Source organism: Erythrolamprus reginae, chromosome 5 (genome assembly GCF_031021105.1).
Source record: "Erythrolamprus reginae isolate rEryReg1 chromosome 5, rEryReg1.hap1, whole genome shotgun sequence".
Classification (NCBI taxonomy): domain Eukaryota; kingdom Metazoa; phylum Chordata; class Lepidosauria; order Squamata; family Dipsadidae; genus Erythrolamprus; species Erythrolamprus reginae.
Window position 1 is genome coordinate 7,265,031 of NC_091954.1, and position 72,089 is coordinate 7,337,119.

The window sequence follows — 72,089 nt, forward strand, 5'->3', positions numbered from 1 at the left end:
ATTAGAAAGTATTTCTGGAATAAAGACTGTAAAAAAGGTAAAATATTTAGGAATAAATTTAACAGCGAAAACAATAACATTAAAAAATGACAATTATATGAAATTACTAGCAGAAATTAAAAAAGACTTAGCAATGTGGAATAATTTGAAAATATCTTTCTTAGGAAGAATTGCAACAATCAAGATGAACATTTTACCCAAGGTCTTATTTCTTTTTCAGACAATACCAATAAACCCAGGGGGTATCTTTTTAAAAACTTTAACAAACTTAGTTAAAAAATTCATATGACAAGGTAAAAAAGCAAGGATAAAAATGAATTGTTTAGAAGATATTAAAGAAAGAGGAGGATTTGGCCTTCCAAATTGGAAACTATATTACCAGGCCGCTGCATTAACATGGCTTAGAGATTGGATAATTTTAGATAATAAAAGAACACTTGATCTAGAAGGACATGATTTAATGCTTGGATGGCACGCATTTTTATGGTATGATAAGGACAAAAACCATTCATATTTTAAAAGGCACACACTAAGGAAATATTTATTAGAAGTATGGAAAGATATAAAGAAAAATCATTTTTTAAGTATCCCAGACTGGCTAGCTCCTTTAGAAGCAATAACACATCCAAAGTCTATAAAGGATAAGAAAATAACTTATAGATATAAAGAACTATTAAATGATCAGATGAAGTTGAAATCTAGAACTGAATTACAAGAAGAAGGGATAATAATAGATTGGTGGCACTACGCCCAGATCCGATCCAGATATCAGAAGGATAAAACTCTTTACATTTTTAATAAAAGTAAGAATCCTTTAACTACTTTAATTACCACTAATTCAACGAAAATGATAGGGAAAATATACAAATTACTTATCGCTCATAAAAATATAGAGTTGACTTTAAAAAATACCATGATAAGATGGTGTAGAAATATTGGCAAGGAAATAGATATAGACACGTGGGAGAAAGTATGGATTAACAATTGGAAAATGACTAAATCAGTTTCCCTAAAAGAAAATCAAATCAAAATGTTTTATAGATGGCATCTCCCACCAAATAGGATAGCAAAAATGTTTCCCAAAACATCCCCAATATGCTGGAAATGTAAGAAGGATATAGGAACTTATTATCATCAATGGTGGACATGTGGTAAAGCAAAAATATATTGGAAAATGATTGAAAAAATATTAAAAGAAATAATAAAACAAGATATAGACAATACCCCGGAATTTTACTTACTAGGTGTCACAAATCAGACCTACAAGAAAGAAATTTTTTATTTAATTATTCACATATTAACTGCGGCTAGAATAATATATGCGCAAAATTGGAAAGGGGAGGAAATACCCAAGGAAGAAGAGGTCATAGCTAAAATATTAGATTGCGCTGAAATGGATATGATGACAAGAAGATTAAACGATCAAGAGGATACTAAATTTTATGAAACATGGAACAATGTTTATAAATGGATAGATAAGAAAAAATAAGATATATCTTTAGTTGTTTTTCTTTTTTTGTATTAGTTTTTACCTAGGTGATAATAATATTAATATTAGTTTAAAAGGACTTTTTGACGAATATGATATAGTAGTGTATGTATGTATAAGTATAAGCAACATACCAAGATCTTTGATGTATAATAGTTGAATTCAGTTTTATTGTTTGGATTGAAGGTTTGACACTATCTTACTATAGTAATTAGAATTATATTAAAGGCATTTTTTTTGGAAATTATGTTATACTAATCCTACTTAACACTTACATCAAGATCTGTAAAACTTTAACTCAAATTTATTAACTTTTTTTTTTACTATAATAGTTAACATATATTTAACTATGTATTCTTTTCTATATTTGAATGTATACTTTCATAAGAAGCGGGGGAAATATACCCCCACTTTATGTTTATTGTTTGTATGTATTTGTTTGTTTTTATGAAAAATAATAAAAAAATTGAAAAAAAAAAAGAAAATGTTCAAAGATACTTCACAGGAAGAGCCCTTCACTCCTCCACTCGAAACAGAATACCCTACGAAAGTAGACTTAAAATCCTGGGTCTAGAAAGCTTAGAACTACGATGCCTTAAACATGATCTAAGTATTGCCCATAAGATCATAGGTTGCAATGTCCTGCCTGTCAAAGACTACTTCAGCTTCAATCACAACAACACAAGAGCACACAACAGATTAATGCTTAACATTAACCGCTCCAAACTAGACTGTAAAAAATATGACTTTAGTAATCGGGTTGTTGAAGCGTGGAACTCATTACCGGACTCTGTGGTATCATCACCTAACCCCCAACATTTTACCCTTAGACTATCCACGGTTGACCTCTCCAGATTCCTAAGAGGTCACTAAGGGGCGTTACATAAGCGCACTGGAGTGCCTTCCATCCCCTGTCCTATAGTCTCTCCTATATCTCGTATTTCTTCTCTACTATATCCTCTATAACCTTCATTGTGCATTATTGTGTATTGGACTAAATGAATGAATGAATGAATGAATGAATGAATGAATGAATGAATGAATGAATAAATAAATAAATAAATAAATAAGACTGCAGAAAATACGACTTCAGCAATAGAGTGGTCAACGCCTGGAATTCACTACCGGACTCTGTTGTTGCCTCCCCCAACTCCAAAATCTTCAACCATACATTATCTACAATCGACCTCTCCCCTTTTTCTAAGAGGTCTGTAAGGGAGCGTGCATAAGTGCACCTTTGTGCCTACTGTTCCTGTCCTAATGTCTCTTTATCTTTTCTACGTAGCATTAGATTAACCACTCTTGAAGCCTTCTTGGCGATGTTGTTGCGGTGGGCTTAAAAACAGATTTATGCCAGCAGGCCAGGGGACCGTGAGCGATAGTTCCGCTCCAGCCATTAGTATCAATGAGGGATGGTTGATTGTTTTAATTGTATTCTATTTTACCTTGTTTTTTTTACTTTTGTAATTCACCCCAGGACCACAAGGAGAAGGGCGGCCTATAAATCTAATTGGATGGATGGATGGATGGATGGATGGATGGATGGATGGATGGATGGATGGATAGATGGATGGATGGATGGATGAGTAAATAATTCGGCTACGAAGGAAAATTAAATAAACTGAATTACATGGAAGAGCAAACAACCATGCATTGCAATTAAATTCTTTGCTTCAAAAAAATTACCACCCACAATTTAAACCAATAGTTAGTGTTGGGCGAACCCAACAAAGTTCGGGTTCGGGTTCGGCACCCGAATTTTTTTTAAAGTTCGGGTTCGGTGCCCGAACCTGAACCCGAACTTTTGCCAAACTTCCAAGTTCGGCGTTCAGGAGACCGCTGAGAAGCCCCCCCGGCTGTTTCTGAAGGTGATAGCTGGGTGGCGGCACTTCCCAGGACAGCCGGGGAGCTTTCGGCTGGTCGGGAGGTGAAAAAGGAGGTGGGGAATCCCACAAGGAGATTCCAGGGGTGGAGCTTTGACATCACTTCCTGGCCGGCTGAAACAGGGACTCCAGGAAGGACGTCTCAATGACGTCAAAGCTCCTCCCCAGAATCTCCTCGTGGGGTTCCCGACCTCCTTTTGCACCTCCCGACCGGCCGACAGCTCCCCGGCTGTCCTGAGAAGCGCCGCTGCCCAGCTATCACCTTCAGAAACAGCCGGGGTGCTTCTCGGCGGTTCCCGAATGCCAAACTCGGATGTTCAGGAAAAGTTCGGGTTTGGGTTCAGGAGAGTGCCAGGAAGCACCCCGGTTGTTCCGGAAGGTGACAGCTGGGCAGCGGCGCTTCCCGGCGCTGTCCCGAACCCGAACTTTTTGCCGAACTTTTGAAAAAAAATCCGGGTTCAGGTTCGGTATACCGAACCGTGCAAAGTTTGGTACGAACCCGAACTTTGCAGGTTCAGTTCGCCCAACACTACCAATAATGCTCTCAAAACGTAGTCAGGGGAAGGGTTAATGGAAAGAGTATATAGAGGTGAATTGGAAAGGACTTGAACCCCAGGATGGAAAGCAGAGTTTTCCCAAACTACGGTACTAATGGTCCAGGTGAGTCACCACTGAACTGCTTTAAATGTTTGAATAAGAAGAAATGAATGAATTCTCCAGACATTGAGAAGATGGAAATTACTATTGTTTAAAATTGCAAGTCAGGGGTTTTTTTTTCTTAATGAGAACTCCCAGATCTTGGACCACAGAAGACATCTGAAGTTGACAGTTCTGACAAGTAAACTTTAATAGGAGGAAAGGCAGTCCAACAGGTGCAAGGCAATACATCCAGTTTTATTCAGATTTAATTGAAAGTAATAGGAACGTATTGCCAGAAATCCCAGTTGGAGGCCACTGGAAAGAAAAAACAAACCACATTACGTGGGCCTGCTGAAGTTTGCTTGTTTGTTTGTTTATTAAGCATATACAAGGGAGTAGGTATTGATATAAATAAAAAACATTAGCAAGGTAGCTGCAGGTAAATTAGTCACGTAGGACAGTAGGATAGGGACGGTAGGCACAATTATTATTATTATTAATTATTTATTAGATTTGTATGTCCAGTCAACGAAGCAGTGGAAGTGATGTGCCTGTGCCTGGAGGCTGTTGGGGCCTGGATGGGTGTCAACAAACTCAAACTCAATCCAGACAAGACGGAGTGGCTGTGGGTCTTGCCTCCCAAGGACAATTCTATCTGTCCATCCATTACCCTGGGGGGGGGAACTATTGACCCCCTCAGAGAGGGACCGCAACTTGGGCGCCCTCCTCGATCCACAGCTCACATTAGAGAAACATCTTTCAGCTGTGGCGAGGGGGGCGTTTGCCCAGGTTCGCCTGGTGCACCAGTTGCGGCCCTATCTGGACTGGGACTCATTGCTCACAGTCACTCATGCCCTCATCACCTCGAGGCTCGACTACTGTAACGCTCTCTACATGGGGCTACCTTTGAAAAGTGTTCGGAAACTTCAGATCGTGCAGAATGCAGCTGCGAGAGCAATTATGGGCTTCTCTAAGTATGCCCATATTACTCCAACACTCCGCAGTCTGCATTGGTTGCCGATCAGTTTCCAGTCACAATTCAAAGTGTTGGTTATGACCTATGAAGCCCTTCATGGCACCGGACCAGAATACCTTCGGGACCGCCTTCTGCCGCATGAATCCCAGCGAACGATTCGGTCCCACAAAGTCGGCCTTCTTCGGGTCCCGTCGACTAAACAATGTTGTCTGGCGGGACCTAGGGGAAGAGCCTTCTCTGTGGCAGCTCTGACCCTCTGGAACCAGCTCCCCCCTGAGATTAGGATTGCCCCCACCCTCCTTGCCTTTCGCAAACTCCTTAAAACCCACCTCTGCTGACAGGCATGGGGGAACTGAAACATCTCCCCCTTGCCCATATTGTTTTGGTGTTGAATTGATTGTGTGCTTGTTTTTTAATATTCTGGGGTTGTTTTTATGAATTTTTTAGCTTAAAATTGTAATTGGATTGGTGGGTATTGGATTTGTTACTATGTACTGTTTTGCCATTGTTGTGAGCCGACCCGAGTCTGCGGAGAGGGGCGGCATATAAATCCAATAAATCTAATCTAATCTAATCTTGTATGACACCCCTCTCCAAAGACTCGGGGCGGCTTACAACAACAATAATGCAATATACAGACTACAAATCCAATATTAGATAAAAAGCTAAATTTAAAACCCATAAATGTTAAAAACAATCGTTATTGCACAATCACACCATTCTCATGTGTTACAGTCCAAAAACAAAGGTGGGAGGGGGAGATAGTTAGTCCCCCCCCATGCCTGGCAACATAGATAGGTCTTCAACATCTTGCGGAAGGCGGGAAGAGTGGGGGCAATTCGAATCTCCAGGGGGAGTTGATTCCAGAGGGCCGGGGCCGCCACAGAGAAGGCTCTTCCCTTGGGTCCCGCCAAACGGCATTGTTTAGTCGACGGGACCCGGAGAAGGCCAACTCTGTGGGACCTGATTGGCCGCTGGGATTCATGCAGCACGCCCCTTACTGATCTCTTAGGAATGGGGTGAGGTTGACCGCAGATAGTTTAAGGTTAAAGTTTTTGGGGTTTGGGGAAGAAACCACAGAGTCAGGTAATACATTCCAGGCATTGATTACTCTGTTGTTGAAGTCGTATTTTCTGCAGTCAAGTTTGGAGCGGTTTACATTACGTTTGAATTGATTGTGTGCTTGTGTATTGTTGCAGTTGAAGCTGAAGAAATCATTGACAGGTAGGACATTGTGGTAAATGAATTTGTGAAGTACATTTAGGTCAGATTGAAGGCGATGAAGTTCTAGGCTATCTAAGCCCAAAATTTCAAGTCTGGTGGGAGAAGATATTTTGAGCAGAGGAGTTGAGAACTTTTCTTGTGAAATATTTTGGACTCTTTCAATTGTATTGATATCTGATATTATGCAGTGTGGGTTCCAGACAGGTGGGCTGTATACAAGAATTGGTCTAGCAAATGTTATGTCTGCTCTGGTTAGTAGATTAATATTGCCAGAGAAGAAGATGCACAACTCTTAGTGGCTTTTTGGCAATGTTGTTACAATGGGCTCTGGCACTTAGGTCATTAGAATTGAGTACTCCAAGGTCCTTGACAGAGTGAGGTTCATCTATAAGGTGGTGTCCTCCAAGTTTGTATTTTGTGTTCGGTTTCTTTTTGTCAATGTGTAAGACAGAGAATTTGTTGGTGGAGATTTGAAGTTGCTAGTTATTTGACCATTCTGATACATGGTCAAGGTCTTTTTGAAGGGTAGCAGCATTGTCAGTGGTATTAAATAATTTAACTGTCAGCAAAGAAGACACAGCTGCTTGTAATATGATCATAGAGGTCATTTATGTAAAGTATGAATAGGGTTGGTCCTAAAACGCTGCCTTGAGGGACACCACTGTTGACAGATGCAGGATTTGATAGGGCACTCCCTATTTTAACCACTTGTAGTCTGTTTGACAAGAATGCAGTTATCTAATCATGAAGGGGACCTAAGATGCCATAGGATTTGAGTTTCAGAAGAAGTTTGTCATATTCCACTGAGTCAAAGGCTTTACAGAAGTCTATGTAAATTTGTGTCTATTGTTTTACCCTGATTGAGATGTGGGAGTCCATGTGTTTTTGCAGTGTAGGAGTTGCAGGTTACAGGATTCTGAATTCTGAGATTTGTCAGTCATATTGATAGGACCACTTCAGGGATGGGTTACTTCCGGTTCAGACTGGTTTGCTTGAACCAATAGCGATCCACTGGTGATGTCACAATGATGTCACTGAATTGGATAGGTCAGTGCCTGCCCATGCACACCATCTAAAAAAATGTATATGTTTGTGTATTTGTGTGTGTGTGTGTGTGTAACATATTTTTTGCTGATAATGAAAAGGAAGGGAGACTAATATAGATTTATTTCAAGCTATTTTGCTCTCATCAGCTAGCCATACCCTTACCGGGATATATGTACTGCTCAAAAAAATAAAGGGAACATTTAAAAAACAGAATATTTATTTATTTATTTATTTTATTTATTTATTTATTGGATTTGTATGCCGCCCCTCTCCGGAGACTCGGGGCGGCTAACAGCAATAATAAGACAGTGTACAATAATAATCCAATACTAAAAATAATTAAAAACTCATTAATATAAAAACCAGACATACATACAGACATACCATGCATGAAATTGTAAAGGCCTAGGGGGAAAGAGTATCTCAATTCCCCCATGCCTGACGGCAGAGGTGGGTTTTAAGTAGCTTACGAAAGGCAAGGAGCGTGGGGGCAATTCTAATTTCTGGGGAGAGTTGGTTCCAGAGGGCCGGGGCCGCCACAGAGAAGGCTCTTCCCCTGGGTCACACCAAGCGGCATTGTTTAGTTAATGGGACCCAGAGAAGATAACTTCAATTAAATCAAATGTCTGTGAAATCAAACTATCCACTTAGGAAGCAGCACTGATTGACAGTCAATTTCTCATGCTGTTGTGCAAATGGAATAGTTGTGCAAATGAAATATTCAATGAGAATATTTCATTCATTCAGATCTAGGATGTGTTATTTGAGTGTTCCCTGTATTTTTTTGAGCAGTATATACTGTATATTTACGATACCATTAGCAGATTCTTTCTTTAAGTAAACAGAAACAGGAGTTAATTTCATGTCAGCAAAGAGCTGCAGAAAAAGAGCTCCTCATAAAAGAAAATATTATAGTATGCATATGTGTGCACACCTGATACATATATGGGGAATCGGTCACTACTCTAAATGTTAACGATAACAGAGTTGGAAGGGACCTTGGAGGTCATCTATTTATTTTATTTTATTTATTTATTTTGTCCAATACACAATGAGGGTTTTAGTGGGTATATATCTATATACACATAGTAAAATACATGATGAAGGTTATAGAGGAGATACTCATAGTAAAATATATCTAAGAAATAATAGAAAAAAAGATATAGTAATAGAACATATCAATGAAAGAGCAGAAGAAGAAATATAGGAATAGAAGAAAGGTATAGGACAGGGGTCCCCAAACTTTTTACACAAGGGGCCAGTTTACTGTCCCTCAGACTGTTGGAGGGCCGGACTATTAAAAAAAACTATGAACAAATCCCTATGCACACTGCACAAATCTTATTTAAAGTAAAAAGCAAAATGGGAACAAATACAATATTTAAAATAAAGAAGTAATTAAATAATTAAGTAATAAAGTAATTTATACTTCTTTATTAACAAGTAAATTTAAACTTAAATCAAGAAACTCCCTCCATTTCTCCTTCCTTCCTTCCCTCCCTCTCTCCTTCCTCTCCATTTCTCTCTTCCCTCTCTTTTCTTCCTTCTCTCTCATTTGTTTCATTTTCCTCTCCCTCATTTTCTCTCCATCATTTTCTCATTTTTCTCTTTTCTCTCTCTCTCTCACTCTTTCCATCTATCCCCCTTTCTCTCTTCCTCTCTATCTCTCCCTCTTTCTTTCTCTCTCTCTTTCTTTCTCTGTCCCTCTCTCTCTTTCTCTCTCTTTCTCTCACTCATTCTCTTTCTCTCTCCCTCTTTGTATCTCTCACTCTTTCTCTCCCTCTCTCTCTATCTCGCTCCTATCCTCCCCGCCCCTTGCCTCTGTACCGCCTCCTCGCTCAGCAGCAGACCACGGTGAGTTGACAGGAGATTCGGGAGCTTATTATATCTATTGATAAAATCTCGTGGGCTGCCGCGGGCCAGATAAATTGCCTCAGCGGGTCGCATCCGGCCCCCGGGCCGTAGTTTGGGGAGCGCTGGTATAGGAGATATAGGAGAGCAATAGGACAGGAGACGGAAGGCACTCTAGTGCACTTGTACTCGCCCCTTACTGACCTCTTAGGAATCTGGATAGGTCAACTGTAGATAATCTAAGGGTAAAGTATTGGGGGTTTGGGGGTGCTTGGAGGCTGTTGGGGTCTGGATGGGTGTCAACAGACTCAAACTCAACCCTGATAAGACGGAGTGGCTGTGGGTTTTGCCTCCCAAGGACAATTCCATCTGTCCGTCCATTACCCTGCAGGGGAATCACTAACCCCCTCAGAGAGGGTCCGCAACTTGGGCATCCTCCTCGATCTACAGCTCACATTAGAGAAACATCTTTCAGCTGTGGCGAGGGGGGCGTTTGCCCAGGTTCGATTGGTGCATCAGTTGCGGCCCTATTTGGACCGGGAGTCACTGCTCACAGTCACTCATGCCCTCATCACCTCGAGGTTCGACTACTGTAATGCTCTCTACATGGGGCTACCTTTGAAAAGTGTTCGGAAACTTCAGATCATGCAAAATGCAGCTGCGAGAGCAATCATGGGCTTCCCTAAATACGCCCATGTCACACCAACACTCCGCAGTCTGCATTGGTTGCCGATCAGTTTCCGGTCACAATTCAAAGTGTTGGTTATGACCTATAAAGCCCTTCATGGCACCGGACCAGAATATCTCCGGGACCGCCTTCTGCCGCACAAATCCCAGCGACCAGTTAGGTCCCACAGAGTTGGCATTCTCCGGGTCCCGTCAACTAAACAATGTCGTTTGGCGGGACCCAGGGGAAGAGCCTTCTCTGTGGCAGCCCCAACCCTTTGGAACCAACTCCCCCCAGATATCAGAGTTGCCCCCACCCACCTAGCCTTTCGTAAGCTCCTTAAAACCCACCTCTGTCGTCAGGCATGGGGGAATTGATACTTGCCCTCCCCCTAGGCTTATAAAATTTATGCATGGTATGCTAGTATGTATGATTGGTTTCTAAATTGGGGTTTTAAATTAACTTAAATATTAGATTTGTTTACATTGTATTATTATTGCTGTGAGCCGCCCCGAGTCTGCGGAGAGGGGCGGCATACAAATCTGATTAATAAATAAATAAATAAATGACACTATGGAGTCCAGTAATGAGTTCCATGCTTCGACAACTCGGTTACTGAAGTCATATTTTTTACAGTCAACCCTCTGCTCATGCAGGAGACCTATACTAGGGATTTGAACCACCAAACTGCCGACCTTTCTGATTGACAAAGCTCAGTATCTTAGCAACTGCGCCACCTAGTATAGGGTTAACTTTGCCATCTTCCCTCTTATCTGTTTAGATCAACTTTAAGACTTGAGAACTTCATTTTCCAGAATTCCCTAACCGGCCATGTCTAGGAGTTGAAGTCCACAAGTCTTAAATTTGAGGTTTGAGACCCCTGCTTTAGATAACGATATTTGCAATGGGAAATGTGTCAGACAGACCATAATTCACATCTAAGTCCTGGCCTATTGAGTGGGAAGTGGTTTTCTCCTAGATAAGTGAAGGGAAAACCGCAGCCTGAATCATTTTTAGACTGTACATCAGAATAACTTATTAATTCACCATACATATAACTCATTCCCAAGACAGAAAGATTTACAATAATGAATGATTCAGTCATTTATATTGCTCTACTTTGTTGGGCTGATATCTTATGACATCCTTCATTACATATTAGGCTTCTAGGTACCATTTCTTGTAATAAATCTATCTCTGCACTCAATTGTTGGCTGTATCTTGTTTGAAATTAATTAATATCAAATTGCTTGGAAATTTATTTGCTGGAACACCCATAACACTTATTAGGCAGTGTTTATTTAACCGATCACCTTCTATTTATTTATTTTTTTTAAATTGCAGAGTTAAAAAGCAGCTTTAAACTTTTGCAGCAACAATGTTAGAAACATAGAAGTCTGACGGCAGAAAAAGACCTCCTGGTCCATCTAGTCTGCCCTTATACTATTTTCCGTATTTTATCTTAGGATGGATATGTGTTTATCCCAGGCATGTTTAAATTCAGTTACTGTGGATTTACCAACCACGTCTGCTGGAAGTTTGTTCCAAGGATCTACTACTCTTTCAGTGAAATAATATTTTCTCACGTTGCTTTTGATCTTTCCCCCAACTAACTTCAGATTGTGTCCCCTTGTTCTTGTGTTCACTTTCCTATTAAAAACACTTCTCTCCTGAACCTTATTTAACCCTTTAACATATTTAAATGTTTCGATCATGTCCCCCCCTTTTCCATCTGTCCTCCAGACTATACAGATTGAGTTCATGAAGTTTTTCCTGATACGTTTTATGCTTAAGACCTTCCACCATTCTTGTAGCCCGTCTTTGGACCCGTTCAATTTTGTCAATATCTTTTTGTAGGTGAGGTCTCCAGAACTGGACACAGTATTATTCCAAATGTGGTCTCACCAGCGCTCTATATAAGGGGATCACAAACTCCCTCTTCCTGCTTGTACTTATCATTGTTTTTATACTTTTATCTGATATTAATCCCCACTGGATTTAAAAATCTTCACTGCAAATTGTAGCCAGGCCTGGAAACAGTTGGAGGCAATTTTCATAGATAAGAACCCAAGGAGTATCAACAGTTTGCCAATGACGTAGTTCACCAATTAAACATTCAACAGTGCTAATAAATTTAAAGCTCTGAACCTGTACTGAATTCAGTGGAGGGCCGACTTGAATGGGATTGTGTCATATGGATCTATATTCCAAAGCTGGTCTCCCTAAATTAAGTGGAGATTGCTTCCATTAATAATTGTGAGAGAAAACAGACCGCAAACATATCCAAAAAGGGAAGGCGGCAGAGAAACAGAGGTTTCCCAGATTGTCTTCAAAGAACAATCTTTGGCCCAGTTCCATTCACACCTGGAAAATACCTGGCAACATTTAATATCCCCCTCCCCATATAGATAAACGAGCTAAGCTCCTGTATTGATTAACATCAGGAAAGATTTCAAGGGATGCATGGAACAGCTGTAGAAGGCTACATCCTAGTCAAAAATAAAATTGTACAGTATTTGGCTAAATGTGTGCTGTGAAGGCTGTTGGAAAACTTTTTAAGTAAGTAGTAGAGAAGAGGAGAGAAGAGGAGAGGAGAAGAGAAGAGAACTGTTGTGGTTAGCTCTGGCCCAGCTCCTGCCCCAAGGACTGTGGATGTGGGGGAGACATCCACATGCTGCAGGCCTGTTTGCCCCCCCCTCCCCCGTGGAATCTGCTGATGAAGGCTCCTCTGACCAAGAAGACATGAGTGACAGGGAGGAGGAGAGTGTGGCTCAGAAGGAGATAAATTATCTAGCTCCTCCTTGGATTCGGAACAAGAGTTAATGATACAGCCACGCATGTGGAGAGCGATGCATAGGCAACAACAACTGAGAGATGATTATCAAAGAAAATGAGGCCACCTGTGGTTGGGTGGGGCTGTGGTCATTAGCGAGGCTGCTATCAAAGAGCAGCCTGTGGGTTTGGCCATTGTGGAGGATTATCTGATCGTTGTGTTTCGTGACTGCTTTACTGACTTTGACCTTTTGTGTGCTGATTTTTCCCCGCTTTGAAACTAAACCAGGGCAAAGTGTGTTTCACTTCGTGAAAGAAGAAGGACTGTGAATTGCCTCACAGCTGCAAGCTAAGTATCACAGAACTGATAAGGGACTTGTACAAATTACGTTTGTTTGGAGACAAGTGCTCTTTGCTATACCAAAAGAGGACTTAGTTTAAGTGAATTTTCATTATAAAGAACATTGTTTTGAATTTTCAAACGTGTGTGTGTGTGTGAAATTTGTACCTGTGAATTTTTGGGAGAAGTCTACCAGAGAGCCCGACAGAACAGAGAACAAAACAGAACAATTGAGTGGGAAGGGACCTTGTAGATCATTGAGACCAGGGATAGGCAAAGTTTATTTATTTTATTTATTAGATTTGTATGCCGCCCCTCTCTGAAGACTCGGGGCGGCTCACAACAATAATAAAAACAATATTCTAGCGAAAACAAATCTAATATTTAAAAAGCACATAAAAACCCTATCATATTTAAAAAGCAAACAACACATACATACCCAAACATAAATATAAAAAAAAGCCTGGGGGAAAGGTGTCTCAACTCCCCCATGCCTGGTGGTATAGATGGGTCTTGAGTAATTTACAAAAGACAAGGCGGGTGGGGCAGTTCTAATCTCCAGGGGGAGCTGGTTCCAGAGGTTCGGGGCCGCCACAGAGAAGGCTCTTCCCCTGGGACCCGCCAAACGACATTGTTTAGTCGACGGGACCCTTAGAAGGCCAACTCTGTGGGACCTAATCGGTCGCTGGGATTTGTGCGGCAGAAGGCGGTCCCAGAGATATGTTAGTATATTCCTACATTTCCAAATCTCAACGTTCTTCTTAGATTTTTAAAACGTTAGTATTTTAAAGATGTTTCCCTAGAACCAGACATGGTTGAACTCAATGGAGCTGACACCAGTGCAAACATGCCCTGAATGGATTGAGCTGACAGTAGTTCTTCTGAGCCCCCAAAATTCCTTGCTTTGAGGTTTTAAAAAGTTGACTGCGGCAGTCATCTGGAATAATCTTCTTTTTATGTCAATGAAATATAACGTTACTTACCAGCCAACATAAATTAAACCTTCTTTAGAGTTGTTAGAACAGGATAGGAAAAACAACCTCAGATTATTTCGGTCATATGTGCCTCTTCATTTAATTCATATGTTACCAGGATCTGCAAAAACCATCAACCTTGAGACTTCAGTCAGCTTTATGGAGACCAGGCGTAGTCGGGTTTTCATTTTTCTTCCTTTGGTTATTTGAATTAATATTAAATTTGATTCTCTGCACCATAGTGAAATTTAAGCAAAATCAATTTTGGGCTTGGGTAATTTATTAAGACTTTGCACATATTGCTTCTGGAGAGTAATATCGTTTTTTTCCTTCCCATCGTCTCTCCCAATAAATTTTACCCGGCACTTATTTTCAAAATTATATATGTAAATATATATAATTTTTTTTTTCTGTTGGATCAACCTGGTATATTGAAGGAACGTCACAGCTCCTTTGTGCCTGTAGACCCAACCCAGGGCCATTTGAAGGCAGTTAATTTATTCATAGCTGTTCTGTAGACTCTTCCCAAAAATTCACAGGTACAAATTTCAGACACACACACGTTTGAAAATTCAAAACAATGTTCTTTATAATGAAAATTCACTTAAGCTAAGCCCTCTTTTGGTATAGCAAAGAGCACTTGTCTCCAAACAAACTGGTAATTTGTACAAGTCCCTTATCAGTTCTGTGATACTTAGCTTGCAGCTGTGAGGCAATTCACAGTCCTTCCAAAGCGGGGAAAAATCAGCACACAAAAGGTCAAAGTCAGAAAAGCAGTCACGAAACACAACGGTCAGATAATCCTCCACAATGGCCAAACCCACAGGCTGCTCTTTATAGCAGCCTCACTAATGACCACAGCCCCACCCAACCACAGGTGAACTCATTTTCTTTGATAATAATCTCTCAGTTGTTGCTGCCTATGCATCACTCTGCGCATGCGTGGCTGTATATCATTAACTCTTGTTCTGAATCCAAGGAGGAGCTAGATAATTGATCTCCTTCTGAACTGTCTGCCACACTCTCCTCCTCCCTGTCACTCATGTCTTCTTGGTCAGAGGAGCCTTCATCAGCAGATTCCACCGGGGGCAAAACAGGCCTGCAGCATGTGGATGTCTCCCCCACATCCACAGTCCTTGGGGCAGGAGCTGGGCCAGAGCTAACCACAACAATAGCCAACAAACTATGTTCTGTATATATCACATTATATATGTGTGGTACATATATATAATTATGTATATAAGGTCTTTATCTTCCCCTTTTCTCCTCTCAAATTGCAATAGCAACCACAATTCTATTGGTGGGAGTGAAGCTTGTTTGCAAAAACTGATGACTCACCTTCAGAGTTTAGAAGATCTTTTAAATGCTATTGAGTTATAGCAGCTTTGTAGCTAGGGAGTTTCCTCAAATAATAGCTGTTCTGCTCAGGCCTAATCGGATCGGAACAAAAGAGCACCCACTCACAGAAAATTCAAACCAAAACACATCTATATTTAAAAATGATTTGTAGAAAACAAGGTCAGGCTTTTAGTCTATGTTGACAGTGTTCCCGGTTAAATTTTTTAATAGATAAGGAGCAAATTGTGGATGGGATCCAAATCTAATTTAAACATTCCTCAGTGTTCTAATGTCCTTCAAACATGCACACTCACGAATCTTCAGATTTTCCTCAGACAGCTACATCTCTGCATGATGAGCTTAAAGGAATAACAGCAGTTTGCCAGCAAAGCATTTCTGGAACCCCAGATCGAGGACCTCCACCATTACAAATGTTGAAACTTTCCCCCTTTTCCCCCATAAATCCTCACTTGTATACTGTCTGCGTGTGATCAACTGTTTCCTAGAGATATTCACTGGCTAGACTTTCTTTCATAGAGATCTCACCTTCTAGAACTTTCCCCATAAAGATTTGCTTTGTGAACTCCTGGCCCGAACATCTAATACAGGCTCCTGATCCCCAATGCTACCTTCCTCCTCCGAGTCAGACATTGCCATCATTGGGGCTTCTACAGTCTCTGGTTGTTCCCCAGGTATCGTAGGTTCCAATTCTCCCTCACTCTCACTCCAGCCTGGGGTACTAAGACGGACCTGGTTCATCCTCCTCAGAATTTGTAAGTAACTGAGTTGGTCGGGGACCACTCACAACAATAACCACCAAGATTTTTTTTCCAAATGACTAAACAAATATGTATAATGCTTACTGAATATAGGGGAGAGAGGCATTGAGGGTTACACAGTATGAGCAATTTGTTTAATAATTTTTTAATAGAATGGAAGGGAATGGAAGAGAAGAGAAGATGGAATAGAATAGAATGGGATGGGATGGGATGGAAGGGAAGGGAAGAGAAGATGGAATAGAATAGAATGGGATGGGATGGGATGGAAGGGAAGGGAAGGGAAGGGAAGGGAAGAGAAGATGGAATAGAATAGAATGGGATGGGATGGGATGGAAGGGAAGGGAAGGGAAGAGAAGATGGAATAGAATAGAATGGGATGGGATGGAAGGGAAGGGAAGGGAAGAGAAGAGAAGATGGAATAGAATGGGATGGGATGGGATGGGATGGGATGGGATGGAAGGGAAGGGAAGAGAAGATGGAATAGAATAGGATGGGATGGGATGGAAGGGAAGGGAAGGGAAGAGAAGAGAAGATGGAAGAGAATAGAATGGGATGGGATGGGATGGAAGGGAAGGGAAGGGAAGAGAAGAGGGAATAGAATAGAATGGGATGGGTTGGGATGGAAGAGAAGAGAAGATGGAATAGAATAGAATGGAATGAGATGGGATGGGATGGAAAGGAAGGGAAGGGAAGAGAAGAGAAGATGGAATAGAATAGGATGGGATGGGATGGAAGAGAAGAGAAGAGAAGATGGAATAGAATAGAATGGAATGGGATGGGATAGGATGGAAGGGAAGGGAAGGAAGAGAGGAGAAGAGAAGAGAAGAGAAGAGAAGATGGAATAGAATAGAATGGGATGGGATGGGATGGAAGGGAAGGGAAGAGAAGAGAAGATGGAATAGAATAGAATGGGATGGGATGGGATGGGATGGAAGGGAAGAGAAGAGAAGAGAAGAGAAGAAGAGGAAGAGAAGAGAAGATGGAATAGAATGGGATGGGATGGGATGGAAGGGAAGGGAAGAGAAGAGAAGAGAAGAGAAGAGAAGAGAAGATGGAATAGAATAGAATGGGATGGGATGGAAGGGAAGGGAAGAGAAGAGAAGAGAAGATGGAATAGGATGGGATGGGATGGAAGAGAAGAGAAGAGAAGATGGAATAGAATAGAATGGGATGGGATGGGATAGGATGGAAGGGAAGGGAAGGGAAGAGAGGAGAAGAGAAGAGAAGAGAAGAGAAGATGGAATAGAATAGAATGGGATGGGATGGGATGGGATGGAAGGGAAGGGAAGAGAAGAGAAGATGGAATAGAATAGAATGGGATGGGATGGGATGGGATGGGATGGAAGGGAAGAGAAGAGAAGAGAAGAGAAGAAGAGAAGAGAAGATGGAATAGAATGGGATGGGATGGGATGGAAGGGAAGGGAAGAGAAGAGAAGAGAAGAGAAGAGAAGATGGAATAGAATAGAATGGGATGGGATGGAAGGGAAGGGAAGAGAAGAGAAGAGAAGATGGAATAGGATGGGATGGGATGGAAGAGAAGAGAAGAGAAGATGGAATAGAATAGAATGGGATGGGATGGGATAGGATGGAAGGGAAGGGAAGGGAAGAGAGGAGAAGAGAAGAGAAGAGAAGAGAAGAGAAGATGGAATAGAATAGAATGGGATGGGATGGGATGGAAGGGAAGGGAAGAGAAGAGAAGATGGAATAGAATAGAATGGGATGGGATGGGATGGGATGGAAGGGAAGAGAAGAGAAGAGAAGAGAAGAAGAGAAGAGAAGAGAAGATGGAATAGAATGGGATGGGATGGGATGGAAGGGAAGGGAAGAGAAGAGAAGAGAAGAGAAGATGGAATAGAATGGGATGGGATGGGATGGAAGGGAAGGGAAGAGAAGAGAAGAGAAGAGAAGATGGAATAGGATGGGATGGGATGGAAGAGAAGAGAAGAGAAGATGGAATAGAATAGAATGGGATGGGATGGGATAGGATGGAAGGGAAGGGAAGGGAAGGGAAGAGAGGAGAAGAGAAGAGAAGAGAAGAGAAGAGAAGAGAAGATGGAATAGAATAGAATGGGATGGGATGGGATGGGATGGAAGGGAAGGGAAGAGAAGAGAAGATGGAATAGAATAGAATGGGATGGGATGGGATGGAAGGGAAGAGAAGAGAAGAGAAGAGAAGAAGAGAAGAGAAGAGAAGATGGAATAGAATGGGATGGGATGGGATGGAAGGGAAGGGAAGAGAAGAGAAGAGAAGAGAAGATGGAATAGAATAGAATGGGATGGGATGGAAGGGAAGGGAAGAGAAGAGAAGAGAAGAGAAGATGGAATAGGATGGGATGGGATGGAAGAGAAGAGAAGAGAAGATGGAATAGAATAGAATGGGATGGGATGGAAGAGAATAGAATAGAATAGAATAGAATAGAATAGAATAGAAGTCTTCTAGTCCAGTCCCATGTCAAGCAGCAGAATCTATACCAGGGGTAGACAAAGTTGGCTCTTCTATGACTTATGGTCTTCAGCTCCCCGAATTCCTGAACCAATCATGCTAGCTCAGGACTTCTGGGAGTTGAGGTCCACATGTCATAGAGGAGCCAACTTTGCCTACCCCTGACCTATACAATTTCAGACAAGAGACTGTCGAGTCTTTAAAAACCTCCAGGAATGGAGCACCCACAATTTCTGAAGGCAAGTTGTCCCACTGGTTAATTGTCCTCACTGTTAGGATGTTTCTCCTTAATTCCAGGTTGCTTCTCTCTTTGATCTCTTTCCAACCCTTGTTTCTTGTCCTGCCCTCTGGTGCTTTGGAGAATAATGTGAACCCCTTTTCTTCGGAGCAGCCCCTCAAGTACTGAAATACTGCTATCGTGTCACCCCTAATTCTTTATTTTCTTTAAACTAGACAGACCCCAAAATCTGCAGCCATTCTACATATGGTTTAGTCTCCGGGCCTTGGATCATCTTATTTGCTCTTTTTTGAACTTTTTCCAAAGTCTCAACCTCTTTTTCGTAGCACAGTGACCAAAAACTTTGGGGATAAGAGGTTTCCCATTGTTCCAGGAACTGTCAAATTCAGAGAATGGAAGATAGAAACATAGAAACATAGAAGACTGACGGCAGAAAAAGACCTCATGGTCCATCTAGTCTGCCCTTATACTATTTCCTGTGTTTTATCTTAGGATGGATATATGTTTATCCCAGGCATGTTTAAATTCAGTTACTGTGGATTTACCAACCACGTCTGTTGGAAGTTTGTTCCAAGGATCTACTAGTCTTTCAGTAAAATAATATTTCCTCACGTTGCTTTTGATCTTTCCCCCAACTAACTTCAGATTGTGTCCCCTTGTTCTTGTGTTCACTTTCCTATTAAAAACACTTCCCTCCTGAACCTTATTTAACCCTTTAACATATTTAAATGTTTCAATCATGTCCCCCATATTCCTTCTGTCCTCCAGACTATACAGATTGAGTTCCTTAAGTCTTTCCTGATATGTTTTATGCTTAAGACCTTCCACCATTCTTGTATTTATTTATTTATTTATTTATTTATTTATTTATTTATTTATTTATTTATTTATTTATTTATTTATTTATTTATTTTGTCCAATACACAATGAGGGTTTTAGTGGGTATATATATACATTGTAAAATACATAATTAAGGTTATAGAGGAGATACTCATAGTAAAATATATCAATGAAAGAATAGAAGAGATATAGGAATAGAAGAAAGGTATAGGAGATATAGGAGAGCAATAGGACAGAGGACGGAAGGCACTCTAGCGCACTTGTACTCGCCCCTTACTGTAGCCCGTCTTTGGGCCCGTTCAATTTTGTCAATATCTTTTTGTAGGTGAGGTCTCCAGAACTGAACACAGTCTTCCAAATGTGGTCTCACCAGCGCTCTATATAAGGGGATCACAATCTCCCTCTTCTTGCTTGTTATACCTCTAGCTATGCAGCCAAGCATCCTACTTGCTTTTCCTACTGCCCGACCACACTGCTCACCCATTTTGAGACTGTCAGAAATCACGACCCCTAAATCCTTCTCTTCTGAAGTTTTTGCTGACACAGAACTGCCAATGCAATACTCAGATTGAGGATTCCTTCTCCCCAAGTGCATTATTTTACATTATTTTACATGGTTGGATTATTATTATTATTATCAGTCCGTTGGAAGTTAGACCTGATGGGCCCACATGTATTCTCAGTGTTTTGAGGTTGGCAGACAAATTTCTTCTAATTATCTCCAGGTTTAGCGAGAGATCAAAACATTTCCGTGTGAAAGTATCCCAAGTGATTCCCCCCCCCCTTCCTGGAGTAGTATCAGGTGCCTGACAAATTCAAGCAACAAAGGAGATACCAGCTAGGCATAACCATCTGCACCACGTAGCTACAACTGCATAGTCTCAAACACCCTTCTCGATCTGGTGCTATCCAGATGGCTTATCAATTACAACTTCTAGAGTTTCCTGGCTGAGTTAAGAGTTCCAGCAGGGCAACATGCTAACTCCCAAGTATCCCAAATTTCTGGAAATCAGATGGTCCCAGAAGCCAGGCTGCATAACTTCAAATTTTCTTCCATTACGTTCAGCCTGGACAATGTCTATTCGGATACAAAAGCTTGATAAATGCTGTTCAGTATTTAAGAGTCTCTCTCTCTCTCTCCTACGATCCGTCTGTTAAACTACTGAAGTTTGCAGATGATACAACAGTGATCGGACTCATTCGAGACAATGATGAATCCGCATACAGACGGGAAGTTGAACAACTATCCTTGTGGTGTGACCAGAACAATCTAGAACTGAACACACTCAAAACCGTAGAAATGGTGGTAGACTTTAAGAGAAACCCTTCCACCCTTCCACCTCTCAAAATACTAGACAACACAGTATCAACAGTAGAGACCTTCAAATTTCTAGGTTCTATCATATCTCAAGACCTAAAATGGTCACCTAACATCAAAAACATCATCAAAAAAGCACAACAAAGAATGTTCTTTCTGCGCCAGCTCAGGAAGCTCAAACTGCCCAAGGAGCTGCTGATTCAGTTCTACAGAGGAATCATTGAGTCTGTCATCTGCACCTCTATAACTGTCTGGTTTGGTGCTGCAACCCAACAGGACCGACACAGACTTCAGAGGAGAATCAGAATTGCAGAAAAAACAATTGCTGCCAATCTGCCTTCCATTGAGGACCTGTATACTGCACGAGTCAAAAAGAGGGCGGGTAAAATATTTACTGACCCCTCACATCCTGGACACAAACTGTTTCAACTCCTACCCTCAAAATGTCGCTACAGAGCACTGCACACCAAGACAACTAGACACAAGAACAGTTTTTTCCCGAACGCCATCACTCTACTAAACAAATAATTCCCTCAACACTGTCAGACTTTCTACTAAATCTGCACTTCTATTCTACTAGTTTTTCTCATCATTCCTTGCACCCATTTCCTCCCATGTTGACTGTATGACTGTAACTTGTTGCTTATATCCTAAGATTTTTATTAATGTTGCTTCTTCATTGCTTATTTGACCCCTATGACAATCATTAAGTGTTGTACCACATGATTCTTGACAAATGTATATTTTATTTTATGTACGCTGAGAGCATATGCACCATGACAAATTCCTTGTGTGTCCAATCACACTTGGCCAATAAAAATTCTATTCTATTCTATCCCACCCCTTTTCTTTTTCCTTCTTTCCTTCTTCTTGACTATGACTATGGTCTGTCTAGTTTAAAGAAAATAAAGAATTAGGGGTGACTATGTCACAAAGGTGTTGGATCAAGGTGGTGCCGTGGATATTGCCTATCTGGACTTCAGCAAAGCCTTTGATACGGTTCTACATAAAGAGCTGATAGATAAATTAGTGAAGATTGGACTTAATCCCTGGATAGTTCGGTGGGTTTCAAGCTGGCGGAAGCATAGACATCAGAGAGTTATTGTTAATGGCGAGTATTCTGAGCAGAGACAGGTTACAAGCGGTGTGCCACAAGGGTCTGTTCTGGGTCCTATTCTTTTTAATATGTTTGTGAGTGACATAGGAGAAGGTTTGGTAGGGAAGGTTTGCCTATTTGCCGATGACTCTAAAGTGTGCAATAGGGTTGATATTCCTGGAGGGGTCTGTAATATGGTAAATGATTTAGCTTTACTAGATAAATGGTCAAAGCAATGGAAACTGCAGTTTAATGTTAACAAATGTAAAATGATGCACTTGGGGAAAAGGAATCCTCAATCTGAGTACTGTATTGCATTGGCAGTTCTGTGTTAGCAAAAACTTCAGAAGAGAAGGATTTAGGGATAGTGATTTCTGACAGTCTCAAAATGGGTGAGCAGTGTGGTCGGGCAGTAGGAAAAGCAAGTAAGATGCTTGGCTGCAGAGCTAGAGGTATAACAAGCAGGAAGAGGGAGATTGTGATCCCCTTATATAGAGCGCTGGTGAGACCCCATTTGGAATACTGTGTTCAGTTCTGGAGACCTCACCTACAAAAAGATATTGACAAATTTGAACGGGTCCAAAGATGGGCTACAAGAATGGTGGAAGGTCTTAAGCATAAAACATATCAGGAAAGACTTCATGAACTCAATCTGCAAGTCTAGAAGACAGAAGGGAGAGGGGGGACATGATCAAAACATTTAAATATGTTAAAGGGTTAAATAAGGTTCAGGGGGGAAGTGTTTTTAATAGGAAAGTGAACACAAGAACAAGGGGGCACAATCTGAAGTTAGTTGGGGGAAAGATCAAAAGCAACGTGAGAGAATATTATTTCACTGAAAGAGTAGTAGATCCTTGGAACAAACTTCCAGCAGACATGGTTGGTAAATCCACAGTAACTGAATTTAAACATGCCTGGGATAAACATATATCCATTGTAAGATAAAATACAGGAAATAGTATAAGGACAGAGTAGATGGACCATGAGGTCTTTTTCTGCCGTCAGACTTCTATGTTTCTATGTTTCTATGTTTCTTTCTGTCACGGAGAAAGTATGGGGGTCGCCCAAAAAGTAATGCACCACATTTTTTTTCTCAGCCTACAGTAACGGTACAAATGCAAAACTTTAGATATTCATTATTTGAATTGTCAGGAGTGCGTGTGTAAATTTTGTGTTTCTTCAGATGGATAGTGTAGCTGCAGCAGTGTTTCGAAATGGCGTTTGTGAGTGATGTAAGTTACAAGTAGCCTGTCGTCATTGAATTCCTCACTGTGGAGAAAGAAACTGTTGGGAACATTCACAAACGTTTGTGTACAGTTTATGGAGAATCTGCAGTCGACAGAAGTACGGTTAGTCGCTGGGCACAGAGGGTGAAGCCATTAGAGGTGATTCACACAGTGCAGAAATGGCTTCGTGAGCAGAACAAGGAGTGGCACCAACAGGGCATACACGCCCTTGTGTCTCGCTGGAGGAAGGTCATAGAACGGGACGGAGATTATGTGGAAAAATAGGGAGTGTAGAAGAAACATCATTCTTTCTTGTGTGTAAGTTTCTTTGCGTTCAATAAATAATTGTTGAAGAAAAAAATGTGCTGCATTACTTTCTGGGCGACCCTCGTATTTATCATGGTTGAAAGAACTACATTGGGTAAGAAGATCGTGCAGAATGCAGCTGCGAGAGCAATCATGGGCTTCCCTAGGTATGCCCATGTCACACCATCACTCCGCAGTCTGCATTGGTTGCCGATCAGTTTCCGGTCACAATTCAAAGTGTTGGTTATGACCTATAAAGCCCTTCATGGCACCGGGCCAGATTATCTCCGGGACCGCCTTCTGCCGCACGAATCCCAGCGACCAGTTAGGTCCCACAGAGTGGGCCTTCTCCGGGTCCCGTCGACTAAGCAATGTCGGTTGGCAGGGCCCAGGGGAAGAGCCTTCTCTGTGGCGGCCCCAGCCCTCTGGAACCAACTCTCCCCAGAGATTAGAATAGCCCCCACCCTCCTTGCCTTTCGTAAGCTCCTCAAAACCCACCTCTGCCGTCAGGCTTGGGGGAACTAAGATAATCTTTCCCCCTAGGCTTCTACAATTTATGCATGGTATGTTTGTATGTATGATTGGTTTTATAAAAAGGGTTTTTAGCTGTTTTAGTATTGGATTTTTACATTCTGTTTTTGTCATTGTTGTTAGCCGCCCCGAGTCCACAGAGGGGCAGCATAAAAATCCAATAGATAGATAGATAGATAGATAGATAGATAGATAGATAGATAGATAGATAGATAGGTAGGTAGGTAGGTAGGTAGGTAGGTAGGTAGGTAGGTAGGTAGGTAGATAGATAGATAGATAGATAGATAGATAGATAGATAGATAGATAGATAGATAGATAGATAGATAGATAGATAGATAGATAGATAGATAGATAGATAATGATAGATAGATGATAGATGATAGATAGATAGATAGATAGATAGATAGATTGATAGAGAGAGAGAGAGAGAGAGAGAGATGATAGATGATAGATAGATAGATAGATAGATAATAGATAGATAGATAGATGATAGATAGATAGATAGATAGATAGATAGATAGATAGATAGATAGATAGATAGATAGATAGATAGATAGATAGATAGATAGATAGATAGATGATAGATGATAGAGAGAGAGAGAGGGAGAGAGAGAGATGATAGATGATAGATGATAGATAGATAGATAGATAGATAGATGATAGATAGATAGATAGATGATAGATAGATAGATAGATGATAGATAGATGATAGATAGATAGATGATAGATGATAGATAGAGAGGGAGAGGGAGAGAGAGAGATGATAGATGATAGATAGATAGATAGATAGATAGATAGATAGATAGATAGATAGATAGATAGATAGATAGATAAAGATGGGAAATCTTTTAACGAGGAAGAAAGAAGAGAGAAGAGTTTCAATACTCTTTTGAAGAATGAAATAATTTTCTCTTCCACATTATTAAGGCAAACACAGTATGATGTGTGTAGAAATAAAATGCTACTTTAAAGCAAGGACTGATGGAAAGTGATGGCCTGTCTGAAGCAGAAAGTGGTACCTCTAGACTAACTATCTCTGGCAAAAAATAAATCCAGACAGAGCGAAAAAACACATGTGCCTTTTAAAGGGAATGGTTTACATTCCCCCCTATCAACTCTCATTCACTTCTTTCTATCTGCTAATTCACAGCTTTGCCCTTTATTTTGCAAAGGCAGCTAAGGGGGGGTGGGAAATCCGCCCGCCCAGCCCTACTCACTGGAGAACAGTACTCTGAGGAGGAAAACCACCAGGTTTGGCCTTCGCCGAAACAAAGCTCTCTGAAAAAGCACATTTTAATTGGAGCCAAACAAAGACAGATCACCTCCATCCATCTCTGTTTTGAGGATAAAAGTGGAGGATTAGAATGTTCAGCGAGAGAAGGAACTCGTAAATCTCACCTTCTTGGTTTATGTCCTTCAATCTAAATGCAGCCGGCTATTTTGGTTTTAAGGGGATGGAATTTTCTCAGAGTTTTTGCGGTTTTCGCAGAGACTTGGGGGTGATCCTAACCCCAGGAAATATAGTCTCCCTAAAATGGATTTAACTGGTGGGAATGGGACCTTCTTAGATAATGGAATGGAATAGGAATAGAATAGAATAGAATAGAACTACATGGCATTGGGCCAGAATACATCCGGAACCGCCTTCTACTGCACGAATCCCAGCGGCCGATAAGGTCCCACAGAGTTGACCTTCTCCGGGTCCCGTCGACCAAACAATGTCGTTTGGCGGGCCCCAGGGGAAGAGCCTTCTCTTTGGTGGCCCCGGCCCTCTGGAATCAACTGCCCCCAGAGATTAGAACGGCCCCCACCCTCCTTGTCTTTCGGAAATTACTCAAGACCCACCTTTGTCGCCAGGCATGGGGGAGTTAAGATATTCCTTCCCCTAGGCCATTATAACTTATTTATTTATTTATTATTTATTTATTATTTAGATTTGTATGCCTCCCCTCTCCACAGACTCGGGGCAGCTCACAGCAAGACACAACAATTCATAACAAATCCAAATAACTTTAAAATATTTTAAAAAGAACCCCATTTTTCTAACGAACACACACACAAACATACCATGCATAAATTGTACATGCCCGGGGGAGGTATTTCAGTTCCCCCATGCCTGACGACAAAGGTGGGTTTTAAGGAGTTTACGGAAGGCAGGGAGAGTAGGGGCAGTTCTAATCTCTGAGGGGAGTTGGTTCCAGAGAGTCGGGGCCGCCACAGAGAAGGCTCTTCCCCTGGGCCCGCCAACCGACATTGTTTAGTTGACGGGACCCGGAGAAGGCCCACTCTGTGGGACCTAATCGGTCGCTGGGATTCGTGAGGCATGGTATGTTTGTGTGTGTGTATGTTTGGTTTTTATAATAAGGGTTTTTAGTTGTTTTATTAAATTGGATTGTTAAATTTTGTTTTTTATCATTGCTGTTAGCCGCCCCGAGTCTGTGGAGAGGGGCGGCATACAAATCCAATAAATAATAATAATAATAATAATAATAATAATAATAATAATAATAATAATAATAATAATACAATAATAATAATAAGAAGGAGAATAGAATAGAATAGAATAGAACAGAATAGAATAGAATAGAATAGAATAGAATAGAGTAGAATTTTATTGGCCAATGTGATTGGACGCACAAGGAATGTCTTTGGTACATATACTCTTAGTGTGCATAAAAGAAAAGATACATTTACCAAGAATCATGAGGTACAGCACTTAATGTTTGCCATAGGTTCAAATAAGCAATCAGGAAACAACATTAATATAAATTGTAAGGATACAAGCAACAAAATCACAGTCATACAGTCAAAAGAGGGAGAATATGGGTGATGGGAATGATGAGAAGACTAATAGTAGTGCAGTCTTAGTGAATAGCTTGGCAGTGTTGAGGGAATTATTTGTTTAGTAGAGTGATGGCATTTGGGAGAAAAAAAACTGTTCTTGTGTTTAGTTGTTCTGGTGTGCAGGGTTCTATAGCATTGTTTTGAGAGTTGGAGCTGAAATAGTTTATGTCCAGGATGTGAGGGGTCACATAAACTTAATATTAACCGCTCCAAACTTGATTGTAAAAAATATGACTTCAGTAACCGAGTTGTCGAAGCGTGGAACTCATTACCGGACTCCATAGTGTCATCCCCAAACCCCCAACACTTTACACTTAGATTATCTACGGTTGACCTCTCCAGATTCCTAAGAGGTCAGTAAGGGGCGACTCCAAGTGCACTAGAGTGCCTTCCGTCCCCTGTCCTATTGCTCTCCTATATCTCCTCTACCTTTCTTCCATTCCTATATCTCTTCTTCTATTCTTTCATTGATATGTTCTATTCCTATATCTTCTTCTATTCTTTCTTAGATATATTTTACTATGAGTATATCCTCTATAACCTTCATCGTGTATTTTACTATGTTTATACCCACTAAAACCCTCATTGTGCATTGGACAAAATCAATCAATCAATCAATCAATAGATAAGTAGACTTCAAGGCCATAGCATGGAAACATACCCTGAGCCAACCTGAACGGGCTGAGGGGATGCGTTTGCAGCCCACAGGCGGCTGTTGAGCCAGACCACTGCCCTCTTTGAAGCTGTGACACCTGCTCTTTCTCCCCGAGATAATGAGATTTGGCTCCTCCAAAGTACCCATGTGCGGTCACAGCGAGCTCTGTTTGGAAACAGGGCATAATCATCACTTTGCAGTATGTCCTGATGGTTTCAACCATTCGACACCTGTCCTTCTGGCAAATCCCTTCTGGTCACCAAGGAGAAGCAGGCAGAAAACTTCTTTCTTCCCCTCAAATTTAGCTCGGAGTTCCGTCATTCATATTCAAGGTAGTTTTCCTAAAGTCAGTTAAACGTTGTTCCAACTCTGTAGCGTCATCACCTCACTCCCCCAAAACTTTACTCTTAGGCTCTCCACTGTTGACCTCTCCCGGTTCCTAAGAGGTCAGTAAGGGGCATGCATAAGTGTCTTCCTTCCCCTATCCTAAGGTTTCTCTCTCACTAGTATCATGTATATAAACATTGTTATAACTTTGTATACTACCAATTCATACTTGACAAAATATAAATGAATAGAGAAATAGAGAAAGAAAGAAAGAAAGAAAGAAAGAAAGAAGGAAGGAAGGAAGGAAAGAAAAAAGAAAGAAAGAGAAAGGGAGCGGGGAGGGAGCGGGAGGGAGGGAGGGAAGGAAGGAAGGAAGGAAGAAAAGATAGGAAGGAAGGAAGGAAAGAAAGAGAGGAAGGAAGGAAGGAAGGAAGGAAGGAAGAGGGGGGAGGGAGGGAGAGGGAGCGGGGAGGGAGTGGGGAGGGAGCGAGAGGGAGGGAAGAAAAGATAGGAAGGAAGGAAGGAAAGAAGGAAAGAAAGAAAGATAGGAAGGAAGGAAGGAAGGAAGGAAGGAAGGAAGAAAGAAAGAAAGAAAGAAAGAAAGAAAGAAAGAAAGAAAGAAAGAAAGAAAGCCTTTGAACTGGACATCAGAATACTACCTTACAGTTTAGCCTGATCAATTTGTCATTACATATATTTTTAGCATGCTTGTAGTCCCTGACTTAGAAACATTAATTTAGTGACTCTTTGAATGGCATTGAAAGAAGTGACTTGTAACTGGTCCTACATCCCTATAGCCATTGAAGCATCCCTACAAGCCACAACCTAATTGGAGAGATGCGATATGAATTGACGGTCTGAATTGTTTCAAAAGTTGGAGAAGGCAGCCCAGACGATTTCAGCAACAGAGTGGTCAACGCCTGGAATTCACTACCGGACTCTGTTGTTTCTTCCCCCAATCCCAAAATCCACAACCTTACATTATCTACAATAGACCTCCCCCTTTTCTAAGAGGTCTGTAAGGGGCGTGCATAAGTGCACCTTTGTGCCTTCTGTTCCTGTCCTAATGTCTTTTTATCGTTTCTATCTCTACTTTATACCTACATTATGTTAAACATACTACAATACAATACTATAGTTGTATGACAAATAAATAAATAAATAATATTTATTTTATTGATTGGATTTGTATGCCGCCCCTCTCCGGGGACTCGGGGCGGCTCACAACACATATAGAATATATAGTAAAACAATTTGATCCAATTAATTAAAATTAAAAGACTTTAAAAGATCCTAAAAACTTTTTAAAAACCCATTCAATTTATCATTCACTCAATAGGTCACTCTAAATCCACTCGTTGGTCAGGGGGAGAGATCTAGTGGCCCTAGGCCTGATGGCAAAGATAAGTTTTCAAACTTTTTTGGAAAGCAAGCAAAGCAGTATACAAGTAATATAAATATAAATGACCTTTTCAGACTGAAGTGAATGCTGAAAGCACCTTCAAATTACAACAGAGCTACCAATATTTCTAGTAGCAAAAAATTTTGGAAGAAAATGCAGTGCCTAATGTCCCTGTCCTTCTGTCTTATTATCCTTTCTATTACTACGTTCTACTTATGTTATGTTACGTTAATATATACTATAATACTGGTCTGGATGGGTGTCAACAGACTCAAACTCAACCCTGATAAGACGGAGTGGCTGTGGGTTTTGCCTCCCAAGGACAATTCCATCTGTCCGTCCATCACCCTGGGGGGGAAAATATTGACCCCCTCGGAGAGGGTCCGCAACTTGGGCGTCCTCCTTGATCCACAGTTCACATTAGAGAAACATCTTTTGGCTGTGGCGAGGGGGGCGTTTGCCCACGTTCGCCTGGTGCACCAGTTGCGGCCCTATCTGGATCGGGACTCACTACTCACAGTCACTCATGGCCTCATCAGCTCAAGGCTCGACTAGTGTAACGCTCTCTACATGGGGCTACCTTTGAAAAGTGTTCGGAAACTTCAGATCGTGCAGAATGCAGCTGCGAGAGCAATCATGGGCTTTCCCAAGTATGCCCATGTTACACCAACACTCCGCAGTCTGCATTGGTTGCCGATCAGTTTCCGGTCACAATTCAAAGTGTTGGTTATGATCTATAAAGCCCTTCATGGCACTGGATCAGATTATCTCCGGGACCGCCTTCTGCTGCACAAATCCCAGCGACCAGTTAGGTCCCACAGAGTGGATCTTCTCCGGGTCCCATCAACCAAACAATGTCGTTTGGCGGGGCCCAGGGGAAGAGACTTATCTGTGGCAGCCCCGGCCCTAAGGAACCAACTCCTCCGGGAGATTAGAATTGCCCCCACCCTCCTCGACTTTCGTAAGCTCCTTAAAACCCACCTCTGCCGTCAGGCATTGGGGAACTGAGATATTCTTTCCCCCTAGGCCTTTACAATTTATGCATGTTATGTTGGTATGTTTGTTTGGTGTTACAATAAGGGTTTTTTAGTTGTTTTAGTATTGGATTGTTACATGCTGTTTTTATTACTGTTGTTTGCCGCCCTGAGTCTACGGAGAGGGGCGGCATACAAATCCAATAAGTAAGTAAGTAAGTAAGTAAGTAAGTAAGTAAGTAAGTAAGTAAGTAAGTAAGTAAATAAGTAAGTAAGTAAGTAAGTTAATAAGTGTTGTGATTCCGTCCGAGGCCCCTCAGGGAACGGCTGATCTTCTGTCGGTTTCCTGCTCAGAGGGGGAGGATGAGGAACAGGAGGTGCAGGCAGACGAGGAGGAGGAATCTCAGGCTGAGGAAGAGGGGGAACAGCCAGAGGCCCCCGAGAGGGAGCTCTCCCCAGCAAGCAGCCTGGATTCCTTAGAGGAAAATGCACAAGCAATAATCGATCTGCGACAGAGAAGAGCAACACAAAGAAGGGACCAATTAGCTAGGTACTTTCAGCACTAAAGAGGCAACAGCTGGGTTTGGGTGTGGTGCTCTCTGGAAAGGCTAAAAGGCAGACCCACCCTTCCTGGCTTGTGGAGTATTATCTTTGGGAGTCCTGGGACCTGGCTGTGCTCTTTGGCGTCTTGGAATTCTGGTTTGTGACTTTGAATACTGAAACCTTGGGGGGGGAAAGGTGGGGGGTCTTATGCTCTACAGTGGTGGGTGTGCCAGCAAGAAGTCTGCTGTATTGTCTGGACATCAGGACTCTGCTGTAAAGTCTCATAACCTGCCTGTGGGGAAGAACAGGTTTTTCTCTGTGTTTATTTTTCAAGCTATAAAGTACTTTTGCTTTTACCAGCGTGTCTGGCTGTTTTTTCCAGTTGGTGTTGAGGTCTGGGGGCACCCAGACAGAACAGTAAGTAAGTAAGTAAGTTAGTAAGTAAGTAAGTAAGTAAGTAAGTAAGTAAGTAAGTAAGTAAGTAAATTAATTATTTATTTATTTAAAAAACTGGCTGAAACCAAAATGAACTAAACCCAGAAAACCAGCTTGAGTGGCACCAGCTTGAACCCTTCACCTTTCAAAGAGGGAGAAAGAAAGGCATTGCCTGAGAAAACAGCTGCAGAAAGGAATGGAAAAAGTAGAGTAGTTTTTCAACGTTGACCAGTTTCTAGGGAACCAAGTTCCTCTGGCTAACTCACACGCATTCCATCCTTCCTGCACAAATCTTCTTGACAGACTAACCAAGCAACTGATTGATCTTTTACTGCCCGCCTTCCACAGGATGAGGCCTTTTGTCCATTCCTGACCATCCCAGCTGGTCAGGAACATATGGTCTGAACACCCCACTGGGACCCATCCTTCAACCTCACAAGGCCCGTCCAACATCTACTTAGATGCAGGAAACAGTAGGTAATATCCTTATGCTGTGCAGTAAGGGAAGGAATAGCATCTACTGCCTTCCAGGAGAAAACAAAATTTCTCTACTCAAAGGTAAGAGGCATCATCCCACCCAAAGAGAGCCACGGTGGTGCAGCAGGTAGAGTTCTGTACTGCAGGCCACTGAAGCTGACTGTAGATCTGTAGTCAGCGGTTCAAATCTCATCACCGGCTCAAGGTTGACAGATGGATAGATAGATAGATAGATAGATAGATAGATAGATAGATAGATAGATAGATAGATGATTGATGATAGATAGATAGATAGATAGATAGATAGATAGATAGATAGATAGATAGATAGATAGATAGATAGATACTGTAGATAGATGATTTATGATAGATAGATAGATAGATAGATAGATAGATAGATAGATAGATAGATACTGTAGATAGATGATTTATGATAGATAGATAGATAGATAGATACTGTAGATAGATGATTGATGATAGATAGATAGATAGATAGATAGATAGATAGATAGATAGATAGATAGATAGATAGATAGATAGATAGATAGATAGATACTGTGGATAGATGATTGATGATAGATAGATAGATAATAGATAGATAGATAATAGATAGATAGATAGATAGATAGATAGATAGATAGAGAGAGAGAGAGAGAGAGAGAGAGAGAGAGAGAGATAGATAGATAGATAGATAGATAGATAGATAGATAGATAGATAGATAGATAGATAGATAGATAATTTCTCTAGCTGCTTCTCCTCAATTCTGCTGTCTCCTGGGATTGCGATGTCGATGATCCATACTTTCTTTTTCTCCACAATCAGGATGTCTGGTGTGTTATGCTTCAGAATTTGGTCAGTCAGAAGTCGGAAGCCCCACAGTAGTTTTGCTTGCTCATTTTCGACCACTTTTTCGGGCTTATGATCCCACCAGTTCTTTGCCACTGGTAAATGGTAGTTCCGGCACAAGTTCCAGTGGATCATCTGTGCCACAGCATCGTGTCTATGCTTGTAGTCAGTCTGTGCGATCTTTTTGCAGCAGCTGAGTATGTGATCGATTGTTTCATCTGTTTCTTTACAGAGTCTGCACTTTGGATCGTCTGTTGATTTTTCAATTCTGGCTTTGAAAAGCATTTGTTCTAATGACCTGTTCTTGTGCCGCCAGTATTAGTCCTTCTGTCTCCTTTTTGAGTGTTCCACTTGTAAGCCATGACCAGGTCTTTTCTTTATCCACTTTGCCTTCAATCTTCTCCAAGAACTGGCCATGCAATGCTTTGTTGTTGTTGTTGTTGTTGTTATTTATTTGTTTGTTTGTTTGTTTACTTACTTACTTACTTACTTACTTACTTACTTACTTACTTACTTACTTACTTACTTACTTATTTGATTTGTATGCCGCCCCTCTCCGCAGACTCGGGGCGGCTAACAACAGTAATAAAACAGTATATGACAATAATCCAATACTAAAAACAGTTAATAACCCATTATATAAAAACCAAGCATACATACATTATTATGTTCCTCCATCGTGATACCAGATTTATTCAGGCTCTAAATGCTCCATCTGCAAAGTGCTACTCTGCCCTTACTATGACCCCCCCTGCTTTTACCACGTCTCTTTGTACTAGACTAATTAAAACAATGAGGAACATCCCCGACTGCTCAAGAGTCGGTGAAATTTCACTGACGACTTTGCAAGGAGGTTTTGATTTGGATCCTTTTCTTCTCTTTCGCCCTCTCCCCTTCCCTCCTCCCCATCTTGCTGGTTTTTGTTTTCATCTGTCGATCCATCACAGGGTGGACATCACACGTTGCCTCCAACTCTGTGGAAGTGCCATCTGGCTCTACCCTGTGGTATAAACATTTGCAAACTGCAGCCCCGCCATCCAGGAACAAGCTGTTTGAATCATCGTGAACAGAGGGACCAAGCAACTGAGATTTTGATGGAACTTAGCTGCGAGGTGGGGGAGAAAACCCCAACTTTGGCTGGTCAGTAACAACCAACTTTAAATTCCCTAGCTAAATTAACCCCTCGTTATCTTTAGGTAATGTAGACCAGTATTTTTCAACCAGTGTGCCGCGGCACACTAGTGTGCCGTGAGGCATGGTCAGGTGTGCTGCGAAGCTCAGAGAGAGAAAGAAAACAAGAGAGAGAGAAAGAGAGAGAGAGAGAGAAAGCAAGCAAGAGAGAGAGAGAAAGAAAACAGAGAGAGAGAGAGAAAGCAAGAGAGAGAAAAAGAAAGAGAACGAGAGAGAGAGAGAAAGAAAGGAAGAGAGAAAGAAAACAAGAGAGAGAGAGAGAAAGAAAGAGAGAGCAAGAGAGAGAGAGAGAGAAAGCAATCAAGAGAGAGAGAAAGAAAACAGAGAGAGAGAGAAAGCAAGAGAGGGAAAAAGAAAGAGAACGAGAGAGAGAGAGAAAGAAAGGAAGAGAGAAAGAGAACAAGAGAGAAAGAGAAAGTAAGAGAGAGAGAGAGAAAGACATAGAGGGAGGTAGGGAGGGAGAGAGAAAGGGAGCAAACAAGAGGAAGGAAGGAAGAGAGAAAGAAAGAGGGAAGGAGAGAGAAAAAAGAGAAAGATAGAGAAAGAGGGAGGGAGGGAGAGAGAAATAGAGCGAAAGGAAGAGAGAGAGAGAGAATTTTTTTGTCCAAACTTTTTTTAGCCGCCCCCCCCCCCCCATCCCCACTCAATGTGCTCCATGGTTTTGTAAAGGTAAAAAATGTGCCACGGCTCAAAAAAGGTTGAAAATCACTGATGTAGACGACATTCTGCAATGGACTTTTCCCTCCCATTTTTGTTTGCTCCACCTGAGCCGTGATTTGAAAAGGGCTCTTGGGTCTTCCACCTGCCAGTTGGCCTCTTTTGGGGGTGTCATTTTGCTCTGCAGTGACACCTGGACATTCAGGTTTAATTGTGCTCCTGTTCAGACAACCACAGACGGCCTTGGTCCATTCTTCTGGGCCCCTGCCGTTCAGTTGGTGCCAAGAATCTATCATGTCACGTATTTTGAAAAACTTACATCCCACTTCGCTCAGTCCAAAAGCTTAGCAGAAGGAAAGTCTTTTAACCTTTCAAAATATGGAACAGATTCCATTTGGATGACTGGGGGCAGTGGGCGCTTCATAAATAAAGGGCTTCTACAAGCCTGCCTGTCGACGACTACTTCAGCTTCAACCACAACAAAATAAGAGCACACAACAGATTTAAACTTAATATGAACCGCTCCAAACTTGACTGTAAAAAATACGACTTCAGTAACCGACTTGTCGAAGCGTGGAACTCATTACCAGACTCCAAAGTGTCATCCCCAAACCCCCAACACTTTACCCTTAGATTATCTACAGTTGACCTATCCAGATTCCTAAGAGGTCAGTAAGGGGCGAGTACAAGTGCACTAGAGTGCCTTCCGTCCCCTGTCCTATTGCTCTCCTATATCTCCTATACCTTTCTTCTATTCCTATATCTCTTCTTCTATTCTTTCATTGATATGTTCTATTACTATACCTTCTTTTCTATTATTTCTTAGATATATTTTACTATGAGTATCTCCTCTATAACCTTCATCATATATTTTACTATGTGTATATACATATACATATATACACCCACTAAAACTCTGTATTGGACAAAATAAATAAATAAATAAATAAATAAAATAAAATAAATGAGCAAACTGTCAGCATTGGCGACACCATGTTGGGTGGGTGCAGCTAACCCAGTCCTTCTCAAATATTTATTTACTTCCTGAATCCCAGCAGCCGATTAGGTCCCACAGAGTGGGCCTTCTCCGGGTCCCGTCGACTAAGCAATGTCGTCTGGCGGGGCCCAGGGGAAGAGCGTTCTCTGTGTCGGCCCCGGCCCTCTGGAACCATTTCCTCCCCGAAATCAGAACTGCCCCCAACCTCCTTGCCTTTCGTAAGTTGTTGAAAACTCACCTTTGCCGCCAGGCATGGGGAAATTGACACCTCCCCTAACTACTTGGTTTATGTATGGTTTGATTGGGTTGTGTGATTATTTTATTAATAAGGGATTAAAATTGTGTTTTTAAATATTGGATTTGTACATTGCTTATTATTGTTATTTTACGGAAAGAGTAGTAGATAGACCTCATGGTCCATCTAGTCTGCCCTTATACTATGTCTTGCATTTTATCTTAGGATGGATATATGTTTATCCCAGGCATGTTTAAATTCAGTTATTGTGGATTTACCAACCACGTCTGCTGGAAGTTTGTTCCAAGCATCTACTACTCTTTCAATAGAATAATATTTGCTCATGTTGCTTTTGATCTTTCCCCCAACTAACTTCAGATTGTGTCCCCTTGTTCTCGTGTTCACTTTCCTATTAAAAACACTTCCCTCCTGGACCTTATTTAACCCTTTAATATATTTAAATGTTTCGATCATGTCCCCCCTTTTCCTTCTGTCCTCCAGACTATACAGATTGAGTTCATGAAGTCTTTCCTGATGAAGTTTTATGCTTAAGACCTTCCACCATTTTTGTAGCCCGTCTTTGGACCCATTCAATTTTATCCATATTTTTTTGTAGGTGAGGTTTCCAGAACTGAACACAGTATTCCAAATGGGGTCTCACCAGCGCTCTATACAGCGGGATCACAATCTCCCTCTTCCTTGTTATACCTCTAGCTATGCAGCCAAGCATCCTACTTGCTTTTCCTACTGCCCGACCACACTGTTCACCCATTTTGAGACTGTCAGAAATCATTAATCCTACCATGAGATTTACCATTTACCATGAGTTACCATGAGAATTTCAGCCCTCACCTCAGCCTGGTGGTTTATTTTTTATTTATTTATTTATTCATTTGTCCAATACATAAATACATAGGAAGAAAATAGACATGTGATAATATAAAAGAGGGTGAAGGTGAACTTAGGGGAGAGGATATATGAAAGGAAGAGAATATATAAGATAGGTGAAAGAAAGGAAAGACAATTGGACAGGGGACGAAAGACACACCAGTGCACTTATGTATTCCCCTTACTGGCCTCTTAGGAACCTGGAGAGGTCAATCGTGGAGAGTCTAAGGGAGAAGTGTTGGGGGTTAGGGGTTGACACAATTGAGTCCGGTAATGAGTTCCAAGCTTCGATAACTCGATTGTTGAAATCATATTTTTTACAGTCAAGTTTGGCGCGGTTCGTATTAAGTTTGAATCTGTTGTGTGCTCTTGTGTTATTGCGGTTGAAGCTGAAGTAGTCATTGACTGGTAAGACATTGCAGCATATGATCTTGTGGGCAATACTCAGATCGTGTTTTAGGCGTCGTAGTTCTAGGTTCTGCAAGACTGACTTTTATATCCAAGGTTTTTCCCTTCTCTGTTTCCAAATTCTAAGCCAAAAACAAAAAACAAATCGCGAATGCTGGCTGGGGAATTCTGGGAGTTGGAGTCCAGATATCTTCAAGTGGCCAAGGTTGGGAAACACTGGTATAAACCACTGTTCAAAGCAATGGAAACTGCAGTTTAATGTTTCCAAATGTAAACTAATGCACTTGGGGAAAAGGAATCCTCAATCTGAGTATTGTATTGGCAGTTCTGTGTTAGCAAATACTTCAGAAGAAAAGGATTTAGGGGTAGTGATTTCTGACAGTCTCAAAATGGGTGAACAGTGCAGTCAGGCGGTAGGGAAAGCAAGTCAGATGCTTGGCTGCATAGCTAGAGGTATAACAAGCAGGAAGAGGGAAATTATGATCCCGCTATATAGAATGCTGGTGAGACCACATTTGGAGTACTGTGTTCAGTTCTGGAGACCTCACCTACAAAAAGATATTGACAAAATTGAACGGGTCCAAAGACAGGCTACAAGAATGGTGGAAGGTCTTAAGCATAAAACGTATCAGGAAAGACTTAATGAACTCAATCTGTATAGTCTGGAGGAGAGAAGGAAAAGGGGGACATGATCGAAACATTTAAATATATTAAAGGGTTAAATAAGGTCCAGGAGGGAAGTGTTTTTAATAGGAAAGTGAACACAAGAACAAGGGGACACAATCTGAAGTTAGTTGGGGGAAAGATCAAAAGCAACATGAGAAAATATTATTTTACTGAAAGAGTAGTAGATCCTTGGAACAAACTTCCAGCAGACGTGGTAGATAAATCCACAGTAACTGAATTTAAACATGCCTGGGATAAACATATATCCATCCTAAGATAAAATACAGAAAATAGTATAAGGGCAGACTAGATGGACCAGGAGGTCTTTTTCTGCCGTCATACTTCTATGTTTCTATAAACAACTCAGCTATAGAAGCTGCATCCATTCTTCCTTTGCTGTTACTCGGATTTCAAATACATAATCTGTCATTTGCACTTTCATAGACTAAAGGTGACAATCTAATTCACATATGACCAACGCCGATATATCACACTGGGGTGGGGTGACTGGGAAGGGGAGGAAAGAGAGAAGAAACCTTCATAAATCCATATCAAACGGCACCCAAATTATGACAAACGACATGGCAGTTGTAAAACTGCACAAGCACAACTCACCAAGTCATTAATTTCATGGCCGTGGAAAATAAACAGACACCGGGGGTTTTTTTGTTCCAGGGTTCTAATAAATTTGGAAAAGAAAAAAAAAACACCCTCAAAGAATAGTCCATCTGTTTCAAATAATTTTTAATTTCCTATTCTGTCTCGTTCCCATTAGCTATTCCACTGAGATGCTCACAACATTCTTTCATTTGCTTCCACCCATCTGTATTCAATTAGCTTGTTCCCAAACAGCATTCAGATCCCTAAACCCGACTATATTCCCCACCTGTATCTTAAAGCAAGCGTTATGTGTGTTTTATTATCTGTTAGACTCTATGAGTCATTCCACCTCAATTGCCTGTGCTGAAATACTTGGAGGGCAATCTGATTTTTGATGTTTGCTGGCTTTGGTGCAAAAACACCTGCCTAATTTTCGTACCTAATCTATTAACTTGGTAAATGCCTGAGCAGATGTTCGGAAAGTGGCTGGGGATACCGGTCCGTTCTTGTGACAGGCTCCTCTTGTAAGCTTGAAATATTTAAATGTTCGGAGTTCAGAGGCCAACGATGTGTTCGGGGGGATACGAGCTTTCACTAAATCATATTTATTCTGCACTCCCCCACTGCCTCCGCCTGTTTCATCTCTGGGGGGCAATCCAGATATAATAAGTGGCTGGAGCGGTTTTTGGCAAAGTGTCCCAGCCAGAGGGGGCTTCCTTGAACTCTGAAGGATGTGGGTTTCAAGCAGGATGGAACGAAGGGTCTTCCCGTTTAGCCTCCAAGGTTTCCTGCATCCTTTCTTGTCTTCTTAATGTTGTGGTTAGCTCTGGCCCAGCTCCTGCCCCAAGGACTGTGGATGTGGGGGAGACATCCACATGCTGCGGGCCTGTTTTGCCCCCGGTGGAATCTACTGATGAAGGCTCCTCTGACCAAGAAGACATGAGTGACAGGGAGGAGGAGAGTGGGTCAGACAGCTCAGAAGGAGATCAATTATCTAGCTCCTCCTTGGATTCGGAACAAGGGTTAATGATACAGCCACGCATGCGGAGAGCGATGCATAGGCAACAACAACTGAGAGATTATTATTAAAGAAAATGAGGCCACCTGTGGTTGGGTGGGGCTGTGGTCATTAGCGAGGCTGCTATAAATAGCAGCCTGTGGGTTTGGCCATTGTGGAGGATTATCTGATCGTTGTGTTTCGTGACTGCTTTACTGACTTTGACCTTTTGTGTGCTGATTTTTCCCCGCTTTGAAACTAAACCAGAGCAAAGTGTGTGTCACTTTGTGAAAGGACTGTGAATTGCCTCCCAGCTGCAAGCTAAGTATCTCAGAACTGATAAGGGACTTGTACCAATTACCAGTTTGTTTGGAGACGAGTGCTCTTTGCTCTACAAAAAGAGGGCTTCGTTTATTTGAATTTTCGGTATAAAGAACATTGTTTTGAATTTTCAAACGTGTGTGTGTCTGAAATTTGTATCTGTGAATTTTCGGGAGAAGTCGACCAGGGAGCTCGACAGAACAACCCATAAGCGCCGCTTTTGCTGGGCACTCAGAGCGAATGGTGCGGAAGGGGGCTTTAGGGCATCGTTCAAAGCTTTCATCCAGCTGCAGAGGATACTCCTCCTTGTCCAGCAACAGGTTTGCCACACCCTTCCTGCGGTGATGGGCTGCTGCCCCTAGGGGGTGGGGGAACACAATGGGAGTAGTAGGTTTACGCACTATTTATTGAATACCTAATAGTTTGTTTATTGTCTTTCTTTCTCTAGTACCTTGGTATGATCCTTAATTGCTTTAAAAATAAGAAATTATTAAATAGTATGTTTTTACCCATAAACCCTTTCATCATTTTAACCATTATCTGGAACTGAACTTTTATAGCAATTGAAGAAAATTGAGCCACTTGCCTAATCTGTTATCCTACTGAACCTTGTGGGTTCAGTACAAAACCTTCAAATGTTACTGTGCTCCTCAACCAATAACGCTGTCGATCATTTGTCCCTTTTTGTGGCTATTCAAATAATGTGACTGAATCAACTGAAAAAGAGTCCAAACACCTATTTGAAACTATATCTTGGTCGGTAAACCACTCCCAGTCACATGACGTTTAAGCCACCTCGGTCACATGATTGTCAAGCCACTCCCACTTGGTCACATGGTCGGCAAGCCACTTCTACCCGGTTACATGACCATCAATCCACACCCACAAAATAAACCACAGCCACAGTGCGGCAATAAAAATTTTGGCAGCCCATCACTGCCTGGCTTTCACAGGAACAGGAAGCAAATTCAAAGCCCAAGAGAGGCTGTCTCTCTCTCTCTCTCTCTCTCTCTCTCTCCCCCCCTCTCTCTCACTCCCTCTCTCTCTCTCTCACTCCCTCTCTCTCTCACTCTCTCTCACTCTCACTCTCACTCTCTCACTCTCTCTCTCTCTCACTCTCTCTCTCACTCTCTCTCACTCCCTCTCTCTCTCACTCTCTCTTTCACTCTCTCTTTCACTCTCCCTCTCTCTCTCCCTCTCTCTCTCTCTCCCATTTGCTCGATTGCCCAGGACCTCAAACCATGTGGTTTGGTGGGCGTGGCAGGGGAAGTCTCCTGTAAAATCTCCATTTCCTCCCGATCAGCTGGGACTCGGGAGGCAGAGAATAGATGGGGGCGGGGCCAGTCAGAGGTGGTATTTACCGGTTCTCCAGAACTGATCAGAACCTGCTGAATCCCACCTCTGGTGTGGTTCTGTCCATCAATAAAGCCATCTTTCCACTCAGCCTCCAAGTTTCTAGTGTCTTCCCCCCCAACTTGGAATTGAACCCAGATGGACATTTCCTCCAACCGTCCTTCTAGGTTCCAAAATAAGTCGTTCGATGGCCAATTCCCCTCTTCTCATGTGCAACAGAGCCACAGAAAGACTTTCTCCGCAGACTGGGATGTGAGCCAAAAAAATGGCTCTAAATCCCTTTTATCAACATACAAGTTGTCAAGCCCTCAAAAGGTTCTTGATTTGACAAAAGACACGGGACTGTTGTGTGTACCACTGACATAATGCCTCCCACCCCTTTCATACCCCTTGCAAATGAAATGTTATAAGTGAATTAGACAAGTTTCTTTAGCACAAATTATTGTCTACCTTCAAATCTGTTTCTCAGCCACAGGGGCGATGAAGTGGTTATGTGGCAGAGATTCTCGCTTCATCCATCATTGCCCACTTGGCCCCTAGGAACAAAAGCACCCGCTAATTTCTGGTGCAAGAAAAAAAGATTATCTAGGAAGATTTGTGAGTGGTGCACCAGCCTTTAACCTTCTAGGGAAGAGGGGAAATCTCAGACTCACTTATCTTCCCAGGAAGAAATAATCAGCTCCATTCAATTAAAGAGCTTTTTAAATGGAGAATCCACAGATTTATTTTGGGGTAGGTGGCATGTGGACTGTGATGGGCATATACAGTGATACCTCGTCTTACAAACCCCTAGGAACTTTTCGAGATACGAACCCGGAGTTTAAGATTTTTTTTTTGCCTCTTCTTCCAAATTATTTTCACCATATGAACCCGCTGCCGCTGCTGGGATGTCCCACTTCCGTTGCCAGCCGAAGAGCCTGTTTTCGCGCTGGTGGGATTCCCCTGAGGCGCCCCTCCATGCGAAACCCCACCTCTGGATTTTGCGATACTGCAGGGGAATCCCAGCCTCACAAAAACAGGCACTTCACTGGCAAGGAAAGTCCGGAGGTGGGGTTTCCCAGCGAGGGAAGCCTCAGCGAAATTGCAGCATTTGTGAAGCACCCGTTTTTGTGATGCTGGGAATTCCCCTGCTGGGATTCCCCTGCAGCATCACAAAACGCATAAGTCCAGAGGTGGGGTTTCCCATGGAGGGGAGCCTCAGGGGGAATCCCACCAGCGTGAAAACGAGTGCTTCGGCTGGCAACGGAAGTCTGGAGGTGGGGTTTCTCAGCGAGGGAAACCTCAGCGAAATTGCAGCATCAACCTCAGGGGAATCCCAGCAGTGCAAAAACGGGCGCTCCGGCTGGCAAAAGGGGTGAATTTTGGGCTTGCACGCATTAATCTCTTCTCCATTGATTCCTATGGGAAACATTGTTTCGTCTTACAAACTTTTCACCTTACGAACCTCGTCCTGGAACCAATTAAGTTCGTAAGACAAGGTATCACTGTATAGTGATCCCAAAGTTCCAGAATCAGTCTGTTGCTAAGCGATGGCTTTTTGGCCTGACTCAGAAATGTTTGTTTAGGTTTTGTCATCATCAAATACTATAGCGCTAATTCATTTCTCAACATAAATGTGCGGCAAGCACTGCAGCATGAGATCGAATCACCTTTTACGGAAATTGGAAGGACAAGTAATTTTCTCCTGGTAAAGCTGAGGAAGTGATATTTATATTCATCACGCGACTGAAGCAAGTTAAATTAGCGCAGGTTTTCGTGGCTGTGGGAAAGGCGTTTTTCTCTACCCCCCTTTTTTCCAGGAAAACTTTATTTTCCTCCCCAAGACAAAATGCATCTGGAGGGGCGCAGAGGCATCTCCGACGGGGACAGCAGCCCATCACTGGTTACACACATTTACACACAAACAAACACACCCTCCCCCAAGTATCTAGAGGGGCTTAACAGATGTGAGGGGGACAAATGTACCTGATTGACATGTGATAGACACACATTTTGGATTGACGGGACCACCACTGCAATGTCATTTGGTGGGCCCCCAGGGAAAGAGCCTTCTCTGTGGTGGCCCCGGCCCTCTGGAATCAGAGAAGGGAAAGAGCCTTCTCTGTGGTGGCCCCAGAGATTAGAACGGCCCCCACCCTCCTTGTCTTTCGCAAATTACTCAAGACCCACCTTTATCGCCAGGCATGGGGGAGTTAAGATATTCCTTCCCCCTAGACCAGGGGTCCCCAAACTTTTTACACAGGGGGCCAGTTCACTGTCCCTCAGACTGTTGGAGGGCCGGACTATAAAAAAAACTATGAACAAATCCCTATGCACGCTGCACATACCTTATTTTAACATTAAAAAACAAAATGGGAATGTACTATTTAGAGGGGGGGAAGAAGTCTGAAATTCATACATGTTTATGTTTTGTTTTTAATTTTCTTTTGTTAACATCTGATTGGCTAAACAAGGTTTTCTTGGTTTATAGAAAAATGTATAAAATATTTATAGAAAAATATATAAAGAAGGAAGCACTTTGGCATAATGATTAATAAGTTGGAAATATAATTGGTGTTGTACTTCTTGAAGGAACATTAAGGAGGGGCGGCATACAAATCTAAGTAATAAATAAAATAAATAAAATAAATAAACATTAGAAAAAAAACTTTTGCAACTTTTTTGATGATTGATATTAGTTACTGACAAAATACCGCATTTTATTGAGGGAAAATTAGATGGTACATTGTATTGGTTGAATGTATGTTGAGAAAAATTTAAAAAAATTTATACCCCCCCCCCAAAAAAAGTCCTTCCTTCCTCCGCCCCCTCCATTCATTTCATTCTTCCTTCCTTCTTTGTTCCCTCCATTTCTTCTTCCTTCCTTCCTCCTTTCCTTCCTTCCTTTTCCTGCCATTTCTCCTTCTTTCCCTCCCTCCCTCCTTCCCACTTCTCTCTTCCCTCTCCCTTTTTTCCCTTCTTTCTCATTTGTTTTTTTCCTCTCCCTCGTTCTTTCCCTCCATCATTTTCTCATTTTTCTCTCTCACATTCCCTCCCCCCTCACTTGTTTTCTCTCCTTCTCTCTCTTGCTTTCTTTCTCTCTCTCCTTTTCTTCTCCCTTCCTCTCTTCTTTCTTTTTCTGCCCTACAACACGCCGCGGGGCAGTCGGCTGCAAGCAGAAGCTCCCAAGACGGTGGCACCGACGTCGGGTCGCAGTACATTGCTGGCGCTGGCCCGCTGGCTGGCCCAGGACGGAGGTGCCAGCCCCATGCCCAGCGCAGCGCCAGCAATGTACAGCGTCCTGCAACACATCAAGCCGCCGCCGCCGATGCCTTGCAGCCAACCGCCCCACCACCGCCTTACGACTACTGCTGTGCCCTCCCGCTTGACCCACGCTGCGCCACCTTCATGGCTTGCCCTGCTGCCCCGCGCCCACCAGAGCTCCCGGTGCAGCCGAAGCGCCGGGCAGAGTAGGCGGCGGCAGCGGCGGCTGCTTCAGGCCCACCACCGAGCTGAGCTTCCTTCGAGGCAAAACTGCAAAGCTCACCTGCCGCCTCGAAGGAAGCCGAAGGAAGCTCAACTCAATGAGGACCGGCTGTTGGTCCCTTGAAGCTGCCGCTGCCCACTGCAGAGATCCCTTTGCCTGAACGGAGGCGGCGGGCTCAAGGGACCAAGAGCCGGTCTTTCTCGGCGCTGAATTGTTACAGCCTCTGAGTCCGCCTCCGGGTGAAGGGATCTCCTCGGGGAGAAAGGAAGGAAGCCAAAGGAAGCTCAGCTGAGGGAGGGCTGGCTGTTGGTCCCTTGAAGCTGCCACCGCCACCAACGCCCACTGCGGAGATCCCTTCGCCCGAACGTAGGCGGCGGCGAGTTCAAGGGACCAATAGCCGGCCCTCCCTCAGCTGAGCTTCCTTTGGCTTCCTTCCTTTCTCCCCGAGAAGATTCCTTCGCCCGGAGGCGGACTCAGAGGCTGCAACAATTCAGCGCCGAGAAAGACCGGCTCTTGGTCCCTTGAGCCCGCCGTCGCCGCCTCCATTCGGGCGAAGGGATCTCTGCAGTGGGCAGCGGCAGCTTCAAGGGACCAACAGCCGGTCCTCGTTGAGCTGAGCTTCCTTTGGCTTCCTTCGAGGCGGCAGGTGAGCTTTGCAGCTTTGCCTCGAAGGAAGGCAAAGGAAGCTCAGCTCGGGGGCGGGCCTGAAGCAGCCGCCGCCGCCTACTCTGCCCCGCGCTTCGGCCGCGCCAGGGCCAAGTAAGCCGAGGCTAGGCCCGTCGCCCCCGGCTCCAAGCGCGGGGCCTGGGCGGCGGGAAAGCATCGGGAGGGCCTCCCCGTCGCCTGGCCGGGACGGTGTGGCCGTTAACAAGTTAGTGCGCGGGGGTCCTGATAAATTGTTTACTGCCCCCTCCAGATGCTCTTGCAGGGCTTCCAGGCTCCCTGCAGGGCAGCGAAGAAGCAAAAAAGCAGCACTCTCCCACTCTCTCTCTCCCTCTCTTTCTTGCTTTATTTTTCTCTCTCACTCCCTTTCTATGTCTCCCTCTTTCTCTCTCTCTCTCTCCCTCTCCGCAGCAGACCCCCCCAACACCAAAAGTGCCCAAACGCGCGCAAACTTCACCGATGCAAAAAAAAAAAAAGCAGGAGGGACCAAGACCGTCTGCAGCTCAGTGTCTGGAGAGGAGGTGGAAAGCCAGGGGGCGGGGAGGAAAGCAATTGGCCAATTTCTTTCTCACCTTTAGGGAGAGGAACTGTTGCTGCTCTGCCATAGGGTGCTTTCCTCCCCGCCCCCTGGCTTTCCTCTTCCTTGCCGCCACCAGATGTTCAGCAGCAGAGTGGAGGGGAGATTCGGGAACTTAGTATATTATATAGTAAAATCTTGCACGCTGCTGCGGGCCGGGTAAATAGCCTCAGCGGGCCGCATTCGGCCCGCGGGCCGTAGTTTGGGGACCGCTGCCCTAGACCATTACAAGCTATGCATGGTATGTTTGTGTGTATGTTTGGTTTTTATAATAAGGGTTTTTAGTTGTTTTATTATTGGATTGTCACATGCTGTTTCTATCATTGTTGTTAGCTGCCCCGAGTCTGCATACAAATCCAATAAATAATAATAATAATTTTGAAATCAGTTAAGTCCCCATGGCTGCCATTTTGTGTGAAGAACTAGTGTTGGGTGAACTGAACGTACGAAGTTTGGCAAATGTTCAGGTTCGGGAGAGCAAAAAAGGAGGTGGGGAATCCCACGAGGAGATTCCAGGGGTGGAGCTTTGACGTCACTGAAATGTCCTTCCTGGCCGGCTGAAATGGGGACTCCAGGAAGGACGTCTCAGTGATGTCAAAGCTCCACCCCTGGAATCCCCTCGTGGGATTCCCCACCGCCTTTTGCGTCTTCCGACCAGCCGACAGCTCCCCAGCTGTTATGGGAAGCGCCACCACCCAGCTGTCACCTTTAGAAACAGCCAGGGCACTTCTTGGCGGTCTCCCGAATGCCAAACCAGGAAGTTCAGCAAAAGTTTGGGTTCGGGAGAGAGCCGAGAAGCACCCCAACTGTTCTGGAAGGTGACAGCTGGGTGGCGGCGCTTCCTGCCGCTTTCCCGAGCGCCAAACTCGAAAGTTTGGCAAAAGTTTGGGTTCGGGTGCCGAACCCAAACTTTTTTAAAAATTCAGGTCCCGAACCCAAACCCGAACTTCGTTGGGTTCGCCCAACACTATGAAGAACCCCTAGCATTCGCACTATATTGTAAATTTAATAGGAAAGTGAACACAAGAACAAGGGGACACAATCTGAAGTTAGTTGGGGGAAAGATCAAAAGCAACATGAGAAAATATTATTTTACTGAAAGAGTAGTAGATCCTTGGAACAAACTTCCAGCAGATGTGGTTGGTAAATCCACAGTAGCTGAATTTAAACATGCCTGGGATAAACATAGATCCATCCATACAGAAAATAGTATAAGGGCAGACTAGATGGACCATGAGGTCTTTTTCTGCCGTCAGACGTCTATGTTTCTAAATTAACCCAGCCCGCCAAATGTTGGTTCAGACCATAGTTCCCTCTAAGCTGAGCAGTGAGCAATCGCTCACTTAAAAGTCATCATCAACTCAGAGTTTTCCAAACCTGCCCAGAAGCCGAGAAGGAAAGAGTGAGAGGGAAGGAGAGAGGGAGGAAGAGAGAGAAACAGATAGAAAAAAGAGAGGAAGGAAAAGAGAAAGAAAAAGAATGGGAGTAAGGAAGAGAGAAAGAAAATCAAAATCTAGTTTGAAACTAGCTCAACTATTTAAGTGGCATTTTGATATTGACAGAGTTGCCCTATTATGAGCTCACTGTTATAGACACAGAGTACAGTATTTTATTTTGAAATTCTCTGAGGCAAAACAGGGTGGGTTTTTTATTTGTTTGTTTGTTTGTTTGTTTGTTCGCTCGTTCGTTCGTTCGTTCGTTCGTTCATTCATTCATTCATTCATTCATTCATTCATTCATTCATTTATTTATTTAATATTTCTGTGCCGCCCAGTCCCGAAGGGACTGCCACTCAGACACTATACTTTTCCACCCACCCCAAAAAAAAAATTAGAGGGAACACTGGTTCAGACTGTTAGCAAATTAAGGAGTTTTAGGGAGGGGAAAGTCCCTGGGAGTTCACAGTTACTTCAAAAGCTCGAAGCAGATGTCTCTATGCTTCTCCCCTCTCCGTTCTGTTTGCATCGTTATAAGATGAGATACCAGAACGTGAAGGCCCTCAAACCAATGTTTGCATCCAGTTTGAGACGAAGGCATGCCAAATAAAACAGAGAGCTTTGAAACATACTCCGTTTCGCTTAATCTTTAGAAGAAAGCTCCCATCAGCAGTTTCTGCCAGGGTTGCTTAGAAGGCTCCTCAAATAAAGTTTCCCAGGAATAACGTGCAGGTGAAGGACCTGGAGACATGTGTTTCTCCTGACTGTCATTTGACCCGCGTTTAAGGCATGTAAATCTTCCGTTATTCCCATCCCGCCTAATCCTTGGATAAAACCGAAGGCATCAAGCGGAAACAACAGCCAGAAGTATGTAGCGCTGACAGTGTCCAGGCCTCAAGTCATCTTCCCTGGCTTTCGTTGTCCTCCGCGTGGCAGCGCGGAGTGAAATAAAACAGCCGCAGCAGAGTGTGTGAATCCTCAAGTACAACAACGTGATGTGTCCCAGGAAAAAGATGAAACAGGAGGGAGATTAGCATTGAAGCTTATTTGGCCTGAGGCAAACCAGCTCTTTGGCTTTCCTGAGGTCTGGGTGAGTCTGGACCAGCCGAACTGAAGGATTCCTGGTTTCCTCCTCGGGCCGATCTTTGGACGTGGAAATATTCACAAGGCTATTGTGTTACTAACATTTTAAAATATGGCACAGCCATACGTAGAGGTCCTGTCGGTGATGGAAAGCAGAACTTGCAAAGTGTAAGACAGCCTACGCTGGATGCTTTCAGGCATTTTGTTTTATTTTGGGGGGGGGGGGGAAAGAGCTTTTAAAACATACCTAATAATTTAATCCAGTTTTCCTCCTCTGGTTAGTATAAATTCATTGAAGGGTAATGTTTGCTAACTGTCCTCTTTGGTCAACAAGGAAGGAACAACTTGGAATAGATTCCTTAAAATTCCTGTCCTGCGTGCTGGAGAAATCCATCCACTCCATTTGTCCAAAATGGATCAGTAGCACCGTGAGTGGCCCCCATTAAGGTACATAAGGCATTTCTACTGCTATGGAGTAGACAGGACCTACCATATTTTTTTTAGAGTATAAGACGCACCAGGCATTCATTTGGCTAGCGTCCTTAGTCTGGTCAACTTCAGCACATTATTTTATCCTCTGGTTAGGGCTTAAAAATACAGTGATACCTTGTCTTACAAACTTAATTGGTTCCGGGACGAGGTTCTTAAGGTGAAAAGTTTGTAAAATGAAACAATGTTTCCCATAGGAAACAATGGAAAAGTGATTAATGCATGCAAGCCCAAAGTTCACCCCTTTTGCCAGCCAAAGCGCCCATTTTTGCGCTGGTGGGATTCCCCTGAGGCTCCCCTCCATGGGAAACCCCACCTGTTTTTGCACTGCTGGGATTCCCCTGCAGCATCACAAAAACACGGAAGTCCGGAGGTGGGGTTTCCCATAGAGGGGAGCCTCAGGGGAATCCCAGCAGCACAAAAACGGGTGCTTCGCTGGCAACGGAAGTCTGGAAGCGGGGCATCCCAGAGGCGGTGGTGGGTTTGTATGGTGAAAATAGTTTGTAAGAAGAGGCAAAAAAAATCTTAAACCCCGGGTTTGTATCTCGAAAAGTTTGTATGATGAGGCATTTGTAAGACGAGGTATCACTGTAATTTTATTTGGAGAGAGTAACATTGAAAGAGCTTGCAAGCCGTTAAGAACTAGGAACATTGTTAGCATCTCATTAGGGCTGGAAAGAAACATATTCGGAGCCAGTAGAGCAATGAAACTTATTCAGAACAAGTAGAGCAATGGGGGGGAAAGCCTGCAAAAACTAGAAAAACATTTTTTGCAGAGTAACAATGAAAGAGCTTGCAAGTTGGTATGAGCTGGGAACATCATTAGCACCTGGTTAGGGTTGGGAAAAACATATTCAGATCTAGTAGAGTATAAGCACATTATTTTATCCTCTGGTTAGGGCTTAAAAATAATCTTATTTGGAGAGAGTAACATTGAAAGAGCTTGCAAGCCGGTAAGAGCTAGGAACATTGTTAGCATCTCGTTAGGGCTGGAAAGAAACATATTCGGAGCCAGTAGAGCAATGAAACCTATTCAGAACAAGTAGAGCAATGAAAAAAAGCCTGCAAAAACTGGAAAAAAACATTTTTCACAGAGTAACAATGAAAGAGCTTGCAAGTTGGTAAGGAGTTTTTATGCATATGCTCTGGGAATGCGTTGAAGTTCAAAAATTTTGGAAGGAAGTACAGAATGAAATAAATAATATGCTAAACATTAATTGGATAATTACAAAAGAATGAGCAATACTAGTTAAATATGGGGAATTACGAGAATTTAAAGAAATCAAAACAGCAGCTTTGGAAAGCGTTCAAGCAGTAGTTGTATTAGGGTGGAACGATAGCAATAAATGGACAATCCAGAATTGGTACTGGTACATGGTAGACCACATTCATTTTGAAATTATGGAAATAAGACTAAATAACTTTGATGAAAATAAATTGGAGAAGCTGATGGCACGATGGAATAAGGTGAAAAATTATATCTTAAGTAGAATTTATGACGACAATGTGAAAAATAAATTCCAATCACTTTTTGTATGTAAAGAAATGTAAACCGGAGCTAAGGAAGAAATTGAAACTTATTGTAAATAATATAACCCCCTAAATGGTGGTGGGGTTTTTATTGGTGATGGGCACATCTTCTTTTATGTATTTTTTGTTTGTTGTTAATTTAGTAAATAAACCAATTTAAATTTTTTTTAAAAAGAACAAGTTGGTATGAGCTGGGAACATCGCTAGCACCTGATTAGGGCTGGGAAAAAACATATTCAGAGCTAGTACAGCAATGAACAAAGGTTGCAAACACTTAGGACTGCAAAAACATTTCAGAGAGAGTATCAATGAAAGAGCTTGCAAGCTGGAAAGAGCTGGGAGGATCATGAGCACCTAGTTAGGGCTGGGGAAAAGCTTCGAAAAAAGCTACATTCCGAGTGTAAGATGCACCCAAATTTTTTAGCCTCTTTTAGGGAGGAAAAGGGTGCATCTTATACTCTGAAAAATATTATCTATTTCTATTTCTGAGACTCCAGCCAGCTGAAAAGACTTTATAAACATTATGTTGATGCCGGTGTAAGACTTTGCTTTCCTTTAGAAAAAGCTTTTTAAAAACTGCATAAAACTATTGTGCACATTCGTGCCTACCCTTCCTGTCCTAATGTCTTTTTATCTTTTCTATCTCTACTTTATACTTATATTATGTTAAACATACTACAATACAATACTATATTTGTATGACAAACAACAAACTTCAGAAGAGAAGGATTTAGGGGTAGTGATTTCTTACAGTCTCAAAATGGGTGAGCTGTGTGGTCGGGCGGTAGGAAAAGCAAGTAGGATGCTTGGCTGCATAGCTAGAGGTATAACAAGCAGGAAGAGGGAGATTGTGATCCCGCTATATAGTGCGCTGGTGAGACCACATATGGAATACTGTGTTCAGTTCTGGAGACCTCATCTACAAAAAGATATTGACAAAATTGAACGGGCCCAAAGACAGGTTACAAGAATGGTGGAAGGTCTTAAGCATAGAACGTATCAGGAAAGACTTAATGAACTCAATCTGTATAGTCTGGAGGACAGAAGGAAAAGGGGGCACATGATCGAAACATTTAAATATGTCAAAGGGTTAAATAAGGTCCAGGAGGGAAGTGTTTTTAGTAGGAAAGTGAACACAAGAACAAAGGGGACACAATCTGAAGTTAGTTGGGGGAAAGATCAAAAGCAACATGAGAAAATATTTTTTTTACTGAAAGAGTAGTAGATCTTTGGAACAAACTTCCAGCAGACGTGGTTGGTAAATCCACAGTAACTGAATTTAAACATGCCTGGGATAAATATAGATCCATCCTAAGATAAAATACAAAAACTAGTATAAGGGCAGGCTAGATGGATCATGAGGTCTTTTTCTGCCGTCAATCTTCTATGTTTCTATGTTTCAATGCTGCTTCTGAAAACACCCTATTTTTTTTTAGATATTCCCCTGCAATGGTTGAAGTGGAAGTCAACATGGGATAATCACAATGTATAAATTATTTCTCTACTTTTGTTGTAGAGAAGCAGAGTGGGCTACTGAGTTCTCAGCCCCCCCCCCACCCCCACTCAGGCTGATTCTTATTCCCAGATTTGAAAAACAAGAACCATGAAAGAAAAACAACTTGACATCTGGTTCATGTCAACGAACGAGTGATTTGACTTCATCTATTCACACGCTTTCAGCTCCTCTTGACTTAGATCTCTAATCCCCAACGCCTCTTGCATTTTTACATTTTGGGCTTCATTGTGCTCGACCTCTGTACCCAATAGTGCTACTCCAGAGGATCAATACGTTTTATTAAACACATTCTTAAGGGTCTTGTAGACTAAAGGACAAACCCAACCAACCAACCAACCAACCAACCAACCAACCAACCAACCAACCAACCAACCAACCAACCAGAAACCGACTTTTTATGTCAAAACAGAAGATAAAGGCTCAAGCATATTGGAGACATGGCTCTTTTCTAAATAGGTGAATGCATCCAGTGAAGGGCTACACTTACCTTTCCCTACTGGATTGGTCATTCATTCATTCATCTCTGTCTGTCAGTCAGTCAGTCAGTCTGTCTATCTATCTATCTATCTATCTATCTATCTATCTATCTATCTATCCATCCATATATCTATCCATCTATCCATCCATCGATCCATCCTCTATCTATCTATACCTGTCTGTCTGTCTGTCTGTCTGTCTGTCTGTCTGTCTGTCTCTATCTATCTATCTATCTATCTATCTATCTATCTATCTATCTATCTCCATCCATCCATCCATCCATCCATCCATCATCTATCTATATCTGTCTGTCTGTCTGATTATTATTATTATTTATTAGGTTTGTATGCCGCCCTTCTCCAAAGACTCAGGGCAGCTGATGCCTTAACCATTAGACACAACTGGCTAAGAAAATACATAAATGACCTTCTTTCTTAGGTGACCTTGTAATGTGGAACTTGAGACACTAGTAATATCAATAGATCTGTCTTTCATCTCCAGAAATTTGAATTTGAGTTAGTATGTTGTTCCAAAGCTTTATAAAATGCATTAGAAGCTTTGAAAATGTGGTCATCTGCTGTATTCTATATACATATATATATCCTTCTTTCTTACTTCCCCCCTTTCTTTCTTTCTTTCTTTCTCTCTCTCTCTCTTTCTTTTTCACTCTCTCTTTCTCTTTTCTCATCCTCCCCTCCCCCTCCCTACTTGAAGCATCTGAATTGAAGATTGACTGCACTTTCCTGCAAATGCACCATTTACCCATCCTGGCCTTCATTTATCACTCAACTCCCTGTTTCCATCCACTGCTGCTCAGCGGCTTTCTATCCATGTCTGTTGGCCAATTTTGCCTCTGCTCACACCTTCACCCCCCCCCACCCCCTTCTCTTGTCCTGGCATTATGGTGCAATCAGTTGGAAACCCTTTCCCATCTTCTATCAGCAATTTGGATAAAAGACAGGGTCAACGAGGAGTCATTGTGCTGATCAATTACCCGGCGAAACAACAACTTCTGAACTCAAGGAACTCTTTCACACAGACGTGAGCGTGCCTTGATTTCTCTGCGTGAATGGCTAGCAACCCGAGTGCGAACTGAGTCCATTGACAAGCGTTTTATCTGAGTGGAGGCCACAGAACATAAAGCCGCTGGGGGGATATAAAGCATTTGAGTTGTCTCTTTGTCGATATCTTCTTCACTGGGAGTGCATTTTCCTTGTACATTATTATTATTTATTATTTTATTTATTCATTTGTCCAATACATAAATACATAGGAAGAAAATAGACATGTGATAATATAAAAGAGGGTGAAAGTGAGCTTAGAGGAGAGGATATATGAAAGGAAGAAAATATATAAGATAGGTGAAAGAAAGGAAAGACAATTGGACAGGGGATGAAAGGCACACCAGTGCACTTATGTTACCCCCTTACTGGCCTCTTAGGAACCTGGAGAGGTCAATCGTGGAGAGTCTAAGGGAGAAGTGTTGGGGGTTAGGGGTTGACACAATTGAGTCCGGTAATGAGTTCCACGCTTTGATAACTCGATTGTTGAAATCATATTTTTTACAGTCAAGTTTGGCGCGGTTCGTATTAAGTTTGAATCTGTTGCGTGCTCTTGTGTTGTTGCGGTTGAAGCTGAAGTAGTCATTGACCGGTAGGACATTGCAGCATATGATCTTGTGGGCAATACTCAGATCATGTTTTAGGCATCGTAGTTCTAGGCTTTCTAGGCCCAGGATTGTTAGTCTATTTTCGTAGGATATTCTGTTTCGAGTGGAGGAGTGAAGGGATCTTCTGGTGAAATACCTTTGGACATTTTCAAGGGTCTTGATGTCTGAGATGTGGTATGGGTTCCAGACAGATGAGCAGTAGTCTAGGATGGGTCTAGCAAAAGTTTTGTAGGCTCTTGTGAGTAGAGTGAGGTTGCCATTGGACACAAAATCCACCTTGGAGCGTCCTTTGGATTCTCAGGTTGATGAAGATTTTGATACTAAATTGAGGGCAGAGATTTATTTTATTTATTTATTCGTTTATTTATTTACAGTGGTACCTCTCTACCTAAGAACACACTGCTAGCACCGGGATTGGGAATCCACCCCTAGCTGGGTGCCTTGAGTTTGACACCCCTGGTCTATATGGTGGGGAGAAATGTAGTACACAAGAGCACACAACAGATTTAAACTTAATATTAACCGCTCCAAAATTGACTGTAAAAAATATGACTGTTCTGTCAGGCTCTCTGGTAGACTCCTCCCAAAAATTCACAGGTACAAATTTCAGACACACACACGTTTGAAAATTCAAAACAATGTTCTTTATAATGAAAATTCACTTAAACGAAGCCCTCCTTTGGTATAGCAAAGAGCACTCGTCTCCAACCAAACTGGTAATTTGTACAAGTCCCTTATCAGTTCTGTGATACTTAGCTTGCAGCGGTGAGGCAATTCACACTCTTCTTCTTTCACAAGGTGAAACACACTTTGCTCTGGTTTAGTTTCAAAGCGGGGAAAAATCAGCACACAAAAGGTCAAAGTCAGTAAAGCAGTCACGAAACACAACGATCAGATAATCCTCCACAATGGCCAAACCCACACGCTGCTCTTTATAGCAGCCTCACTAATGACCACAGCCCCACCCAACCACAGGTGGCCTCATTTTCTTTGATAATAATCTCTCAGTTGTTGTTGCCTATGCATCGCTCTCCACATGCGTGGCTGTATCATTAACTCTTGTTCTGAATCCAAGGAGGAGCTAGATAATTGATCTCCTTCTGAGCTGTCTGCCACACTCCTCTCCTCCCTGTCACTCCTGTCTTCTTGGTCAGAGGAGCCTTCATCAGCAGATTCCACCGGGGGCAAAACAGGCCTGCAGCATGTGGATGTCTCCCCCACATCCACAGTCCTTGGGGCAGGAGCTGGGCCAAAGCTAACCACAACATATGGTGGGGAGAAATGTAGTATTTTAGGACTTACTTACTTACTTACTTACTATTTGTTTTTTATTTATTTGTTTGTTTGTTTGTTTGTTTGTTTGTTTACTTACTTACCTACCTATCTATCTATTTATTTATTTATTAGATTTGTATGCCTCCCCTCTCCGTAGACTCGTGGTGGCTAACAACAATAATGAAACAACATATAACAAATCTAATATTTAAAATATTTTTAAAAACCCTTATTTAAAAATCCAAAGATACACACAAGCATACCATGCATAAATTGTATAGGCCTAGGGGGAAGGGTTTTAGTTTTAGGATTTCAGCAAATGGCATGAAGAAAAGCTTTATGCCTCTGGTCCAATCTTGCCATAGGCAGCCTTCAAGCCACCAGAGCAGTGATGATTGGCGAACCTTTTTTTCCTTGGGCTCTAAAAGAGCATGCGCGAGTGCCCATGCCCATAATTCAATGCCTGGGGAGGGTGAAAACAGCTTCCCCTGCCGCCCGGAGGCCTTCTGGAGGCCAGGAACGGCCTGTTTTCTAACTTCTGGTGGGCCTAGTGGGCTCGTGTTTTGCCCTCCCCAGGCTCCAAAAGTTTCCCTGGAGCCAGGGGAGGGTAAAAACGCCCTCCCAGAGCCTCTGTGCGAGCCAAAAATCAGCTGGCCGGCACCCACATGCACGTTGGAGCTGAGCTAGGGCAACGGCTCACATGCCAGCAGACATGGCTCCGCGTGTCACCTTGGCACCTGTGTCGTAGGTTCGCCATCACTGCACCAGAGCATCCTTCTTTCAGCATTTATTTCACGCCATGTTTTCCGTTACAGCCTTCTGTCCTTTAAGGCCTTGCCTTGTATCGCATCCCCGTTTGTTTCTCTCCATGGATTGTACAATATAGCTGGGTTCAAGTGAAATGTAGCCAGGTAATCGATAGGCCTGAAAAAGGAACCAGGGGTGCTAGCCCTGTTCCGCTATGAATTGTTTGCAAGCACTCTCGACAGTGCGTCTTTGCAGATAAAACTTTGCGTTCTTCGATTTGATCTGGTTTTGGTCCGCACTCTTAACCCCCCGTGGTTAAGCGCACTTTATTTTCTCTAAGCAGATGTTTTATCTGTCATGCATAATGCCTGTTGGATTAGGTAATTCCAGGTGATCATGTCAGCTTGTCCTGCATAATCCGTTACGGGAAAGGGGGCCTTCATCAGCATTGCAGGAAAACCATTTGTCTTCCTTTCATTGTCATCTTTTGGCTGTCGCAGAAAATCATTTATCACCATAAAGCATGGGCCGGAATCCTTCTGCCACAAACAGGGTCTATCACATTCATTTTTATATTTACAGAAGAGAAGGATTTAGGGGTAGTGATTTCTGACAGTCTCAAAATGGGTGAGCAGTGTGGTCGGGCAGTAGGAAAAGCAAGTAGGATGCTTGGCTGCATAGCTAGAGGTATAACAAGCAGGAAGAGGGAGATTGTGATCCCCTTATATAGAGTGCTGGTGAGACCACATTTGGAATAATACTGTGTTCAGTTCTGCAGACCTCACGTACAAAAAGATATTGACAAAATTGAACGGGCCCAAAGACGGGCTACAGTAAGGGCCGAGTGCAAGTGCACTAGAGTGCCTTCCGTCCTCTGTCCTATTGCTCTCCTATATCTCCTATACCTTTCTTCTATTCCTATATCTCTTCTATTCTTTCATTGATATATTTTACTATGAGTATCTCCTCTATAACCTTAATTATGTATTTTACAATGTATATATATACCCACTAAAACCCTCATTGTGTATTGGACAAAATAAATAAATAAATAAATACAAGAATGGTGGAAGGTCTTAAGCATAAAACGTATCAGGAAAGACTTCATGAACTCAATCTGTATAGTCTTGAGGACAGAAGGAAAAGGGGGGACATGATCGAAACATTTAAATATATTAAAGGGTTAAATAAGGTTCAGGAGATAAGTGTTTTTAATAGGAAAGTGAACACAAGAACAAGGGGACACAATCTGAAATTAGTTGGGGGAAAGATCAGAAGCAACATGAGAAAATATTATTTTACTGAAAGAGTAGTAGATCCTTGGAACAAACCTCCAACAGACGTGGTTGATAAATCCACAGTAACTGAATTTAAACATGCCTGGGATAAACATATATCCATTGTAAGATAAAATACAGGAAATAGTATAAGGGCAGACTAGATGGACCATGAGGTCTTTTTCTGCCGTCAGTCTTCTATGTTTCTATCTTTCCTTTTCTCTTCCCTGAGTGTTTGGAAACAAATAGCTAACTAAACTGTCTAGGTCATACTTTAACTTTTACAGATGTTTTGTCTTAATTGAACAGGATGTATTTTCTCTCTGTGCAATTTTTTTTAAAAAAAAAATCCAGGTCTCTCTAGCGATGTTTTAATTTTCCTTCTACTTAACTGGTGAGTATTGTTTCATTTCCCATAAGATTTTTTTTTGTTTAGCCACACAATATTGTTGAAAAAAATAATAATGAAAGCTGATGAATGAAGCCATGTGTTTTTTGTCACTCATATGAGTTCAAAAAAAATGTTCTCAAGGTCTTTGTTTACAGAAAAAATGATAAATTTGATATTTTAAAGATAAAAATAATTAGTATAATAAATTAAATAAATGTGGGGATATTTTTGTTCAGTGAGTTGTACTATCTAGCTTGGAGTTACTGACAAAGTCAGCAATTAAATTAGATCCATATTTGAAAGAGAATTCAATTTATTTACATTATTTTCATAGAAACACATAAAACCCCCAGGGTCAAAATGAGTTTTTCTTTAAACAAGATATGTGTTTTTCTTTCTTTCTGTAATATATAATAAATATAAATGAAATAAATTAAATTGACAAGATTCTCTTGGGTTTTCCTCAGATATATAAGTGCTCATGTGTACTTTGTTGATTGTTAGAACATATAACAACAACAACAATAACAACAAAAACATCATCATCAACAACAACAACAATAATAATAATGTTCAGTACAAAACCTTAAAATGTTCCTGTGCTCCTCAACAAATAATGCTGAAATAATTAAATAGTATGTTTTTACCCATAAGCGCTTTAATAATTTTAATCATTATGTAGAACTGAACTTTTATAGCAATTAAAGAAAATTGAGCTACTTTCCTAATCTTTTATCCTACTGAACCTTGTGGGTTCAGTACCAAACCTTAAAATGTTCCTGTGCTCCTCAACAAATAATGCTGTCTATCATTTGTCCTTTTTGTGGCTATTCAGCTAATGTGACTTAATCAACTGAAAAAGAGTCAAGAACCTATTTAACAACTTATCTTGGTTGGTAAGCCACTCCCACCTAGTCACATGACTTTTAAGCCACCCCCAGCCATATGATTGTCAAGCCACTCCCACCTGGTCACATGCCCGGCAAGCCACTCCTACCCAGTACCATGACTATCAAGCCACGCCCACAAAATAAGCCACGCCTACAGGCAAAAGTTTGGCAGTCCATCAGAGGATAATAATTAATAATAATAATTTATTGGATTTGTATGCTGCCCCTCTCCGTAGACTTGGGGCGGCTAACAACAATAATAAACACAACATGTACAATCCAATAATAAAAAACAACTAAAAACCCTTATTATAAAACCAAACATACACACAAACATACCATGCATAACTTGTAATGGCCTCGGGAGAAGGAATATCTTAACTCCCCCATGCCTGGTGGTATAAATGAGTCTTGAGTAGTTTATGAAAGACAGGGAGGGTGGGGGCAGTTCTAATCTCTGGGGGGAGTTGGTTCCAGAGGGCCAGGGCCGCCACAGAGAAGGCTCTTCCCCTGGGGCCCGCCAAACGACATTGTTTAGTCGACGGGACCCGGAGAAGGCCAACTCTGTGGGATCTTATCGGTTCCTGGGATTCGTGCGGTAGCAGGCGGTTCCTGAGGTAATCTGGTCCATTGCCATGTAGGGATTTAAAGGATCTAGTCCAAGTTCTCCAAAATGTATAATTAACTAGCTTCTTGGAACTACCTTTTGGTTATTTGAGATCAGGAGTGAAATGCTTCCAATTGACTTGTGCCTGTCAGTCATCAGAGAGCCGGTCACAAAGGGAGCGCGAGGCTCCTCCCACCCACCCGGGTGCCCCCATTTGGGTTCTTTTACCTTCTGAGCATGCAAACAATGCTTTGCATATGTGCAGAGGGTAGAAGAATCCAAGTGGCGGTATCCGGAAGGCTGGGCGGAACTCGCACTCCCTTCGTGACTGGCTCTCCGATGACTGACAGGCACGAGTGAATTAGGTCCCACAGAGTTCGCCTTCTCCAGGTCCCGTCGACTAAACAATGTCATCTGGCGGGACCCAGGGGAAGAGCCTTCTCTGTGGCGGCTCCGACTCTCTGGAATCAACTCCCCCCCGAGATTAGGACTGCCCCCACCTCCTTGCCTCTCGTAAACTCCTTAAAACCCACCTCTGTCATCAGGATTGGGGGAACTGAGACATTCCCCCCCTTGCCTATGTAATTTTGTGCATGATATGACTGTGTGCATGTATTTTATCTATTGGGTTTTTTTTTTCTTTTTAGACTTTTTAATGTAAAACTGTTATTTTAGATTTTAATTATTAGATTTGTTACCATGTATTATTATTATTTATTTAACATACAAACATTTAAACATCATACAAACAACATTAAACATTTACAATTTATATATATACAAAATTTATCTTTTACAATTCTATTTACTGTACCTTTTTCTTAATTTCCACCCAGTTGTATAATTTCTCCCACACTCTGTAATAGTCCTTATTTTGTTGGCTTTGTATCTCGTACGTTAATTTGCTAAATTTGGCGCAGTCTAATATTTTTTTAATCACCATTTCTTCGTTTGGGGTCTTTTCTTGCTTCCATACTTGTGCATATTGTTAATAGCGAGTATTCTGAGCAGAGTCAGGTTACAAGCGGTGTGCCACAAGGGTCTGTTCTGGGTCCTATTCTTTTTAATATGTTTGTGAGTGACATAGGGGAAGGTTTGGTAGGGAAAGTTTGCCTATTTGCCGATGACTCTAAAGTGTGCAATAGGGTTGATATTCCTGGAGGGGTCTGTAATATGGTAAATGATTTAGCTTTACTAGATAAATGGTCAAAGCAATGGAAACTGCAGTTTAATGTTTCCAAATGTAAAATAATGCATTTGGGGAAAAGGAATCCTCAGTCTGAGTATTGTATTGGCAGTTCTGTGTTAGCAAATACTTCAAAAGAAAAGGATTTAGGGGTAATGATTTCTGACAGTCTCAAAATGGGTGAACAGTGCAGTCAGGTGGTAGGGAAAGCAAGTAGGATGCTTGGCTGCATAGCTAGAGGTATAACAAGCAGGAAGAGGGAGATTATGATCCCGCTATATAGAATGCTGGTGAGACCACATTTGGAATACTGTGTTCAGTTCTGGAGACCTCACCTACAAAAAGATATTGACAAAATTGAACGGGTCCAAAGACGGGCTACAAGAATGGTGGAAGGTCTTAAGCATAAAACGTATCAGGAAAGACTTAATGAACTCAATCTGTATAGTCTGGAGGACAGAAGGAAAAGGGGGGACATGATCGAAACATTTAAATATATTAAAGGGTTAAATAAGGTTCAGGAGGGAAGTGTTTTTAATAGGAAAGTGAACACAAGAACAAGGGGACACAATTTGAAGTTAGTTGGGGGAAAGATCAAAAGCAACATGAGAAAATATTATTTTACTGAAAGAGTAGTAGATCCTTGGAACAAACTTCCAGCAGACGTGGTAGATAAATCCACAGTAACTGAATTTAAACATGCCTGGGATAAACATATATCCATTGTAAGATAAAATACAGAAAATAGTATAAGGGCAGACTAGATGGACCATGAGGTCTTTTTCTGCCATCAGACTTCTATGTTTCTATGTTTCTATGTTTCATATGCTAATCTTGCAGCTGTGAGTACAGTGTTCCCTCGATTTTCACGGAGGATGCGTTCCAAGACCACCCGCGAAAGTCGAATTTCCGCGAAGTAGAGATGCGGAAGTAAATACACTATTTTTGGCTATGAACAGTATCCCAAGCCTTCCCTTAACACTTTAAACCCCTAAACTGCAATTCCCCATTCCCTTAGCAATCCTTTAGATTATTACTCACCAGGGTTATTTATTAAAGTTTATTTAAAAAATATTTATTAAAGGCAGACAAAAATTTGGCAATGACATATATGACGTCATCGGGTGGGAAAAACCATGGTATAGGGAAAAAAACACAAAGTATTTTTTAATTAATATTTTTGAAAAACTGTGGTATAGACTTTTCACGAAGTTTGAACCCGCGAAAATCGAGGGAACACTGTATATGATTTACCATGTATTACTTTTATCACTGTTGTGAGCCGCCCCGAGTCTACGGAGATGGGCGGCATACAAATCTAATAAATAATAATAAATAATAATAATAATAATAATAATTTCACCCCTGTTTGAGATATTCTCTTTGTTGTCCACTTGTTGGTGTCTTGTGACACGTGTGTTTTTCTCACATTTTACAAGATGTCCTCTGAACCAGGGGGTCTCTAACTTTTTTTCTCTCGTTTTTTCTCATTTTGTGATTGGGCGGTTTTCCTTATCCAATCACAATTGAGGGCTGAGCCTGCCAATCAAATTTTGAATACATCCGGCCACCATCTTGCCTCTACAACCAGTTTGAGATGAAACTGGACAGACAGACTCGACCTGGAAAAAGAAAAGGGTGAATCCTGTTGTACAGAAATAACTGCCGGAAAATAAACGAAACGTAAACTGCTGGAGAATTAGAATCTAACTTTTCATTGAACCATATAACAACGAATACAACAAGTACATATGTTAATATTTTTGTTGAAAAAAGACCCTGACACTGTTGTGGTTGGCTCTGGCCCAGCTCCTGCCCCAGGGAATGGGGAGGTGGATGCAGGGGAAACATCAACATGTCACAGGCCTGTGTTATTGCTGACAGAATCAGTTCAGAGTTTAGTTTCCTCGGACGAGGAGGAAGGTGGGAGTGACTCGGCAGAGGAGGGCTTGGCACACAACCAAGGAAGTCAATCTCCCTTATCTTCTATAGCTTCAGATGATGACATGTTGGGCCTACGCAAGCACAGAATTATGCGTAGAAGAGACCAAGTAAGAACATATTACAGGAAATAAGGGAGGCCACCTGTGTTTGGGTGGGGCTCCAGTAATTAGGGCTGCTGCTATAAATAGCAGCATGTGGGTTTGGCCATTGTGGAAGAATATCTGTTGCAGTTTCGTCAGGAATCTTGTGTTGCTGGACTTTGTTGCTTTTTCACGCCTTTGAAACCAAAGCAGAGCAGCGTGCGTGTGTGTGTGTGTGTGTCTCCCTTCGTTGGAAGAAGAAGGGGTGTGAAGTTTCTCCACAGCTGCTAGCTAAGTACTTAATGACTGCTTAAGGGAAATTGTACAGACTACCCGATTGTTTTGGGAAGAGTGCTCTTTGCAATACAAAAAGAGTGCTTAGTTTATTTTGACTTTTGGGATAAAGAACATTGTTTTGAATTTTCAAACGTCTGAAATTTGTATCCTTGAATTTTCGGGAGGCTCCTAGCAGAGAGCCCAGCAGAACAGAAACAAAACTGAACTATATTAATAACCAGGGTGGGACTGAAGAATGACTCCAACCTCCGAGAATGGGGGTTCCGGTAAGCTTTGCTGCCTGAGGAATTCTGGGAGTTGAAGTCCACAAGTCTTAAAATTGCCAAGTTTGAAAACTCCGGCTCTGGACTACTAGGTTACAGTAGAGAAGGCCCAATACAAATCTGGATTTATGGAGATATTTTCTGCGTACCTGGCTCAATCCTGATCAGGTCTCAGCAAGTTTGAGTAAAACTTCCACTTTGGCAGGTTAACTGAACTTTGACAATCTGTCTATTTCCTTCCCAGGTTCTCTATTACCATAGTTTCACTCTAACATGTGAAAATGGCTGCTGTCAGCAACTATACACACGGACTCTGGATTTGATCCATTAATGTTGTTACGCTCTTCATTGTGGTTAGTTCACAGAGGGTGAGATTTATTATCGGCAGCATACTTCAAAGCAGCGTGAAAAGAAATCTCATTTTTCAATGATAAAAATAGATATAGGTTTCTGGAGCCTTCGGTTCAACTCTACTAATGAATAATAAATGTGCAAACCCACTTGCCAATTTTCCATTGCAGATTTTCATAGTAATTTTCACAGAAAACCCTTTTTTGTTAACTTAACCCTGGCTTTCAGCTCTGTAACTTCTCCTTGATTTGCAACCACAGCTAGTATCAACATTTCTGTTGCTACACAAGGCAGTTGTTATCCACTTTTTAAACTCCCATGGATTTCCACTTTTGGAGGGAGCCTACAAACCAGGAGACGGCGAGTTCAAGTTCTACTTTAGGCATGAAATTTGGCTGGGTGATTTTGGAACACTCACCAGGAGATGGTGAGTTCTAGTCTCAAGTAAGGCACGAGAGCTTGCCTGGCGGTATGCCATCCTATTTCGGCAGGTTTTGAAGTCACCCGCATATGTTCAAGCTTCACAAGCGAGCAAAGGGCGAGAGGGGAGGCATACAAATCCAATAAATAATAATAATAATAATAATAATAATGGAAGGCCGTGCAAACTCACATTTGTGAAACAGCAGGGAAAGTATAGTATTTTTCGGAGTATAAGAAGCACCTTTTTCCTCCCTAAAAGAGGCTGAAAATTCGGGTGCATCTTATACTCTGAATGTAGCTTTTTTCAAAGCTTCCCCCCCCCCCAGCCCTAACTAGGTGCTAATGATCTTCCCAGCTCTTACCTTGCAGGTTCTTTCATTGTTACTCTTTGCAAAGAATGTTTTCCAAGCCCTAAGTCTTTGCAGGGTCTTTTTCATTGCTCTAACTTGCTCCAAATGTTTCTTTCCAGCCCTAACTAGATGCTAATAATGTTCCCAGCTCTTACCTTGCAGGTTCTTTCATTGTTACTCTTTGCAAAGAATATTTTCCAAGCCCTAAGTCTATGCAGGTTTATTTTCATTGCTCTACTTGCTCTGCATGTTTCTTTCAAGCCCTAACCAGGTGCTAACAATATTCCCAGCTCTTACCATCTTGCAAGCACTCTCACCATTACTCTTTGCAAAGAATGTTTTCCAAGCCCTAAGTCTTTGCAGAGTTTTTTTTTTCATTGCTTTAACTTGCTCCAAATGTTTCTTTCCAGCTCTAACCAGGTGCTAACAATATTCCCAGCTCTTACCAGTTTGCAAGCACTCTCATCGTTACTCTTTCCAAAGAATGTTTTCCAAGCCCTAAGCCTTTGCAGCTTTTTCCCCATTGCTCTACTTGCTCCAAATGTTTCTTTCCAGCCCTAACCAGGTGCTAATAATGTTCCCAGCTCTTACTGGCTTGCAAGCTCTTTCATTGTTACTCTCTCTGAATAAGGTTTTTTTTTAAAGCCCTAACTGGGGATAAAATAATGTGCTGAAGCTGACTAGACTAAGGATGCTAGCCAGACGAATATCTCGTAAGCAGATTCCTTTCCCTATTTTCCTCCCAAAAAACTAAGGTGCGTCTTATACTCTGAAAAATACGGTAAGTGAATACTCCACTAAATCAATTTTCCAGCAGAAAGGGGTTTAAGCAGAAATGGGGTAAGAGAAGACCCATTTGTTTACTTTACTGGACAGACTGTATTAAGTGTTCTGTCGGGCTCTCTGATAGACTCCTCCCAAAAATTCACAGGTACAAATTTCAGACACACACACGTTTGAAAATTCAAAACAATGTTCTTTATAATGAAAATTCACTTAAACCAAGCCCTCCTTTGGTATAGCAAAGAGCACTCGTCTCCAAACAAACTGGTAATTGGTACAAGTCCCTTATCAGTTCTGTGATACTTAGCTTGCAGCGGTGAGGCAATTCACAGTCCTTTCACAAAGTGACACACACTTTGCTCTGGTTTAGTTTCAAAGCGGGGGAAAATCAGCACACAAAAGGTCAAAGTCAGTAAAGCAGTCACGAAACACAACAATCAGATAATCCTCCACAATGGCCAAACCCACAGGCTGCTATTTATAGCAGCCTCGCTAATGACCACAGCCCCACCCAACCACAGGTGGCCTCATTTTCTTTTATAATAATCTCTCAGTTGTTGTTGCCTATGCATCGCTCTCCGCATGCGTGGCTGTATCATTAACCCTTGTTCTGAATCCAAGGAGGAGCTAGATAATTGATCTCCTTCTGAGCTGTTTGCCCCACTCTCCTCCTCCCTGTCACTCATGTCTTCTTGGTCAGAGGAGCCTTTATCAGCAGATTCCACCGGGAGCAAAACAGGCCTGCAGCATGTGGATGTCTCCCCCACATCCACAGTCCTTGGGGCAGGAGCTGGGCCAGAGCTAACCACAACACATTCCATAGCAACCAGGAACAATTAACAGTAGAAGTTAAAGCTCATTGAAAAATATGTAGACTGATATAATATGTGTGATAACAATAAGTGTTTGGTTGTTACTGGTGCTCCTTCCCTCACTCTTCATTTTTGTGCTAGAAATTCAGCATTAGATACCTGGCTCTACAGTGACATCTAGACTAGACAACTTTGGGTAGATGAATTTGACTATTCATAGCAGTACTTAAATCAAGAAAAACTTTATCAGGAAACTATAATGAAATCTACTTTCTTAGAAGTTTAGTTATCAATAGTGTACAAACATGATTATTAGGGATTCTTTACTCTTTACACTGATCTACTTCTGTGGAACAGAAGCAGTGGTGGGCTACTAGCCAGAATTTTTATTTATTTTATTTATTTTATTTATTGGATTTGTATGCTGCCCCTTTCCGGAGACTCGGGGCGGCTAACAGCAACAATAAGACAGTGTACAATAATAATCCAATACTAAAAACGATTAAAAACCCATTAATATAAAAACCAAACATACATACAGACATACCATGCATAAAATTGTAAAGGCCTCTAGCTGGGCCAGAGCTGACCACAACACAGGTCAGGCCGACGATTCCAAAACATCGGCTTGATTAAGCTGTCCCGGCCCCGTGTCAAAGAGTTCCCTAACCACGGCAGTATACACCTGCCTAACCGGAAACAGGCTCCACTGAGATCAGTATGATTTACTCCCAGGTAACTGGGTAGAGCAGCCTTCCCCAGCCCATCGTTTTTCACCCTCCAAGGCGCCAGAGGCGTTCTTTGGTAGAGGTACCACTGTACTGTATCTTCATTCCCAGTCCATGAAAAGGAGGGAGCAGGGTTCATATCACATGGTCCTGGCTGCCATCTTGACTTTTTGACCCAGTATCTTACAGATGCCTCTGCTGGAGGTGTCACACCATGTACCATCTTGAAGGATTCTCCGACGGTGTGAAAAGCTCGGCTCAATTTCTCACAAGGCCTCTGGAAGATAAAAATGAGCCGTGTAGATAAAACGCATTGCTTCTACTTCGCTGTGTTGGCTTGTTTAAAATTTCAAGCAGTTTTACCTTGGATTAAGCACCCGTCACTTTGTTTTCGCTAATGATTGATGAGGTTTCCAGATCAAAACCTTCAGGTGAGTTACCAGAGCAGAACGCTCACATCTTCAGAAAATATATTAAAAGCCAAGCCAGTGGAAAGGGGACTGAGATACTCTATTAAATGTCTTTTTTTTCCCCCAGACTTGGGAGGGAAGCAGCCTAAACACCAGGACATTTCTGAAAAATAAACATATTTCGTAGGTGGAGGCTGCTGAGGACAACAAAGACCAATGAGAACATGACAAGAGTTGAATCCAGTCAAGAGCAAAATAGAAGTAAATAAATCTGAAGTCATTTAAATAGAATAGAATAGAATAGAATAGAATAGAATAAAATAAAATAAAATAAAATAAAATAAAATAAAATAAAATAAAATAAAATAAAATAAAATAAAATAAAATAAAATAAAATAAAATAAAATAAAATAAAATAAAATAAAATAAAATAAAATAAAATAAAATAAAATAAAATAAAATAAAATAAAATAAAATAAAATAAAATAAAATAAAATAAAATAAAATAAAATAAAATAAAATAAAATAAAGAATAGAATAGAATAGAATAAATAAAATAAAATAAAATAAAATAAAATAAAATAAAATAAAATAAAATAAAATAAAATAAAATAAAATAAAATAAAATAAAATAAAATAAAATAAAATAAAATAAAATAAAATAAAATAAAATAAAATAAAATAAAATAAAATAAAATAAAATAAAATAAAATAAAATAAAATAAAATAAAATAAAATAAAATAAAATAAAATAAAATAAAATAAAATAAAATAAAATAAAATAAAATAAAATAAAATAAAATAAAATAAAATAAAATAAAATAAAATAAAATAAAATAAAATAAAATAAAATAAAATAAAATAAAATAAAATAAAATAAAATAAAATAAAATAAAATAAAATAAAATAAAATAAAATAAAATAAAATAAAATAAAATAGCAGAGCAGGGAAGGGAAGGGAAGGGAAGAGCAGAGAGGGGAGGGGAGGGGAGAGGAGAGAAGTTAGGAGAGGAGATGAGAGGAGAGGAGAGGAGAGAAGAGAAGAGAAATTTGTCTTTGGTGCATATGCTCGCAGTGTACATAAAAAGTCGAGATACATTCGTCAAGAATTATAAGGTACAACACTTATTAATGAAGTCAAATTAAATAAATAAATAAATAATGATAGTCACAGGGTACAAATAAGCAATCAAATCATACTAGGAAGCAATATGAATCGCAAGGATACAAACAATAAAGTTACAGTCATGCAGTCATAAGTGGGAGGAGATGGTTACAGTTGTTAAGTGAACGGTACGGTCATTACGCGAATCCGATTTGTCCCATTGATGCTGCTTGTCAGAAGCTGGCTGGGAAGGCTGCAACTGGCAATCATGTTATTCTAAGACACTGCTACCATTGTAAAAACATGGCAGTTGCTATCACAAGACCAAACAGTGATTGTAGATCGCCCTTTTTTCCCCCAATGCAATTATAATGTCAAGCGGTCACTAAATTGATAGTTTCCTGGTTGCTTATTTGTATCCTATGACAATCATTAAGTGTTGCATCTCATGATTCTTGACAAATGCCTCTTTTCTGTTTTACCAAGTCTGAAAAGACAAAATTTGGTTTTTATTGCATTTCCTAAAATACCATTGAAAAAAAATGACTCCCAGCCCCTACATTGTTCAAATGGCTTGCAATCTGTAGCTATCACCTTATTATTTTTGGTTTTAAAAAAATGTCTTGGGGCTACTTTGCAAGTAAAGAGAATTACAGCAAGAGTGGAAGATGATGAAAACTGTGTATAGGCATATACTGTATATCCATGCGTATTTCCCAACGGAAGTTGGGGAATAGCTATGAACAGTAGAAGCAATTAAGCCTAGAACATATATTAAGCACTTATTTTATTTATTTATTTGTTTATTTGGATTTCAATGCTGTCCTTCACCGCAGACTCAGGTGAGAAATAGCTTGTAGCTAGATACCTGTGCTTCACTATGAACCTATGTGATCGGGCTTGATAAATTGGCAGTTAAAGCTTGAAAGTGTTCCAACTCTGTTCCAACTGCCAGTTGCCTTATATTTTCCTTCCTTCCTTCCTTCTTTCCTTCCTTCCTTCCTTCCTTCCTTCCTTCCTGGCAATTGGAACAGAGTTCTTTTCAGGTGGGGAGGGGGAGTAGAATGTCTTAAACTCCCAACCTGCAGGCTAGATGAGTTACATACCGGCTACACCCAGGTCCGTCCTTCCTTCCTTCCTTCCTTCCTTCCTTCCTTCCTTCCTTCCTGGCAATTGGAACAGAGTTCTTTTCAGGTGGGGAGGGGAAGTAGAATGTCTTAAACTCCCAACCCGCAGGCTAGATGAGTTACATACCGGCTACACCCAGGTCCGTTCTTCCTTCCTTCCTTCCTTCCTTCCTTCCTTCCTTCCTTCCTTCCTTCCTTCCTTCTTGGCAATTGGAACAGAGTTCTTTTCATGTGGGGCGGGGGAGTAGAATGTCTTAAACTCCCAACCCGCAGGCTAGATGAATTACATACTGGCTACACCCAGATCCAACTGCCAGTTGGAACAGAGTTTTTTTCAGGTGGGGAGGGGGAGTCTTCGGAGAGGGGCGGCATACAAATCTAATAAATTACTATTGTTGTTATTATTATTATTATTACTATTACTATTATTATTACTATTATTACTATTACTATTATTATTATTATTACTATTATTATTTTCTAACTCCTTAGCACCAGAGTGTATTAATAATAATAATATAAAAAATACTAATGATCTGGTGGTCATTTTGAAAAATCCTTTCTTAGCAAGCACCTACAAGCCAAGAGGAATATACTTGCCAAGTTTCAAGTTTGTAGGATTTACAGTTCTGGAGATTTCGTGATGATGCATGAGTGGTATTTGGCTTTCATATAAAGAGATTTGGGTTAACAATGTTTCCTTGACCTCGAAAGGTTGGAAGCTCTGTTGGTATTTGATCTATGATCACCGCCATAATTCAATCGTTCTCATATGAATTTATTAAAGGTATTTTTATACACTCATTTCTTCCCAAGTGGATTTGAGGAAGGGAAGGCAGAAAATCCTGGATTATTGCTTTTGAATGCCAGGTGCTTCCTGTTTCTTTCCTTGCTGGCTTTCATCTATTTTTCCTTCCTCCCATTCACAAGTCGCTTATTCAAAAGTCGAGTTTTCTTCAGGAACATTGAAACTGCCCGGCAGAATGGAAGAGGAGAGCTGTATACCTTTGAGCCATCTGTGCTGCTGACAACAATACACTGGTGTGTCTCCTCTCTGGATTGATCGCATCCTGAGGGCAGAAGAAACCCATGTTTATGATATAAGCAAGCTAAGAGTCTTTGAAGTGGCTGCTTAGGGAAGGGTTTGCAGGTTGGAGATAAAAGAACTGAGGAAGTTCTTGACGAATGGGGACAGCAGAGGAAGACACGAACCATGAGTCAGATGGGTCTGGGTGTCCGCTACCAAAAATCATAAAGATTTGTTGTTGTTCAGTTGATAAGTCATGTCCAGTGAAGGACTGCAAAAAAATTTACTACCGCACAGTGGGCGTGGCTTATTTTAAGTGTCTATCATTTTTAGTAATTTTTTGCCTAATTATTCCCAGGAGGAAGAGTTCCGGTTTTAATGGTATTTTTCCCCCCTATTATTTGTTTGATAATATCTTTAACTTTCTTCAAAAATTCCTTAACTAGTGGGCACGTCCACCATATATGGTAGTATGTACCTATCTTCTCTTTATCTTTCCAACACAATCTAGGATACATGTTGACTAATCGAGCAGGTGGCAAGTGCCACCTGTAAAACATTTTGTATATGTTTTCTCTGTATGGGAGTGGCTTATTTTGTGGGTGTGGCTTGCCGTACATGTGACCAGGTGGGAGTGGCTTGACGATCATTCACTGGGAGGGGTGCCTTAAAGGTCATGTGACTGGTTTAGAGGTGGGCAACTTGACATCACTCCCGTCAAGGGGTTTGATTAGGGTGCCTGGCCTCTCCTCGCCTCAAAAAGATACAATTTCCCTATCTATTTACTATTACTGAACATCCAAAGTATATTATTTCATTCTATGTATACATGCCATATGTGTACATACATATTACACACAGGCAAGCAAAAATATACATTATCTACTATATAAACTGTATGTGTATTTACACACATATACATACAGCTCTTCCAAAATTATATACATTCAACCTCATTTACTGCAATAGGAAAAACATATTTGTAAGTTTAACAAGCTTATAAGATAAAACAATGTTCCCCATAGGAATCAATGGAAAAGCGATTAATGCGTGCAAGCCCAAAACTCACCCCTTTTGCCAGCCGAAGCCCCCGTTTTTGCGCTGCTGGGATTCCCCTGAGGGGAAACCCCACCTCCGGACTTTCGTGTTTTTGTGATCCTGCAGGGGAATCCCAGCAGGGGAATCCCACCAGTGCAACAACAGGTGCTTCACTGGCAACGGAAGTCCGGAGGTGGGATTTCCCAGCGAGAGGAGCCTCAGCAAAATCACGGAAGTCCTCGAAACCCCACCTCCGGACTTCCATGTTTTTGTGATGCTGCAAGACTCCCCTCACTGGGAAATCCCACCTCCGGACTTCCTTTGCCAGTGAAGCGCCCGTTTTTGCACTGCTGAGATTCCCCTGCAGCATCGCAAAAACACGGAAGTCCAGAGGTGGTGTTTCCCATGGAGGGGAGCCTCAGGGGAATCCCAGCAGCGCAAAAACAGATGCTTCACTGGCAACAGAAGTCTGGAGGCGGGGCATCCCAGTGGTGGTGGCTTGGGTTTGTAAGGTGAAAATAGTTTGGAAGAAGAGGCAAAAAAATCCTAAACCCTGGGTTTGTATCTCGAAAAGTTTGTATGACGAGGCGTTTGTAAGACAAGGTATCACTGTATTTGGTTCCGTGGTCGTTCCTTGAACCAGAATTTTAGCAGGAAGAATGTTGTCAAGAATTTGCTAGCCCTTCGTGATTAATTTCAAATTCCCTATCCTAATATAATCTTGCACACACCATACTTTTCAGGTTGTTTCTCCAACATACCTTTTTAACACTATGTGTCCGGGCGAAGCCATCATTTTGACTTGGAGGCTTCGGCCTGCCACAAGTATTTGATCTATTAACTTATTATAATTATCTTCTTTTAGTGTTGTGCAATTTGGTGATATCCAAATTCCCAAGTACAGTATTTTACTTTCCTTACTGTTTTCATTTCTGAAATATGTATGTATGTGTAATAAGTATGTACACATATGGCATATATACCTGGAATGAAATGACTACTCCGCAGTCTGCATTGGTTGCCGATCAGTTTCCGGTCACAATTCAAAGTGTTGGTTATGACCTATAAAGCCCTTCATGGCACCGGACCAGATTATCTCTGGGACCGCTTTCTGCCGCACGAATCCCAGTGACCAGTTAGGTCCCACAGAGTGGGCCTTCTCCGGGTCCCTTCAGCTAAACAATGTCATTTGGCAGGACCCAGGGGAACAGCCTTCTCTGTGGCGGCCCCGGCCCTCTGGAACCAACTCCCCCCAGAGATTAGAATAGCCCCCACCC